Genomic DNA, 72089 nt, shown 5'->3' on the forward strand with positions numbered 1-72089 from the left:
TTCATCAAAAATGGTGAATAACTCACCATAGGTTAATGAGAAGGGTGTGCTTGAAAGGATGCCCATAACTCTGCAATGTTGGGTTGTATTGGAAAGTCTCAGTCTTAAATAATTTTCCACACACAGTCTGTGCCTGTATTTAGTTGTCATGCTAGTGAGGGCCGAGAATCCACTCTCCCATAGGTGCGTGGTTGCAAAGGGCATCAGTGTCTTAACAGTGCGATTTGCCAAGGCAGGATACTCTGAGCGCAGCCCAATCCAAAAATCGAGCAGTGGATTCTGATTAAATAATATTTTCACAGAACTGCTTGTTGCAATTTCGATGAGGCTCTCTTTTTCAGATATCGGTAAGTGGACTGGAGGCAGGGCATGAAAGGGATAAGGAATCCAGTTGTTTGTGTCATCCATTTGGGGAAAGTACCTGTGTAATTGTGTACCCAACTCACTAAGGTGGTTCGCTATATCACATTTGACATTGTCCGTAAGCTTGAGTGCATTTGCACACAAAAGATAATTAAATGATGGAAGACCTGTTTGTTGTCCTTGTTAATGCAGACAGAGAAGAGCTCCAACTTCTTAATCATAGCTTCAATTTTGTCCCACACATTGAATATAGTTGCAGAGAGTCCATGTAATCTTAGATTCAGATCATTGAGGTGAGAAAAAACATCCCCCAGGTAGACCAGTCTTGTGAGAAACTCATCATCATGCACGCGGTCAGACAAGTGAAAATTATGGTCAATAAAGAAAACTTTAAACTCGTCTCTCAATTTTAAAAAACGTGTCAATACTTTGCCCCTTGATAACCAGTGCACTTCTATATGTTGTAAAAGCGTTACATGGTCGCTGTCCATATCATTGCATAGTGTAACGTGTGCGCTGGGAGTCGGGAAGCAAGTACAGGGAGTGAATAATTTAATAAATAAATGAAAACATAATACAAAACAAGAAACACGAACAACGCACAGACATGAAACTGGAACAGAAACAATGATGCCTGGGGAAGGAACCAAAGGGAGTGACAGGTGTGGGAAGGAAATCAGGGAAGTGATGGTGAGTCTGATGACGCACAGGTGCGCGTATCGATGGTGACAGGTGTGCGCCCTAACGAGCAGCCTAGTGACCTAGAGGCCGGAGAGGGAGCACACGTGACACAGTGCAGAAAATACACGAGAGTTCAGGGGCCTTAATTTTATAAAGGTAACCATTTTCACTGTAGTGTCCAAAACGTCTTTCAAGCTGTCAGGCATTCCTTTGGCAGCAAGAGCCTCTCGGTGGATGCTGCAGTGTACCCTATCACAGAGCATATCACAGTTCCAGTGGGTCAGAGGTTTACATACACTAAGTTGACTGTGCCTTTAAACAGCTTGGAAAATTCCAGAAAATTATGGCATGGCTTTAGAAGCTTCTTATTGGCTAATTGACATAATTTGAGTCAATTGGAGGTTTACCTGTGAATGTATTTCAAGGCCTACCTTCAAACTCAGTGCCTCTTTGCTTGATATCATGGGAAAATCAAAAGAAATCAGCCAAAACCTCAGAAAACAAATTGTAGACCTCCACAAGTCTGGTTCATCCTTGGGAGCAATTTCCAAACGCCTGAAGGTACCACGTTCGTCGGTACAAACAATAGTGTGCAAGTATAAACACCATGTACCCACGCAGCCGTCATACCGCTCAGGAAGGAGTGTCACGTTCCTGACCTTATTTCCCTTTTTTTGTATTTATTTAGTATGGTCAGGGCGTGAGTTGGGGTGGGTTGTCTATGTGTGTTTTCTATGTTGGGATTTTGTGTTCGGCCTGGTATGATTCTCAATCAGAGGCAGCTGTCAATCGTTGTCCCTGATTGAGAAGCATACTTAGGCAGCCGGAGTTTCACGTGTGGTTTGTGGGTGTTTGTTCCTGTGTTAGTGTTTCGCCACACGGGACTGTTACGGTATGTTCCTTTGTTGTTTTGTATCGTATATTGTTTTCGTGTTCATTAAATATCATGGAAACTTACCACTCTGCACATTGGTCCTCCGATCCTTCTCGCCTCTCCTCGTCCGATGAGGAGGACGACTTAGACTGCCGTTACAAGGAGACGCGTTCTGTCTCCTAGAGATGAACGTACTTTGGTGCAAAAAGTGCAAATCAATCCCAGAACAACAGCAAAGCACCTTGTGAAGATGCTGGAGGAAACTGTAACAAAAGTATCTATATCCACAGTAAAACGAGTCCTATATCGACATAACCTGAAAGGCCGCTCAGCAAGGAAGTAGCCACTGCTCCAAAACCGCCATAAAAAAGCCAGATTACGGTTTGCAACTGCACATGGGGACAAAGATTGTACTTTTTGGAGAAATGTCCTCTGGTCTGATGAAACAAAAATAGAACTGCTTGGCCATAATGACCATCGTTATGTTTGGAGGAAAAATGGGGAAGCTTGTAAGCCGAAGAACACCATCCCAACTGTGAAGAACGGGGGTGGCAGCATCATGTTGAGGAGGGACTGGTGCACTTCACAAAATAGATGGCATCATGAGGGAGGAAAATTACGTGGATATATTGAAGCAACATCTCAAGACATCAGTCAGGAAGTTAAAGCTTGGTCGCAAATGGCTCTTCCAAATGGACAATGACCCCAAGCATATTTACAAAGTCGTGGCAAAATGGCTTAAGGACAACAAAGTCAAGGTATTGGAGTGGCCACCACAAAGCCCTGACCTCAATCCTATAGATAATTTGTTGGCAGAACTGAAAAGGTGTGTGCGAGCAAGGAGGCCTACAAACCTGACTCAGTTACACCAGCTCTGTCAGGAGGAATGGGCCAAAATTCACCCAACTTATTGTGGGAAGCTTGTGGAAGGCTACCCGAAACTTTTGGCCCAAGTTAAACAATTTAAAGGCATTGCTACCAAATACTAATTGAGTGTATGTAAACTTCTGACCCACTGGGATTGTGATGAAATAAATTCAAACTGAAATAAATCATTCTCTCTAATATTATTCTGGCATTTCACATTCTTAAAATAAAGTGGTGATCCTAACTGACCTAAGGTGTATGTAAACTTCCGACTTCAACTGTGTCTAGACCTGTTCTGAAAGGCCCCAGAGTCTGCAACACCACTAAGCAAGGGGCACCAACAAGCAAGCGGCACTATGAAGACCAAGGAGCTTGCCAAACAGGTCAGGGACAAAGTTGTGGAGAAGTACAGATCAGGGTTGTGTTATAAAAAAATGTCTGGAACTTTGAACATCCCACGAAGCACCATTAAATCCATTAGAAAAAAAATTGAAAGAATATGGCACCACAACAAACCTGCCAAGACAGGGCAGCCCACCAAAACACACCGACCATGCAAGGAGGGCATTAATCAGAGGCAACATAGAGACCAAAGATAACCCTGAAGGAGCTGCAAAGCTCCACAGCGGAGATTGGAGTATCTGTCCATAGGACCACTTTAAGCCATACACTCCGCAGATCCGAGCTTTACAGAAGAGTGGCCAGACAAAAGCCAATGCTTAAAGAAAAAAATAAGCAAACACGTTTGGTGTTTGTCAAAAGGCATATGGAAGAAGGTACTCTGGTCAGATGAGACAAAAATTTAGCTTTTTGGCCATCATGGAAAACACAATGTCTGGCGCAAACCCAATACCTCTCATCACCCCGAGAATTTCCTCCCCACAGTGAAGCATGGTGGTGGCATCATGCTATGGGGATGTTTTTCATAGGCAAGAACTGGGGAAACTGGTCAGAATTGAAGGAATGATGGATAACGCTAAATACAGGGCAAGTCTGGAGGGAAACCTGTTTCAGTCTTCCAGAGATTAAAGACTGGGGCAGAAGTTCACCTTCCAGCAGGACAATGACCCTAAGCATACTGCTAAAGCAACACTCGAGTGGTTTAAGGGGAAACATGTAAATGTCTTGGAATGGCCTAGTCAAAGCCCAGACCTCAATCCAATTGAGAATTTGTGGCATGACTTAAAGATTGCTGTACACCAGCGGAACCCATCCAACTTGAAGGAGCTAGGGCAGTTTTGTCTTGAAGAATGGGCAAAAATCCCAGTGGCTAGATGTGCCAAGCTTACAGATACATACCCCAAGAGACTTGCAGCTGTAATTGCTGCAAAAGGTGGATCAACAAAGTATTGACTTTGGGTGGGTGAATAGTTATGCATGCTCAAGTTGTCTGTTTTTTTGTCTTATTTCTTGTTTGTTTCACAATAAAAACATATATTGCATCTTCAAAGTGGTAGGCATGTTGTGTAAATCAAATGATACAAACCCCCCAAAAATCAATTTTAATTCCAGGTTGTAAGACAACAAAATAGGAAAAATGCCAAGGGGGGTGAATATTTTCACAAACCACTGTAGGACAGACACTTCAGAAGAACTTCCTTTAGATTTTTTGGGGGAACTATCTGTTGTTCCATGTAGTGAATCTGTTTGTTTGGGCTAATAGCAGTGAGGCCAATAATTCTTTTTCATCAAATCATTAAAAAAAATATATATATATATATACCTCAAGGGGTCTTAAAATTCAAAAAAGAAAAGCTAAATGATCCTTGCTATGACCTTAAAACAATTCCATATAGCTTAGTAGAGTTAGGATTCCTGGTTTTCACCCAGGTGACCTGGGTTCAACTCCCGGTATGGGAACTCATATCTTGGGGTTCCCGAGTGGCGCAGTCGTCTAAGGCACTGCATCTCAGTGCTAGAGGCGTCACTACAGACCCTTGTTCGATCCCGGGCTGTATCGCAACCAGCTGTGATTGGGGGTCCCATAGGGCTGCAAACAATTGGCCCAGCGTCGTCTGGGTTAGGGGAGGGTTTGGCCGGGGTAGACCGTCATTGTAAAATAAGAATTTGTTCTTAACTGACTTGTCTAGTTAAAAAGAGACAGGAACATTATTACAGAGCTGGATGTCTCTTCCCATATTCACACAAGGGGCAATTGAGGTCAACACCTCTCTCTGTCTAGCAATTAGCAACCGACCAGACACAAACTATGGGAGCAGCACATAGTTCCCCTTCCATTTATCATACCTCAGTTGCCATGGCTGCCAGAGTGTTTATTGCTGTATCTGTGACACTAAATGGTCTCTGGTGTAAAGGGATGGATCTAGTATCTCGAGGCGAGAGCCCCCAACCCATAAAGTGATGGATCTGAATATCTGGAGGTGATAGCCCTCAACTCATAAAGTGATGGATCTGAATATCTGGAGGTGATAGCCCTCAACCCATAAAGTGATGGATCTGAATATCTAGTGTTGATAGCCCCCCAACCCATAAAGTAATGGATTTAGTATCTCGAGGTGATAGCCCCCCAACCCATAAAGGAATGGATTTAGTATCTCGAGGTGATAGCTCCCAGCCCATAAAGTAATGGACCTAGTATCTCGAGGGGATAGTCCCCAACCCATAGAATAATGAACCTAGTATTTTGAGGTGATATCCCCCAGCCCATAAACACAAGGCAGATAGTAATGTGAAATAGGCTTTTAACGTCTGGATGGTTTGGCCCTTGCCTGGCTACCCAAACCCCTTGCTCCGGCCTAACGCTACGTCACGCCCACAGACGTTTGTTTATTCTTCTAAATGAGTCCGGATCGGAGTACTTCTGATGATTTCTAGAATGGAAACACATGCTAACCGTTCTGATTGGCCCCAGAAACCGATTGGTTGAGCCAGAGACAGAACACACGTGGGTAAAGTGGCTTTGATACTCTGATTGGTTAGAGATGATCCAATCGCTGATGACTTTGTTTTTTTTGAGTCGTCAGGCAAATTTGGACCAGGGATGTCATTAACATTATTGCTAGCCTTAACCCAGCAATGCAACCTAGAGCTGTGGTTGTCTCAAAGCAGATCTAGTATGTACCAACTTTCACACCAGCCTGCTAATGGTGAATTTAATTTCTATCTCAGTTCTGCTCTTAGGCAGAGGAGCCAAGAGAAACACCTGTGGATTCTGACTAAGACTAGCCTGGACCCAGTCTGTATGTGCTTTACCCAACATACATGTAGCCCATTTGTAGTTTTTTAAATTTAACTAGGCAAGTCAGTTAAGAACAAATTTACAATGACGGCCTACCCCGGGCAAACCTGGATAATGCTGGGCCAATTGTGCGCCGCCCTATGGGACTCCCAATTACGGCCGGTTGTGATATAGCCTGGAATCGAACCAGGGTGTCTGTAGTGATGCCTCTAGCACTGAGACGTAGTGCCTTAGACTGCTTCGTCACTCGGTAGCCCATGCCATGCCCAAGGAGCCGGCTAAAGTACATATAGGTCTGAGACCAGCTCCAGGCTACAGTAAGACTGCTACCCTCAAACTTTCCCAACCCAAGTCTGAAACAAAGCTTAGTCCTGAGACTAGAGAATTGGGAAACCTCCCTCGAGAGAGAAAAAAATGAATAATAGCACCAAGCCTTAAAGCATTCTGTTATTTTCCGAGAACAGAAAGTGTCTGGTCTGGCATAACAGTAAGTGACAAAGGAGCGTCACATTTAGTTTATGAGCAGATATTTCCATCTGTGTACTTTTCTTCTTCTCTCTCTCTGCTGTTGTTCCGTGGAGCTGGACAGAAACACGCTAAATAACTCAAGTCAGTGGGAGATACTCTGGGAGGATGCTGGATGTTGAGCTGTTACTGTTACTAAGGGCTTCCTTATATTTGTGTGAAGTGTGAATTTTTTATCATGCGATGCTATGTAGATTCATTTCTTAATTTAAAGGATGTTTAAACAAAACACTGCATTGTATTTTGTGGCAGATCCAAGACACCATTCCATTTAAATGCCACTAATTCTGATGAATCTGCCCCAGGTGCCGCTCCTCGCAAAAACTGGAGGGGAGATTGCAGCAGACAGGCCAAAACGAATTTATATTCTCTGACTGTGAGTGCACAGTGCCTTCAGAAAGTATTCACACCCCTTCCCTTTTTTCACATTTTCTTGTGTTACAGCCTGAATTTAAAATGGATTACATTTCATTTTTTTGTCACTTGCCTACACACAATAGCCCCTAATGTCAAAGTGGAATTTTGTTTTTCCAAAAAGATGTTAGTCAATAAGTATTCAACCCCTTAGTTATGGCAAACCTAAATAAGTTCAGGAGTAAACAATTACTTAACAAGTCACATAAGTTGCATGGACTAAATAATAGCAATGGCAATAATAGTGTCAATAATAATAGTGGCATCGCAATAATAGTGTTTAACATGATTTTTGAATGAATACCTCATCTCTGTACCCCACACATACAATTATCTGTAAGTTCCCTCAGTCAAGTAGTGAATTTCAAACACAGATTCAACCACAAAGACCAGGGAGGTTTTCCAATGCCTCGCAAAGAAGACTACCTATTAGTAGATGGGTAATAATTAAAAAAGCAGACACTGAATATCCCTTTGAGCATGGTGAAGTTATTAATTACACTTTGGATGGTGTGTCAATACATGGTGTATCAAAACACTACAAAGATACAGGCGCCCTTCCTAATTTCACCATGAGGCCAATGGTGACATTAAAACAGTTACAGAGTTTAATGGCTGTGATAGGAGAACACTGAGGACGGATCAACAACATTGTAGTTACTCCACAATAGTAACCTAATTGACAGAGTGAAGAGAAGGAAGCCTGTACAGAATAAAAATATTCCAAAACATGCATCTTGTTTGCAACAAGGTATTAAGTAATACTGCAAAAAAGGTTGCAAAGCTATTCCCTTTCTGTCCTGAATACAAAGTGTTATGTTTGGGGCAAATCTAACACAACACATTACTGAGTACCACTCTCCATATTTTCAAGCATAGTGGTGGCTGCATCATGTTAAGGGTATGCTTGTAATCATTAAGGACTAGAGAGTTTTACAGGATAAAAAAGAAATGGAATGGAGCTAAGCACAGGCAAATTTCTAGTGGAAAACCTGGTTCAGTCTGCTTTCCACCAGAGACTGGGAGATGTTCACCTTTTCGGAGGACAATAACCTAAAACACAAGGCCAAATCTACACTGGAGTTGCTTACCAAGAAGACAGTGAATGTTCCTGAGTGGCCGAGTTACAGTTTTAACTTAAATCAACTTGAAAACCTATGGCAAGACCTGAAAATGGTTGTCTAGCAATGATCAACAACGGATTTGACAGAACTTGAAGAATTGTAAAAAGAATGGGCAAAGTTGCACAATCCAGGTGTGGAAAGCTCTTACACGGAACCAAAACCGGCTGCGCACATGCGCCATCGTGCGCAATCCCATTTTGTCCCCCCACACCAAACGCGATCACGATACGCAGGTTAAAATATCAAAACAAACTCTGAACCAATTTTATTTATTTGGGGACAGGTTGAAAAGCATTAAACATTTATGCCAATTTAGCTAGCTATCGTGCACTTGCTAGCTAATTTGTCCTTTTTTAGCTAGCTTGCTGCTGCTAGCTAATTTGTCCTGGGATATAAACATTGAGTTATTTTACCTGAAATGTACAAGGTCCTCTACTCTGCCAATTAATCCACACATAAAACGGTCAAACTAATCGTTTCTAGTCTTCTCTCCTCCTTCCAGGCTTTTTCTTCTCTTGACTTTATATTGCGATTGGCAACTTTCATAAATTAGGTGCATTACCACCACTGACCTCGTTCATCTTTCAGTCACCCATGTGGGTATATGAGGAGATGGCACGTGGGTACCTGCTTCTACAAACCAATGAGGAGATGGGAGAGGCAGGACTTGCTGCGCGATCTGCGTCAGAAATAGAACTGACTCCTGTTTTGGCTCTTGGCAACGCAGATGCTCATTGGCGTGCGCGAGCAGTGTGGGTGCAATAATTGAATAACATGAATGTCTAAATTTATTTTGCTAATTTATTTTGGTGTAGTTAGCCTGTTAGAAACATACCCAGACAGATTCCCAGCTGTAATCGTGAGTGGTGCTTCTACAAACTATTGACTCAGGGGTGTGAATACTTATGTAAATGAGATATTCCTGTATTTTATTTTCAATAAATTTGCAAACATTTCTAAAAACAAGTTTTCACTTTGTCATTATTGGGTATTGTGTGTAGTTGGGTGAGAGAAAAACAAATCTATTTAATCCATTTTGAATTCATTCAGGCTGTATACCACAACAAACTGTGGAATAAGTCAAGGGGTATGAACACTTTCTGATGAGAAGAGTGTATTTAACAGCCATGCTTGTGTGTGTGTGGACATGTTTAACTATACTTGTGGTTTAACTATACTGTTTAACTATACTTGTGGTTTACTACCACAACAAAAATTGTACCAATTGGGGACATTTTGTTTTGTCCCCACAAGGTGAAATGTTATTTCTAGGGGCTTTAGGGTTAAGGTTAGAATTAGTGTTAGTGTTAGAATTAGTGTTAGGGTTAGGGTCCCCACAAGTTTAATTCTACAAGACTGCGCGTGTGTGTGTGTGTGTGTGTGTGTGTGTGTGTGTGTGTGTGTGTGTGTGTGTGTGTGTGTGTGTGTGTGTGTGTGTGTGTGTGTGTGTGTGTGTGTGTGTGTGTGTGTGTGGGTGGGTGGGTGGGTGGGTGGGTGGGTGGGTGGGTGGGCGGGCGGGCGGGCGTGTGGGTGGGTGGGTGTGGGTGTGGGTGGGTGAGTTGGTGTGTGTGTGTGAGAGAGTCTATGCATGATGATGATGGTGATGATGATAACACCTAGTGTGATGTTATGTGTGTGGGACATACAGTGCATTCGGAAAGTATTCAGACCACTTGACTTTTTGCAACATTTTGTGACGTTACAGCCTCGTTCTAAAATTGATTAAATTGTTTTTTTCCACTCATCAAACTACACACAATACATCTTAATGAAAAAGAAAAACAGGTTTTTATACATTATTGCTAATTTATAAAAAGAAAACAACTGAAATATCACATTTACATAACTATTCAGACCCTTTACACAGTACATTGTTGAAGCACAGTGATTACAGCCTCAAGTCTTCTTGGGTATGATGCTACAAGCTTGGCATACCTGTATTTGGGAGTTTCTCCCATTCTTCTCTGCAGATCCTCTCAAGCTCTGTCAGGTCTCTCCAGAGATGTTCAATCGGGTTCAAGTCTGGACTCTGGCTGGGCCACTCAAAGGCATTCAGAGACTTGTTACGAAACCACTCCTGTGGTGTCTTGGCTGTGTACTTAGGGTTGTTGTCCTGTTGGAAGGTGAACCTTCACCCCAGTCTGAGGTCCTGAGCACTCTGGAGCAGGTTTTCATCAAGGATCTCTCTGTACTTTGCTCCGTTCATCTTTCCCTCGATCCTGACCCCTAGATGCTGCCACCACCATACTTCACCATAGGGATGATGTCAGGTTTCCTCCAGAAGTGACACTTGGCATTCAGGCCAAAGAGTTCAATCTTGGTTTTACTGCATTTTACCGAGGAGTGGCTTCCATCTGGCCGCTCTACCATAAAGGCCTGATTGGTGGAGTGCTACAGAGATGGTTGTCCTTCTGGAAGGTTCTCCCATCTCCACAGAGGAACTCTGGAGCTCTGTCAGAGTCAGAGTGATCATCATGTTTTTGGTCACCTCCCTGACGAAGGCCCTTCTCTCCCGATTGCTCAGTTTGGTTGAGCGGCCAGCTCTAGGAAGAGTCTTGGTGGTTCCAAACGTCTTCCATTTAAGAATGATGGAGGCCACTGTATTCTTGGGGACCTTCAATATGGCAGAAATGTTTTGGTACCCTTCCCCAGATCTGTGCCTCAGCACAATCCTGTCTCGGAGCTCTATGGACAATTCCTTTGACCTCATGGCTTGGTTTTTGCTCTGACATGCACTGTCAACTGTGGGACCTTATATAGACAGGTGTGTGTCTTTCATAGCAAAGGGTCTGAATACTTATGTAAATAAGGTATTTCTGTTTGAATTTGTATTTTTATTTAAGCAATTTTACAATAACGCTGTAACGTAACAAAATATGGAAAAAGTCAAGGGGTCTGAATACTTTCCAAATGCACTGCATCTGCATGCTGTATGTGGTTTCCTTCTGAACCAGTGAACGCAGGGATGCATCTAAAAATACCAGCCCCTGGAGGAATGGAGTGAGGATGTTAAAGGATTTACCAACAGGCTCATCCAAAGACAACAGCCTGGGCAGCCTCCGTAGACTCACATTGGAGTGAATGAATCACAGCGAGGAGGCAGGGATTTCCCCATTTTTAGGGCTGGATGGTGACCATGGTATCCCATATGCGGCATCAGATCACATCAGTTCTCTGCTCTTCCTCCCTCCCTCCCTCTCTCTCTCTATTTCTGTGTGTGCACGCACACGTGTGCATGTCAATAGGTTAACAAGAGCACTTGGCTCAGTGATGACTTGACCAATAACCTCAAATAGCATACTACAGCTGACACAGACACACCCTGCATATGGAGCCTACACTCCAATAAAGTCAAATTCTTCACACATCTCAGAGAAAGATAGAGGTAGGCGGAGGGAAACAGAAGCCATGTTTACACCTGTTTCTAACATGTATCATTTTTCCTGATCTTGTTTACATTCTGATTGTGCCCACATTTTCAGGCAGGTGTAAACGACTAAAAGACATCTTCCTGACCACCTACAGAGGTATTCAGGGACCCATTGTACATGGATATCAATCAAGTTTTAACAGATCTGGATGGTCAAATCATTTAAATCATTATTATACCGGCCTCTCAAATCATTGACAGGTTGCACCATTGGCGTATGGCATCAATAATTGTCTTAAAATAAATACATTCATATTAATTTGAAAGAAAGTCAAATAATTTGTATACAGGAAGGCACCAGGAAATCTAGTCACAATGCGAGCACAGTGGACGGAAATGAGACATTTTACCTCCATGTGTAAACGAACCTTGATCCGATAGTGATTGGGACCACATGTTAGCTCAAGGTGTAAACAAGGTTAGAGAGAGAGAGGGAGTTTAGAGGAGGGAGAGTAGACTACCTCAGCAGTGAGTGGTAGCCTATTGTGGAGGAGAGGAGACTCCTTCTGGACCCATCATACCACCATGCTCAGCTAGAATCGATTAAAGACTTTACCAGCGGGCGGTGAAGTTGCTTGCAAAAGGAGTATTGATTGTTGATAAGACCAGCATGTATTTTGGTAAGGAGATACTTATTTTTACTTCAAGTACAGTAGGAAATTACCAGAATGCATTTAGGTAGCCTTAAATAAATAAAACATTGCCTACTCAAACGGGTTAGGTTAATTACAATTTAAGGCTCGGTAAATGCACAGTTAGATGCTTCATGTAAATGTCTGCTGTAAGGATGCGCTCGAGGACGTGGGTCACAGAAATAGCCTGTTGACCATCCTGGCAAGTTGAGTCCACCTTTTTGTTTTGTTGTCCCCAACGATGAAATCGGGAGGGGTCTGTGGATCTGTCTAGGTCCTTTAGTACGTCCATACATACATGCTTTTGCAGACTGTACGATTTTAGCCGTTTTATGCCCCGATTGTATCCCCCAGACAAGATTGATTTCCACGTCGTGGGAGAATTCTTAGGTCATAAACGATTATCGGACGTCTTGGACCGTTCAGTGTGATAGGGTCTAGGTCTGCCGATTAAGTACCACCACGTGAGATTGTAGGCTCGGACAAAGTTCTGGTAGTGTCAGAATGTTTTTCCTTTATCGTGTAATGCGGCAGCTGTTACACAACGATCCGAGTGACTGACCAATAGGAAAACGGCTGGCACTGAGCAGTATGCACACAATAATACGGAATAGTCTAATTAATATAATTGTCCATTTTTTTAAACGTTTATGATGTGCAAAAATAACGATTCCCAAAAAATCTTGTTTACATGTAATTTGAAATCAGGCTACTTGATGGGATTTTGATAAATGCACAAAATCGCCAATCAAAATAAACGTTATACCACAGTGACCATGTTATTTTGGGGAAGACTATTTTGATTATGAGTTGGACACAAAGTTTCTATGTGAACTATTTCACACATAGTTTTGAGGAGTTCGAATCAGAGTTCACTTTGGTCATCCAACAACAGCGCAATATCTCAATCTGCTACGTGAGTAGGCTATATTCAGTAGCCAATATATAGTCCGCTTCTCCCACTAATCCGAATCAATACTCACATATTTCTGTGATCTCAAATTATGATGCTGCGTGCATTTAATCAAATGCTGTCAAAACAACCAATGAGCGCAGTCAAACAACCAATAATAATGCGTGACTCTGGTTATTTTCCTGTGTTCGGTACGGACTGCGTTCTGTTCTCACCGTGAGTGAACGGCACCACAGTACGAATTGAATCGGACTGAGACCACCCTTTTTGAGCGTAGAAAGGTGCGTTGTTAAGTGCGGATTTAATGCGGATAAATCGTTAACACCAGATGTTTGGAAAAACCACACCAAACCATTTCGATGTAAAATCCCCCTAAAATTAATAGAATAAATTATGTTTTCAGAACTCACTTCACTCGCGCATAAGCATAGAGCAGGGGTTCCCAAACTTCAAGGGGTCTGAATACTTTCCAAAGCCACTGTATTTGAAAACCACACCACAAAAAAACGACATGCACACAGTGCATTCGGAAAGTATGCAGACCCATTGACTTCTCCACCTTTTGTTACGTTACGTTACAGCCTTATTCTAAAATGAATTAAAAATATGTTTTTCCTCATCAAACTACACACAATACCCCATAATGACAATGGGTCTGAATATTTTCAGAATGCACTGTAAGTACAGAAATATGGTACTGCTCTTGTTTACTCAACTCAGGGCTTCTGCCTCCAACTCTATTTGATGATAAAGTGTGACTTTGCTCCCTGCTGTTATGCCTGGTGCTACATATACATTCTCAGTCTGCTTCCCAAATCGTACCCTGTTCCATACATAGTGCACTGGTTTTGACCAGAGTCCTATGGGAGAGATCGATGGGATTTAGAAGGGAAAAAAGTAGGATGCATTGTTCTCCCTGCATGTCTCTCAGCCAAAGTCAATGATATTACTATCTATACATTTTACATTAGAAGACTGCAGAATCAGAGAAAGAGACGGAGAAAGAGACAGTAAGGGACAGAGCGAGAGACATAAAGAGAGACAGAGAGACATAAAGAGAGACAAACAGAGCGAGACAGAGAGAGAGACAGAGAGAGGGTGTCAGAGAGAGAGACAAAGAGGGAAAAAGAGAGAGAAAGAGAGAGACAGAGCAAGACAGAGAGAGAGAGGGAGACTCCCATATCTACTGGGTGAAATATCAAAGTGTGCCATCACAGCAGCAAGATTTGTGACCTGTTTCCACAAGAAAAGGGCAACCAGTGAAGAACAAACATCATTGTAAATACAACCCATATTTATGTTTATTTATTTTCCCTTTTGTACTTTAACCATTTGCATATCGTTACAACACTATACATACATAATATTACATTTGTAATGTCATTATTCTTTTGGAACTTCTATGAGTGTAATGTTTACTGTTCATTTTTATTGTTTATTTCACTTTTGTATATTATCTACTTCACTTGCTTTGGCAATGGTAACATATGTTTCCCATGCCAATAAAGCCCCTTGAATTGAATTTAATTGAGAGGGTGACAGAGAGGGAGACAGAGAGGGAGACAGACAGACAGAGACATCAAGAGAATGAGAGAGGAGGGAGGGAGCAAGGTAGGGACAGACAGAGACATGGAGAGAGGAGGGAGGGAGCGAGGTAGGAACAGACAGAGACATGGAGAGAGGAGGGAGGGAGTGAGGTAGGAAGAGAAAACACAATCAGCTTGTGCTCTAACACTCATCTTTCTCTTATTTAGCTCTTGTAGTTGCTAGTCCTCTTTAGTCTTCACTCTCTTTCTCTCACACACACACACACACACACACACACACACACACACACACACACACACACACACACACACACACACACACACACACACACACACACACACACACACACACACACACACACACACACACACACACACACACTTACTTAAGGTAATCAGGCCAAATGTTTGTGCAGCAGGGTGTACATGGGTGGGGCTGTGATTGTTATGATTATCAAACTGTAATCAGGCTCAGTGGAAATCCCAAAACAAAACAAACTCTCCATAATCAGGAACTCACCCACACAAACAGAGCTAATCACAGAGGATACACTAATGACCTTATTGAACCAAACTCTGTCTGTGTGCCTGTGGGTTAGTATGTGTGTATGTGTGTGCGTAGGTGAGTGTGATTAGCCCCTCGCCCTCACCCTCTTTTTAAACTGTATTAATCTGTTTAGAATTGACGTGATGACTGTCTCCTAGGTAACGTCTGTCAGACCACTACCCTGCCTTCATTGGACCTTGGGCCTCCTGTGGGAGGAGTCCACCAATCCATGGAGCTGAAGCCCCTCCTCCCGCTCAGCCTGTTCCATGGTTTCACTGAAGTGAGTAGTGTCAATCACTACCATCACCATAACTAGTTAGTAGTATACAATGCTTTGACATTTCTCCACACAACCTGAGGTGAGCTTTTCGCTGTTGTTTCTGCACCAAGCTTTTCTTACAACTCTGTCCAAGGTGGAATCTTTTTGTGTCTGTAAAATGTATTATTTGAGAAATGTCAGTGTAAACGCTTTTATGCGCAAATATTGATATAATAACCATTGTATCTAAGTTAACTTGGAGTCACGCAATGACATGTTGTCTGGTCCTCCCACTATGACTCGTCAGGAAAGCATGCAGTTTATTAGGCTACAGATGAAATAAGTGATTAACTTCACAGGGAGGTGAAAGTGCACGGTGATGAGCTTGATGCTCCTTTCAATACATATCGAGGGTCTTATTCTGGTGGCATGATGATCGATGCTTGGCTGCCATTTGACAAATAAAAATGATCTTGCCCTTTTGTCCATAATAATAATCTCATCATGTAGGCTACACGTGCACTCTAGCCAAGCGCACAGATAGAGCTGTTGTGGTGCCCACAATACCAGAGTGGGCACACTCACTGTATAACACAACATTTTTTGTGAGACAACCATCAGTATAGTTGAAAATGAGATGGAAACCCATTTAACTACTATTTTTTTATTCGGTACATGGGAATTTTAATGCAAAAAGTACTTTTATGTGCATTACGTCATCACGCACAGCCTTTTATCGGCAACAAGTCAATTTGATGGAAAATGTGCATATTGTTTTAATGCAGATTTTTTTATATTCGTATGAAAATCTGTCTCCAATTGGATGGAAACCTACCTCATGACAAGTTTCAGAGATAGACGGCCAAACAGTGTAGGTAGGATTCTCTGTATCGCCTGGTTGAAAATCGAGATTTTCTTCTCAAATCAAATAAAATGTGTTTCGTCACATGCTTCTTTGTTACGTCCGTCGTTAAATGAAGACCAAGGTGCAACGTGGTAGGCGTACATTTTCTTTCATTTGAAATGTTCCACCAAAAACAATAAACAACTCAACGAACATAAAGCTAGGAGTGCAACACATGCAACACAAAAAGACAAGATCCCACAACTGAAGGTGGGAAAAAGGGCTGCCTAAGTATGATCCCCAATCAGAGACAACGATAGACAGCTGCCTCTGATTGGGAACCATACTCGGCCAACAAAGAAATATAAACATAGATTTCCCACCCTAGTCACACCCTGACCTACCAAATAGAGAATTAAAAGGATCTCTAAGGTCAGGGCGTGACATTCGTAAACAACAGGTGTGGACTAACAGTGAAATGCAATGAACTTACGGGCCCTTCTCAACAATGCAGAGCGAAATAAAATAGAGAAATAATAGAAAAGTAAAACACGTAATAATAAATGTAATAATAGATACACAATGAGAAACAATAACTTAGAGTCGATGTGCAGGAGTACGATGTAATTGAGGTAGATATGTACTGTACATATAACTAAACTCAGCAAAAAAAGAAACTTCCTTTTTTCAGGACCCTGTCTTTCAAAGATATTTCGTAAAATTCCAATAACTTCACAGATCTTCATTGTAAAGGGTTTAAACACTGTTTCCCATGCTTGTTCAATGAACCATAAACAATTAATGAACATGCACCTGTGGAACGGTCGTTTAGACACTAACAGCTTACAGACGGTAGGCAATTAAGGTCACAGTTTTGAAAACTTAGGACACTAAAGAGGCCTTTCTACTGACTCTGAAAAACACCAAAAGAAAGATGCCAAGGGTCGCTGCTCATCTGCGTGAACGTGCCTTAGGCATGCTGCAAGGAGGCATGAGGACTGCAGATGTGGCCAGGGCAATAAATTGCCATGTCCGTACTGTGAGATGCCTAAGACAGCACTACAGGGAGACAGGACGGACAGTTGATTGTCCTTGCAATGGCAGACCATGTGTAACAACACCTGCACAGGATCTGTACATCTGAACATCGCACCTGCGGGACAGGTACAGGATGGCAACAACAACTGCCCGAGTTACACCAGGAATGTACAATCCCTCCATCAGTGCTCAGACTGTCCGCAATAGGCTGAGAGAGGCTGGACTGAGGGCTTATATGGCTGTTGTAAGGCAGGTCCTCACCAGACCTCACCGGCAACAATGTCGCCTATGGGCACAAACCCACCGTTGCTGGACCAGACTCCTCCTCAGACGAAGAGGAGAATCGTTACAAGTAGCAGCGTATGTGACAATTTGGGATTTTCAACACATTAATGTTTCTTATAAAAATAAGTTATGCAGTCAGTCTATCCCCAACTCTTAGCCAAGAGAGACTGGCATGCATAGTATTTATATCAGCCCTCTGATTACAATGAAGAGCAAGACGTGCCGCTGGTCCCCCACAGCGCCGGTGTTATGGGTGGGCCTCAGGGGGCCTGGCCTGCCCAACTGTACCTCCTTGCAGGTCCAAATAAAATATTGGCGATCTATTTGACTAACACACGTGTAGAAAGACGCATCAATCTCAGATAAATCATCCGAGCGAGCGAAACAGCGCCCCTCCGTCTGCTTATGTGTATAGCATGTCATATTATTTCTGTCCATACAGCATCAGATACCTATAATAAGATAAAGGGGCACTGTTTCGCTCGCTCGGATGCTTTCTCTGGTGAGATACTGGAGTTTTACCAGAGAGAAAAGGTGAAGCAAGAGGGCTCATTCTCGCCAAATCTGTCCATAATAAGCCAAATGCGTTTCTATGGGGATACCTTAATATAAAATGCCTCAAGTAAAAGTGAAAGTCACCCAGTAATTACTACCTGAGTAAAAGTCTAAAAGTATATGGTTTTAAATGTACTTAAGTACAGTGCTGGAAAAAGTACTCAATTGTCATACTTGAGTGAAAGTAAAGCCTCCCGGGTGGCGCAGTGGTCTAGGGCACTGCATCGCAGTGCTAGCTGCGCCACCAGAGTCTCTGGGTTCGCGCCCAGGCTCTGTCGCAGCCGGCCGCAACCGGGAGGTCCTTGGGGCGATGCACAATTGGCATAGCGTCGTCCGGGTTAGGGAGGGTTTGGCCGGTAGGGATATCATTGTCTCAGTATGTAAAATGTGATTGTAAAATGTATGCACTCTACTGTAAGTCGCTCTGGATAAGAGCGTCTGCTATATGACTAAAATGTAATGTAAATGTAAAAACTAAAAGTACATGCTATACATTATTATTATTATTATTATTATAATTTGTATTTATTTTTTGACAGCCAGGGGCACACTCCAACACTCATAATTTACAATTATTTACAATTATGACATAATTTACAAACTAAGCATTTGTGTTTAGTGAGTCTCCCAGATCAGAGGCAGTAGGGATGACCAAGGACGTTGTCTTGATAAGTGTGTCAATTGGACCATTTTCATGTACTGCTAAGCATTCAAATTGGAACAAGTATTTTGAGTGTCAAGGAAAATGTATGGAGTAAAAAGTACATTATTTTCTTTATGAATGTAGTCAATGAATGTAACGGCTTTCCTCTTCCTCTTCATCAGAAGAGGAGGAGCAGGGATTGAACCAAAATGCAGCGGATTGTGAAGACATAATTTATTAAACAAGACGGGAAAAACACGAAACGAAATACACTTGGATAAACTAACAAAATAACAAACGGTGTAGACAGACCTGAACGACGGACTCACATAACACGAATAATGCACGAACAGGGAATATAGCCTACACATAAATAAACGAAGAACAAACAAACCGAAAACAGTCCCGTGTGGCGCAACGACATACACAAACACAGGAGACAATCACCCACAACGAACACTGTGAAAACACCTACCTAAATATGACTCTTAATTAGAGGAACGCCAAACACCTGCCTCTAATTAAGAGCCATACCAGGCAACCCATAAACCAACATAGAAACAGAAAACATAGAATGCCCACCCAAACTCACGTCCTGACCAACTAACACATATAACAAACTAACAGAAATAGGTCAGGAACGTGACATAACCCCCCCCATAAGGTGCGAACTCCGGGCGCACCAGCACAAAGTCTAGGGGAGGGTCTGGGTGGGCATCTGACCACGGTGGTGGCTCAGGCTCCGGGCGAGGTCCCCACCCCACCATAGTCAATCCCAGCTTCCATCTCCCCCTATGAATGTCCACCCTCATCTTACCCCCACAAAATCCTCTTAGTAACATCAACAACAGGGGCAGCACCGGGACAGAGGGATAGATCAAGACAGAGGGATAGCTCAAGACAGAGGGATAGATCAGGATAGAGAGGTAGCTCAGGATAGAGAGGTAGATCAGGATAGAGGGGCAACTCCGGACTGAAAGGCAGCTCCGGACAGAGAGACAGCTCTGGACTGAGGGGCAGTTCTGGGTAAATAGCCGCTCCGGGCTAAGGGACAGCTCATGACTGGCTAACGGCTCTGGACGCTCATGGCTGGCTGACGGCTCTCGACGCTCATGGCTGGCTGACGGCTCTCGACGCTCATGGCTGGCTGACGGCTCTCGACGCTCATGGCTCGCTGACGGCTCTGGACGCTCATGGCTCGCTGAAGGCTCTGGACGCTCATGGCTGGCTGAAGGCTCTGGACGCTCATGGCTCACTGACGGCTCTGGCAGATCCTGTCTGGTTGGCGGCTCTGGCAGATCCTGTCTGGTTGGCGGCTCTGGTAGATCCTGTCTGGTTGGCGGCTCTGGCAGATCCTGTCTGGTTGGCGGCTCTGGCAGATCCTGACTGATAACTGGCTCTAGCGGCTCCTGACTGACTATCGGCTCTGACGGCTCGGGACAGACGGGCGGCTCTAATGGCTCAGGACAGACGGATGGCTCAGACGGCGCTGGGGAGACGGATGGCTCAGACGGCGCTGGGGAGACGGATGGCTCAGACGGCGCTGGGGAGACGGATGGCTCAGATGGCGCTGGGGAGACGGATGGCTCAGATGGCGCTGCGGAGACGGATGGCTCAGACTGCACCTGTCTGGCGGAAGGCTCTGGCTGCTCCTGTCTGGCGGAAGGCTCTGTAGGCTCATGGCAGACGGGCAGCTTTGCAGGCTCATGGCAGACAGGCAGTTCATGCGCCGTTAGGCAGACGGCAGACTCTGGCCGGCTGAGACGCACTGTAGGCTTGGTGCGTGGTGCCGTAACTGGAGGCACCTGACTGAGGACACGCACTTCAAGCCTAGTGCGGGGAGCAGGGACAGGGCACACTGGACTCTCAAAGCGTGCTATATTCCTGGTGCGTGGTACCGGCACTGGTGGCACCGGGCTGAGTGCACGCACATCAGGACGAGTACGGGGAGAAACAACAGTGTGCACAGGACTTAGGAGACGCACATGTGGCTTAGTGCGCGGTGCCGGACCTGGAGGCACTAGGCTGGAGACACGCACCATAGGGAGAGTGCGTGGAGGAGGCACAGGGCTCTGAAAACGCACTGGAAGCCTGGTGCGTGGTGTAGGCACTGGTGGTACTGGGCTGGGGCGAGGAGGTAGTGCCGGAAATACCGGACCGTGAAGGCTACTGGCTCCCTTGAGCACTGAGCCTTTCCAACCTTACCTGGTTGAATGCTCCCCGTCGCCCGACCAGTGCGGGGAGGTGGAATAACCTGCACCGGGCTATGTAGGCGAACCGGGAACACCATGCGTAAGGCTGGTGCCATGTAAGCCGGCCCGAGGAGACGCACTGGAGACCAGACGCGTTGAGCCGGCCTCATGACACCTGGCTCAATGCCCAATCTAGCCCTACCAGTGCGGGGAGGTGGAATAACCCGCACTGGGCTATGCACTCGTACAGGAGACACCGTGCGCTCTACTGCGTAACACGGCGCCTGCCCGTACTCCCGCTCTCCACGGTAAGCCTGGGAAGTGGGCGCAGGTCTCCTACCTGCCCTTGGCCCACTACCTCTTAGCCACCTCCCCAGAAATTTTTGGGGTCTCCTCTCGGGCTTCCAGCCACGTCTCCTTGCTGCCTCCTCATACCACCGCCTCTCTGCTTTTGCTGCCTCCAGCTCAGCTTTAGGACGGCGATACTCTCCCGGCTGTGCCCATGGACCTCTCCCGTCCAATATTTCCTCCCAAGTCCATGATTCCTGTGTATAATCCTGCTTGAACTCGCGCCGCTTGGTTCTGGATTGGTGGGTGATTCTGTAACGGCTTTCCTCTTCCTCTTCATCAGAAGAGGAGGAGCAGGGATTGAACCAAAATGCAGCGGATTGTGAAGACATAATTTATTAAACAAGACGGGAAAAACACGAAACGAAATACACTTGGATAAACTAACAAAATAACAAACGGTGTAGACAGACCTGAACGATGGACTCACATAACACGAATAATGCACGAACAGGGAATATAGCCTACACATAAATAAACGAAGAACAAACAAACCGAAAACAGTCCCGTGTGGCGCAACGACATACACAAACACAGGAGACAATCACCCACAACGAACACTGTGAAAACACCTACCTAAATATGACTCTTAATTAGAGGAACGCCAAACACCTGCCTCTAATTAAGAGCCATACCAGGCAACCCATAAACCAACATAGAAACAGAAAACATAGAATGCCCACCCAAACTCACGTCCTGACAAACTAACACATATAACAAACTAACAGAAATAGGTCAGGAACGTGACCATGAAAAGTAAAAATATAAATAGTAAAGTATATACACCCCAAAAAACTACTTAGGTAGTACTTTCAAGTATTTTTACATAAGCACTTTACACCACTGGTGCCAGTGCAGTGTTCGGATGCTAAAGTAAATTGCCGTTTTTGCCAAAATTATATAATTACTCCTCTAAATAAAATCATTCAAAATCTTTCACTAGAGAGCATGATTTGGCCACAGAGGATCCTTAGCTTCTTTTAAAAAATAGTTGAAGATTGTTTCAAATCACAAGTGTGTAGGTCTATGCCTATTTCTTTGGAAGCCCGCAAATTGTTTTTTAAGGCCAGGTCTCTCTACAGAGTGCATGCACTCAACTCTCCATAATGCACTCCGCTGTCTCCTGACAATTCTTGCGCATTCATTTGTTTGTGTGAATTGTTTGCCCTTTGATTGTTTATTCTTTTATAAATTCCCCATTACACATGTCACCAGTAGGCCTAATAAATGTACTGTTAATTAATGTCTGTTCACCCAGGTATTAATTAAAGTAATTTACTGTTCTCATTCTCGGAATGGAAATGGTTGCCGAGTTCACAACCTACTACACTTGTCAGAAATGACTTTTGTCCATTTTGTCATTGTCTACTCCATGTGAGCAATGAGAATGTGACTGGTTTCTCTGTTCTGATAACGATTAGGGAGAGCGCGCCTGAGCAAGCATAGAAGTACCTGGCCTGCTGCGGGATAATGTAGAAATTTTCCCATTTGGGGATGTTTGATTTTTGATTGTCTTTACTCACCACTTCCACCACTAATAACCTAATGTGTGTAGATTGATGAGGGGGAAAAAACTATTTAATCCATTTTAGAATAAGACTGTAATGCAACAAAATGTGGAAAAAGTCAAGAGGTCTGAATAATTACTGTATGTTGTAGTAATGTTCGAGTCAATCAAATATCAAATGAATACACAATAGTCATGTCAAAATGTAGAGAATTGCAAGAAAATAGGCTATAAAACGGCAATATGTTCTGTACACCCCATGTCAAAATGTGTGGAATTGCAAGAAAATGGGCTATAAAACGGCAATATGTTCTGTACACCCCATGTCAAAATGTGTGGAATTGCAAGAAATAACCTTTTGCTGCAATGGGGGTCCGAGTGAAAAAGTTTGGGAACCCCTGGACTAGTTGATACAATGTTGCAAGTTCGCTAGCAACAGCTTAACCCGGACCCAGTTGATTTATTTGATAGCCTTGTTGCACTTCACTAGTGATAGCTCAAGTCAACATCGATAGAAAGGGGGCCGACTGGCGGCGTAGAGAGATTATTGCGATTGAAAGAATCTGAATTTTCATCAGGATATTTTCTACTGTTTTTATTTCTCGGCTTTAGGCCTATGTATTTTACTTAGTTGACGATGGAAGTTAAAGGCCTACTGCTGCATTGGCCTATAGGATATCTCTGAGTTCCATGTACTCATTTCTTTAGCTTCCAATGGATCACAGTGTATCAATGTGTCCATATGACCGAGGCTGATTGTCACAACGACTCCTGCTCCCTCCCTCCCGGCGTTCGACGGCACCGGTCTACTAACCACTGGCCATGGCTTCATTATTACGCACACCTGTTCCCCATCATTACGCACACATGGTCGTCATTGCATCCTTGATTCCTCCCCCTTTATTTAGCCTTCAGTCACTAGGTGTTATTGTTTTCTCTCACGTTCTGTACGCGCCTCGTGTTTGTTCATCTGCACCGGTTCTTTATTAAACTCACCTTCTGCACCGGTTCTTTATTAAACTCACCTTCTGCACCGGTATCCTGACTCCCGGCGTATACATTGCACTGATGCTATTGCATTAGTTGAATTATTACTTAAAAGGTGTTCAGCTTTTTATGATTAACCACGTGACAGTGATTTTGAGAAACTTAAACTTTATTATGAAAATATAAACAAAAATGCTCATACAAAAATAATCATAACTGGCACACAGGTCGGTAGAAATGGTAGCTTCCCCAAACTTTAAACTCATAACACCCATACAAAAAAATTATGCACGTGTTTGCCCTCCTACTTCCTACATATCCCTCTCTCACTCCCTCCATGTCCCCCTCTCACTCCCTCCATGTGCCCCTCTCACTCCCTCCATGTCCCCTCCCACTTCCTACATATCCCCTCTCACTCCCTCCATGTCCCTCTCTCACTCCCTCCATGTCCCCCTCTCACTCCCTCCATGTCCCCTCCCACTCCCTACATATCCCCTCGCACTCCCTCCATGTCCCCGCTCACTTCCTACATATTCCTCTCTCCCTCCATGTCCCCCTCTCACTCCCTCCATGTACCCTCTCACTCCCTCCATGTCCCCCTCTCACTCCCTCCATGTCCCCTCCCACTTCCTACATATCCCCTCTCACTCCCTCCATGTCCCTCTCTCACTCCCTCCATGTCCCCCTCTCACTCCCTCCATGTCCCCTCCCACTCCCTACATATCCCCTCGCACTCCCTCCATGTCCCCTCTCACTTCCTACATATTCCTCTCTCCCTCCATGTCCCCCTCTCACTCCCTCCATGTCCCCTCTCACTTCCTACATATCCCCATCTCCCTCCATGTCCCCTCTCACTTCCTCCATGTCCCCCTCTCACTTCCTCCATGTCCCCTCTCACTTCCTCCATGTCCCCTCTCCCTGTTAGAAGTTTGAAGTTTGAGTTTATTTATTCTTGCTCACAGATAAAACTGAAGAAATGCAGAATTTACATTACGAATAATTGCAAAACATTGATTTAAAATCCATAACACATAATACGTGACATACATAGAATACAGAACACTTGAAACATTACAGGACATTTTTCATGATGGCAATTGAAAATGTCCCCTCTCACTCCTTCCATGTCCCCCTCTCATGTTTCTCTCTTACTCTCAGTTTCTCTCTCTCTCTTTCTCTCCATCCATCACACCCTCTTACCTTTTCTCCCCTCCCTCCCTCCCTCCCTCCCTCCCTCCGTCCGTCCGTCCGTCCGTCCGTCCGTCCGTCTGTCTATATGGTGGTGTTGATATGATGATTGTGGTAGGTAGGTTTTGCCAGAATGTTAATGAGACCTGGCTAGGGTAATGGGAATCCGCCCCCTCTCACGTACGCAGCACGGATGATTTGAACCTGTGGGTGTTTCAGTTGCGTAAGTGTGTACAGTTGAACTGAACTCTAGCCATGTGTGTGTGTGTGTGTGTGTGTGTGTGTGTGTGTGTGTGTGTGTGTGTGTGTGTGTGTGTGTGTGTGTGTGTGTGTGTGTGTGTGTGTGTGTGTGTGTGTGTGTGTGTGTGTGTGTGTGTGTATGTGTGTGTATGTGTGTGTGTGCGCGTGCGTGTGTGCGTGCGTGCTACTGTGTTTTGTGTTACTGTTAGAATATGCCCAGGAGTCTGTAAGCACACACACCATCTCCAACATGACTTTTTGTTTGTCGTCGACATGTGGGTTGTCGTGGTTACAGGAATGTGTATGTTGTGTGCCAAGCAGCATGTCTAATGGGGAGGGATTGATGGGTTGTTTGGCGGGTTGTGTCGTGTTTCTTTGGGAACGGGAGAGACGGGTGTCTCAGTAAGTGGCCTCTTAGTGAGTTGAAAGAGTTAAACAAATACTCACCCATTCATTTCATTTCAGGTCTAAGCCATCTAAGAACAGACAAGTTATTACAATGTAACAGCAGTCAAGAGATGTAATAACAATCAAGAGATGCAATAACAATCAAGAGATGTGAAACAGTCAAGAGTTGTAATAACAGTCAAGAGTTGTAATAACAATCAAGAGATGCAATAACAATCAAGAGATGCAATAACAGTCAAGAGATGTAATAACAATCAAGAGATGTGAAACAGTCAAGCGATGTAAAACAGTCAAGAGATGTGAAACAGTCAAGAGATGTAAAACAGTCAAGAGATGCAATAACAATCAAGAGATGCAATAACAATCAAGAGATGCAATAACAGTCAAGAGATGTAATAACAAGCAAGAGATGTGAAACAGTCAAGAGATGTAATAACAATCAAGAGATGCAATAACAGTCAAGAGTTGTAATAACAATCAAGAGATGTGAAACAGTCAAGAGATGTAATAACAATCAAGAGATGTGAAACAGTCAAGAGATGTAAAACAGTCAAGAGATGCAATAACAGTCAAGAGTTGTAATAACAATCAAGAGATGCAATAACAATCAAGAGATACAATAACAGTCAAGAGATGCAATAGCAATCAAGAGATACAATAACAGTCAAGAGATGTAATAACAATCAAGAGATGTAATAACAATCAAGAGATGTGAAACAGTCAAGAGATGTAATAACAATCAAGAGATGTGAAACAGTCAAGAGATGTAAAACAGTCAAGAGATGCAATAACAGTCAAGAGTTGTAATAACAATCAAGAGATGCAATAACAATCAAGAGATGTAATAACAATCAAGAGATGTGAAACAGTCAAGAGATGTAATAACAGTCAAGAGATGTAATAACAATCAAGAGATGCAATAACAGTCAAGACATGTAATAAAAATCAAGAGATGTGAAACAGTCAAGAGATGTAATAACAGTCAAGAGATGTAAAGCAGTCAAGAGATGTAAAACAGTCAAGAGATGCAATAACAGTCAAGAGATGCAATAACAATCAAGAGATGTAATAACAATCAAGAGATGCAATAACAGTCAAGAGATGTAAAACAGTCAAGAGATGCAATAACAGTCAAGAGATGTAATAACAGTCAAGAGATGTAATAACAGTCAAGAGATGTAATAACAATCAAGAGATGTAAAACAGTCAAGAGATGTAAAACAGTCAAGAGATGTAATAACAGTCAAGAGATGTAATAACAGTCAAGAGATGTAATAACAATCAATAGATGTAATAACAGTCAAGAGATGTAATAACAGTCAAGAGATGCAATAACAGTCAAGAGATGTAAAACAGTCAAGAACAATCACCGTACAGTTGAACAGTTAACCTTCTGAATGTACTCAGATTGAACTGGAGCTATACTCACTTCTCTGTCCGGATTCCCATAGTACACACAGACATAACTCATGCTAATGACTGTAATGACCATAATCATCTCTAACTCATAACTCTGTCTGTCACCTCCCTCAGAAAGGGACCAGGAAGTGTGAGCTCCAGTACAGCAGTATTTACACTATGTATGATGTCTCTCCATCTACTGACACATAGCCCATAACTCTCTCTCCTACAGAACAATGAATAGACAAAGACAGATTATATGAGGGATGGAGAGATTGAGAGGTGAGATTTCTAAGTGTGAAAAGAGGAAGATACATACAGACAGATATACAGACAGAGAGAGGGAAAAGGAGAGAAATTGACAGTGTAGAGGAGAAAGCGAGAGAAAGGCAGGAAGAGAAAGAGAGAGAGAAAAAGCAGCAATAATAATGTTTGTCCATCTTGAGACACCGTAGCCACTATATACATTTTAGAATAGTCCGAATTAATCTATGATAACTCATTAATTGATGTTTTTGCCGAGGAAATCTTAGTCACGCAATTTTACATCTAACATGTTTGGTGCAGTATTTCTCAAGTGGAAAAATGTGCATGAAAACGAGTCCTCTATCGTTGAATGACAACAAACACTTAATTGAAGAATCCCTACATTGACCAATGGAGAAATGACCGACGGTGTAGGCTTGGCTACCGAAATCCGGATTGCCTTGCAAATTTTTGGGGGGTGTGCTCGAACAGCCAAAAAAAACCTGGCTGAAGACCAAAACGAACAAAAACGTCAGAAAATGTTGTCATAATATATGCAAGAAACTGTTTCGGATGGGAAGCATGCAGATGCCTCAATAAGAGATAGAGAGTGATACAGTGCAGTAACCACAGGTGGTAGACAGTCCATCACACTCAGAGGAGAGTGTCTGAGACAACAACTCCTTGGGGAGACATGAAGGTGACTTTGATCAGACAAAGACAGAGGAGGCGAGAAAGAAGGATAGAGAGGGTAAAGAAGTGGAGAGGGTTCATAGTGGAGCAAATAGAGTGTGGGTTGGAGTGCCGGCTCAGAGAGGGGTCAGAGGGTGATATAAGGGTTGAGGGTGCTGAAGGGTTAAGGCGTCAGCATGCTTCAGTTCTGCTGGCACCTAGCTGAACTTGGCTAGGCGAACCGAATGAATGTGCTCGCATACTCCCTTAAAATACCTTTTCTTGAAAAATGAGTAAAAACAATCCCTACCGTTGACCAATCACCGACGAAGGGGTGTAGTTTTTGGCTACCGAACTTCAGCTAGCCTCCAGTAAAAATGGAGCTGAAGGGTTGTGTGTGTGGGGGGGTAGCTGAAGGGTTGTGTGTGTGTGTGTGTGTGGGGGGGGGGGGGGGGTGCTGAAGGGTTGTGTGTGTGTGTGTGGGGGGGGGGCTGAAGGGTTGTGTGTGTGTGGGGGGGGGGGGGGGGGGGCTGAAGGGTTGTGTGTGTGTGTGTGGGGAGGGGGGGATGAAGGGTTAGGAGCAATGATTTATAGATGACTGATAGGGGGCGCTGTGTTGACGCCACCGTGCCTCCATCTTGGCACTCCCTCACCTTTGTATAAAATATTTTGTAAGCTGTAGAAATGTATTTATTTATGTCTACATTCATCTTTGCCATATTTGTTCTATTACAGATACCTTAATACATACTTTTAAATTAGATTATGTGAGCATGCTAGCAGACTCATAGACTTCAAGTCATTGCGCTAACGCTATTTAGCATTAGCTCGCAAAACTACCTCTAACTGGACACAGAGACATAAAAATGTTATCCACTAGTTCATCTGATTCGGTTGAAGTAAATAAAGGGCCTAATTGCCAAAATTCTGAATTATCCCTTTAAGTCACAGTACACTGCTTCCCAGTGACCACAGGTAGAGGGAGACAAAGTTGGTTAATAAACAAAATAAAAACTATTTTATTTAACTATAAGAGGTCAGATTTAGATTAAACGTTATGTGTTGTGAATGTGATCTTGTCAAGTCGTGAATTGTATTCCTCTAGAGAAGTGGTGGTCAATTTACCTCCTTGAGAGTTACTGGGTGTGCAGGCTTTTGCTCCAGCCCTACGATAACATACCTGATTCAGATGTCAGGAGAATCAGGAGAGTCAGTAGAATCAACAGCCTCATTCATTACTATTCCACCTGTAGGTTTACCATGAAATTAAAGTGCTTTTTTATTTTTGAACTTGTCGAGGTGAACTCGGAGATGTTCGTCTCAACCCAGAGTTTTCAAAGCTCGTCTCTGTGTACAATAATGACTGTCACCCTTTAGAGAGGTGTCCAGTAAGGGATGTTGGACCTGCCCACCTTTTAAGTGCACTTTGAGGTGTTTAGGGATATTTACTGTTGAAAGGTACCATGTACCATGTAATCAGTTATGGAGCGATAAGATTTTTCTCAACCGTGACCTCTTGATCAACCCTAAAACGAACCCCATTTTACCACTTGCTCACTGTTGAAAGGTAGGAGTTGGTCACCCTGCGCCCTGTTATACGGAACAAAAGCATTATTTTTAGTTTCTGGCAGAATCTGGTCAAAAGTAGTACACAAAAGTGGTGCACTACATAGGGAATAGGGTGCCATTTGGGACACAACGTCTGGCTAATATGCCTGTCTAGTCAAGGGAGCATTGAATATATAATAATAATATAATAATATTAAATGCCATTTAGCAGACTCTTTTATACAAAGCGACTTAGTCATGTCTGGATACATTTTAAATATAGGTGGTCCCTGGAATTAAACCCACTATCCTGGCGTTGCAAGCGCAATTCTCAACCAACTGAGCTACAGATGACCATTTCTGGTCTTCTTGCTCAACATTGACCTGTTGCTTAACCCTATACCGATGGCATTATCTACCAAGAGAATTCTCTTCGATCATAATCACAGTCGTGTATATTCCCCCCAAGCAGACACATCGACTGCCCTAAAAGAACTTCCTTTGACTGGAAACCACATATCCTGAGGCTGCATTTATTGTAGCTGGGGATTTTTACAAGGCTAATCTGAAAACAAGGCTCCCTAAATTCTATCAGCATATCGATTGCGCAACCCGTGCTGGCAAAACCCTGGATCATTGTTATTCTAACTTCCGCGACGCATATAAGGCCCTCCCCCGCCCTCCTTTCGGAAAAGCTGACCATGACTCCATTTTGTTGCTCCCAGCCTATAGACGGAAACTGAAACAGGAAACACCTGCGCTCAGGTCTGTTCAATGCTGGTCCGACCAATCGGATTCCGCGCTTCAAGATTGCTTCGATTACATGGACTGGGATATGTTCCGCATAGCGTGGAACAACAACAGTGATGAATACGCTGATTCGGTGAGCGAGTTTATTATAAGTGCATCGGTGATGTTGTACCCACAGCGTCTATTAATAACCTCTCTGGGATAGGGGGCAGTATTTTCACGTCTGGATGAAAAGCGTGCCCCAAGTAAACTGCCTGCTACTCAGGCCCAGAAGCTATGATATGCATATCATTAGTAGGTTTGGATAGAAAACACTCTGAAGTTTCTAAAACTGTTTGAATAATGTCTGTGAGTTTAACAGAACTGATTTGGCAGGCGAAACCCCGAGCACAATCCATCCAGGGATTTTTTTTTAGGCCAATCTGTTTTCCATTAGCTTTCTATGGTAAGCCCGTTTTAATAGAAATATGCTTGCAGTTCCTGCGGCTTCCACTAGATGTCATTAGTCTTCAGAAATTGGTTGATGTTTTTCCTTTGAGTAATGAAGAAGTAGCCCTTTCCTTTCTGAGGCTCGAGCCAGGTGGACTGTTTTGTTTGGGGAGCGTGGCCTGAAGCGCGCTCCACTTTCATTTGATCAGCTATTGAACACGTTATAGTCCATCTTAAATTTGATCGATTATTTACGTTTTAAAATACCTAAAGTTGGATTAGGAAAGTTGTTTGTAATGTTTGGACCAAGATTACAGGTAACTTATTAGATATTTTGTAGTCCTGTTGGGCGAGTTGGAACCGTTTTTTTTCTGAATCAAATGCACCAAATAAATTGACATTTTGGTGATATAACGACAGAATTAATCGAACAAAAGGACCATTTGTGATGTTTATCGGACATATTGGAGTGCCAACAGAAGAAGCTCTTCAAAGGTAAGGCATGAATTATATCCTTATTTCTGAGTTTTGTGTCGCGCCTGGCGGTTTCAAATATGATTGTCATGTGTTTGTATGCGGGGTGCTGTCCTCAGATAATAGCATGGTTTGCTTTCGCCGTAAAGCCTTTTTGAAATCTGACACGGTAGCTGGATTCACAAGAAGTCAAGCTTTATTTTGGTGTATTGCACTTGTGATTGTATGAAAGTTAAATATTTTGAATAATTTAATTTGAATTTGGCACTTTGCCATTTCACCGGATGTTGTCAAATCAATCCCGCTAACGGGATTTGATCCATGAGAAGTTTTAAAACATTCCCCAACCAGAAACTGTGGATTAATGGCAGCATTCGCGCAAAACTGAAAGCGCGAACCACTGCTTTTAATCAGGGCAAGGTGACCGGAAACATGACCGAATACAAACAGTGTAGCTATTCCCTCCGCAAGGCAATCAAACAAGCTAAGCGTCAGTATAGAGACAAAGTAGAGTCGCAATTCAACGGCTCAGACACGAGAGGTGTGTGGCAGGGTCTACAGTCAATCATGGACTACAAAAGAAAAACCAGCCCCATCGCGGACCACGATGTCTTGCTCCCAGACAGACTAAACAACTTCTTTGCTCATTTTGAGGACAATACAGTGCCACTGATACGGCCCGCTACCAAAACCTGCGGGCTCTCCTTCACTACAGCCAACGTGAGTAAAACATTTAAACGTGTTAACCCTCACAAGGCTGCAGGCCCAAACGGCCTCCCCAGCGGCGTCCTCAGAACATGCACGGACCAGCTGGCTGGTGCGTTTACGGACATATTCAATCAATCCTTAACCTAGTCTGCTGTTCCCACATGCTTCAAGAGCGCCACCATTGTTCCTGTTCCCAAGAAAGCTAATGTAACTGAGCTAAATGACTACCGCCCCGTAGCACTCACTTTCCTCATCATGAAGTGCTTTGAGAGACTAGTCAAGGACCATATCACCTCCACCCTACCTGACACCCTAGACCCACTCCAATTTGCTTACCGCCCCAATAGGTCCACAGATGACGCAATCGCAATCACACGGCACACTGCCCTAACCCATCTGGACAAGAGGAATACCTATGTAAGAATGCTGTTCATCAACTACAGTTCAGCATTTAACACCATAGTACCCTCCAAACTCGTCATTAAGCTCGAGACCCTGGGTCTCGACCCCGCCCTGTGCAACTGGGTCCTGGACTTCCTGACGGGCCGCCCCCAGGTGGTGAGGGTAGGTAACAACATCTCCACCCCGCTGATCCCCAACTCAATCATCAAGTTTGCAGACGACACTACAGTGGTAGGCTTGATTACCAACAACGACGAGACGGCCTACAGGGAGGAGGTGAGGGCCCTCAGAGTGTGGTGTCAGGAAAATAACCTCACACTAAATGTCAACAAAACAAAGGAGATGATCGTGGACTTCAGGAAACAGCAAAGGGAGCAGCCCCCTATCCACATCGATGGGACAGTAGTGGAGAGGGTGGAAAGTTTTAAGTTCCTCGGAGTACACATCACGGACAACCTGAAATGGTCCACCTACACAGACAGCGTGGTGAAGAAGGTGCAGCAGCGCCTCTTCAACCTCAGGAGGCTAAAGAAATTTGGCTTGTCACCAACAACACTCACAAACTTTTACAGATGCACAATCGAGAGCATCCTGTTGGGCTGTATCACCGCCTGGTACGGCAACTGCTCCGCCCATAACGGTAAGGCTCTCCAGAGGGTAGTGAGGTCTGCACAACGCATCACCGGGGACAATCTACCTGCCCTCCAGGACACCTACACCACCCGATGTCACAGGAAGGCCAAAAAGATCATCAAGGACAACAACCACCCGAGCCACTGCCTGTTCACCCCGCTCTCATCCAGAAGGCGAGGTCAGTACAGGTGCATTAAAGTGGGGACCGAGAGACTGAAAAACAGCTTCTATCTCAAGGCCATCAGACTGTTAAACAGCCATCACTAACATTGAGTGGCTGCTGCCAACATACTGACTCAACTCTAGCCACATTAATAATGGAACATTTTATGTAATAAATGTATCACTAGACACTTTAAACGATGCCACTTTATATAATGTTTAAATACCATACATTACTCATCTCATATGTATATACTGTACTATATACCATCTACTGCATCTTGCCATCTTGATGTAATAAATGTATCACTAGCCACTTCAAACAATGCCACTTTATATAATGTTTACATACCCTACATTACTCATCTCATATGTATATACTGTACTTTATACCATCTACTGCATCTTGCCTGTGCCGTTCGGCCATCACTCATTCATACATTTTTATGTACATATTCTTATTCATTCCTTTACACTTGTGTGTATAAGGTAGTTGTTGTGAAATTGTTAGGTTAGATTACTTGTTAGATATTACTGCATGGTCGGAACTAGAAGCAGAAGCATTTCGCTACATTCGCATTAACATCTGCTAACCATGTGTATGTTACAAATAAAAAATTAAATTTGATTTGATATTCGTAAGTCTACTTTTAACCCTTCTCTTAACCCTACTCTTAACCCTATCCATACCATATTCTCCCTCTGGTTTGGTTTGGGAAGGTAGGCCTGCATTGGTCACCATCTATTATAAGTAATGGAAGGACCATTACTTTAAGCCTGTTTAAGTCTGAGATAGGGCTGTTACGGTAACCATATTAACACCACACCGGTGGCAATCAAATTCCCTGTGACCATTTAGTCACGGTAATTAGGCTTCTCCAAGCTCTGATGCTGCTGATGGTCATTAGTAGCCTACCAAACTTGCTAACTGCCTAGACTCAGCACTCTATTGTCCCTCTTATTGCTCTGCATCAATGCAAATGTAATTGAAAATCTACTCAAACACTTAATGAGAGCCCATGAGCTCATGTTGTGCAACATTTCTATAGGGTATGCAATTGCGTGAGAAAACAGAGTTTTGATGGCCTCTATTAAAAAGAGGAGGAACCTATCAGCTTTCTATAGGCTAGGCCTACTATATCTATTTGTCAACTTTCCTAATATTAAGCACATTGCTTGTCTTTACAACAGGAGTATAGCCTACAGTACCTGGCTTTCATGAAAATGAACCACGGGAAAAGTGTCCTCCATTCGCTATTTATGTGCATAGATGACATGTATTTTTTCCCCTGCCCCTGTTTCGAGAAAGGAGCATGATAATGGTCTATTCTAAATCAAAACAAATTTCACACATACAGTACCTTTCAAGGGTTTTCTTTATCTCTTTATTATAGTAAGGAAAAAAGTGTTAAATAAATCTAAATATATTTTATATTTGAGATTCTTCAAAGTAGCCACCCTTTGCCTTCATGACAGCTTTGCACACTCGTGGCATTCTCTCAACCAGCTTCATGAGGTAGTCATCTGGAATGCATTTCAATTTACAGGTGTGCCTTGTTAATTTGTGGAATTTCTTTCCTTCTTAATGCGTTTCAGCCAATCAGTCGTGTTGTGACAAGGTAGGGGTGGTATACATAAAATAGCCCTATTTGGTAAAATACCAAGTCCATATTATGGCAAGAACAGATCAAATAAGCAAAGAGAAATGACAGCCCATCATTACTTTAAGATATGAAGATCAGTTAATCTGGAAAATGTTAAGAACTTTGAAAGTCAAAAGTGCAGTCGCAAAAACCATCAAGCGCTATGAAGAAACTGTCTCTCATGAGGACCGCCACAGGAAAGGAAGACCCAGAGGTACCTTTGCTGCGGAGGACAAGTTCATTCGATTTAACTGCACCTCAGATTGCAGCCCAAATAAATGCTTCACAGAGTTCAAGTAACAGACACATCTCAACATCAATTGTTCAGAGGAGACTGTGTGAATCAGGCCTTTATGGTCGAATTGCTGCAAAGAAACCACGACTAAAGGACACCAATAATAAGACGAGTCTTGCTTGGGCCAAGAAACACGAGCAGTGGACATTAGACCGGTGGAAATCTGTTCTTTGGTCTGATGAGTCCAAATTTTAGATTTTTAGTTCAAACAGCCATGTCTCTGTGAGACGCAGACTAGGTGAATGGATCTCCGCATGTGTGGTTCCCACCCTGAAGCATGGAGGAGGAGGTGTGATGGTGTGGGGGTGCTTTGCTGGTGACACTGTTTTTGATTTATTTAGAATTCAGTTTAACTTAACCATCATGACTATCACAGCATTCTGCAGGGATATGCCATCCCATCTGGTTTGCGCTTACTGGGACTATCATTTGTTTTTCAACAGGACAATGACCCAACACACCTCCAGGCTGTGTAAGGGCTGTCTGACCAAGAAGGAGAGTGATGGTGTGCTGCATCAGATGACCTGGCCTCCGCAATCACCTGACCTCAACCCAATTGAGATGGTTTGGGATGAGTTGGACCGCAGAGTGAAGGAAAAGCAGCCAACAAGTGCTCAGCATATGTGGGAACTCCTTCAAGATTGTTGGAAAAGTATTCCAGGTGAAGCTGGTTGAGAGAATGCCAAAAGTGTGCAAAGCTGTCATCAAGGCAAAGGGTGGCTACTTTGAAGTATCTAAAATCTAAAATATATTTTGATTTGATTAACACTTTTTTGGTTACTACATGATTCCATATGTGTTATTTCATAGTTTTGATGTCTTCCATATTATTCTACAATGTAGAACGTAAAAATAAAGATAAAACCCTTGAATGAGTAGGTGTGCCCAAACTTTTGACTGGTACTGTATATTATTTAGTATATGTAAAGACAAGATTAAATCAAGATTAGTCTGATGGGTGACAATATTTGCCTATTACTTGGGAATTATATATTATCATTTGTGAATGATGCCCAGCTTGTGCAGTGGCGTGGAAATTCTAATCAAAAGGAAGAGAGACTGCAGATTCTTCACTTTTTATTATAAGGTTTACAAGTATGGAGCTGGTTAACAATCCACTCAACAACATTGCAGAGTTAAGAGCCAAACAAGCAAGAGTTGGGTCTCAGCCTTTATAGGAAAATACAACCACTGTCTACATGGCAGTTTAACAGGTGTGTGAGGATCATGGTGGGAAACATAGCCCACAAACTAGTGATAACGCCAGTTTTGTTACTCCTTTCTGCTGGTAGAATGTTCGCTGCTGCTCAAGCTAGCCTCTGATCTCTTTATATCTCCACCCAGCTGTGCCCTTGAAAGATACGAAAAGAACAGGATGGATCAAAAACTGTGGTCATTCTTAGAGGCTCTTTGTCTTTGGCCGCGTGAACAAGTCACTCAGAAACAAGAGAGGAAAAAACAATGGCTTCTTACATGAGAGAAACAGACAGTGGAAATGTACAGGTTTAAGGCTCATACAGCGCATTTGCATAACAATGTTTCTAATTTTGCCACCATAGCAGTAAGGCAAGACACAGCAAATGCCTTTTTTGTTGTTGACTTTTTCAAATCATAATCGCACACCTCATGTAGCCTAGCCCATATGCCTATATGTTTTGATAAGGTTTGTATCACAACTAAAGGGGCCAAATAACTTCTTAAAATGAATCACATTAATCCGCTTTACAACAGGTGTAGCGCCTAACACACGCAGTGGTTGAGTTTAAAGTTTGGGGAAGATAGTTTTCACCATAAAAATGCACCTTTATAATAAAAGCATTACATGCATAATTGCATTTGTGATCACTTTTGAGAATTCCCGCTAATTGATTGCATTTTGGAACATTTGCGCTTACAGCCTACTACTGTGTGTGCATTGCTGCGCTTAATGTGAAGAAATAGCCTAATAGTTTATCAACATTTTAAGCTAAACGTTCTGATCTGTTGCATCCGCCTCATTGCTTTAAAAAAAAAAATTGATGCTAGTGGTTGTATTCATTTGGGATCTATCGCATCCCAGACTATGTTTGGAATATTTATTTCTCGCACAGAATAGGACAAGTCAACTTTTATACTATGCAGGATAGTAGTTTCACATAGGCTAGTGCTTTTGATATTCGTTAGGCTTACTCATCTTGTTGGTTGATGAATAGTAAATATGGATAATTCTTCAATATGCGCCTCGGAATTGCGCAGTTGCATCCCCGATGTGTCTGTCTTCACTTGTAGCCTGTGAGAAGGACCCGATCACATGACGGGCTTAATAAGAATTTAGATATCTGAGAGAGCCAAGTGAGTGAGAGGTGCTTCGGAGCACTCAGCCGGGAGAAGGGTATTATAATTATTATATTCAGCCCAAGGGCACAACGACCACACAAAAGGGATGTTGCCGGGAAAATCGAGGCATTATCAAGTGCTTGTCAAATTGTGAATGAGAGACTGATAAAGTGTGTGCAGCCTGCACAAAAAATAAAGCAGAGCTCATGCCTTTCATGTGACTTTTTTCAAATCATCATGAGAGTCGCATCATGCAGCCTTGGAATGTATTAAAATCAAAACATATAGCCCAATGTTTGTATCACAACTACAGTTGCATAAATAACCCTAAATTAAGCAAATAGGAGGACCAATTTCTTTGTTAACCGCTCAACACAAAATAGCCGCATGTGCGCACTCCCTCAAATCATTTGGAGAAAATATCCTTTCTATTTTATTCAGCTATGTTCAATTGTATTCTTCATACTATAATATAAAATAATGCCACTGAATTCTCAGCAAATCTTGTCTGCTAAATGAACTAGTGTAGCCCACGGCCATATGGCATAGCCAGACCTGGGCCTAACATAAGGATAACTCAGAGTATGCTATTCTGTTCAACTAAAAAATACTACATTTTCGTCATATCATGTTTCTTTAGACTGGTCTAAAATAAATAATGGATTTATTGTGATGGCGTAGGCTATATTATATTGATTTATTAGACTTTTTAAAATGTAGATATTCCAAAGGCTTGCGTCAGTGGCTTGTAGGCTATGCGTGGAAGCCACGAGATGCTAAATGTGTTTATGTTAATTAACGGTCAATTACCGTGAGACCGGCAGTTATTTGCTTGACAATCACCAGCTGACAAAATGTCGTGACCGCCACAGCCCTAGTGTGAGAGCATTTGAGGTACTCTTTAACATTGACATCTTGCTCAACCTTCACTTCTGCCTCAGCCTCTGCCCTAGCCATACCACAGTAATTCAACACCTTTTCACTCTTGTTGTTGCAGATGGACCGCGTTCACAAATCCCAGATTGGTCCAGGATTTGGACTAACCACGCCCCTTATGAGGAAACCCAGCTCATCGTGTGCCGTGTGCCGACTGAGGTTCAACTCAGAGGTAGGCAGAGTTTGATCTCTTACAGGGCAGTACCAGGGATGCTGCAGAGTTTCACCACATACAGGGCAGTACCAGGGATGCTTGCAGAGTTTGAACTTAACCAGTAGATATATACTAAGTGATGTGTAGTGTTAACCAGTAGATATATACTAAGTGTTGTGTGGTGTTGACCAGTAGATATATACTAAGTGTTGTGTGGTGTTGACCAGTAGATATATACTAAGTGTTGTGTGGTGTTGACCAGTAGATATATACTAAGTGGTGTGTGGTGTTAACCAATAGATATATACTAAGTGTTGTGTGGTGTTGACCAGTAGATATGTACTAAGTGTTGTGTGGTGTTGACCAGTAGATATATACTAAGTGTTGTGTGGTGTTGACCAGTAGATATATACTAAGTGTTGTGTGGTGTTGACCAGTAGATATATACTAAGTGTTGTGTGGTGTTGACCAGTAGATATGTACTAAGTGTTGTGTGGTGTTGACCAGTAGATATATACTAAGTGTTGTGTGGTGTTGACCAGTAGATATATACTAAGTGTTGTGTGGTGTTGACCAGTAGATATATACTAAGTGTTGTGTGGTGTTAACCAGTAGATATATACTAAGTGTTGTGTGGTGTTGACCAGTAGATATATACTAAGTGTTGTGTGGTGTTGACCAGTAGATATATACTAAGTGTTGTGTGGTGTTAACCAGTAGATATATACTAAGTGTTGTGTGGTGTTGACCAGTAGATATATACTAAGTGTTGTGTGGTGTTAACCAGTAGATATATACTAAGTGCTGTGTGGTGTTGACCAGTAGATATATACTAAGTGTTGTGTGGTGTTAACCAGTAGATATATACTAAGTGTTGTGTGGTGTTAACCAGTAGATATATACTAAGTGTTGTGTGGTGTTGACCAGTAGATATACACTAAGTGTTGTGTGGTGTTAACCAGTAGATATATACTAAGTGTTGTGTGGTGTTGACCAGTAGATATATACTAAGTGTTGTGTGGTGTTGACCAGTAGATATATACTAAGTGTTGTGTGGTGTTGACCAGTAGATATATACTAAGTGTTGTGTGGTGTTGACCAGTACCAATATACTAAGTGTTGTGTGGTGTTGACCAGTAGATATATACTAAGTGTTGTGTGGTGTTGACTAGTAGATATATACTAAGTGTTGTGTGGTGTTGACCAGTAGATATATACTAAGTGCTGTGTGGTGTTGACCAGTAGATATATACTAAGTGTTATGTGGCGTTAACCAGTAGATATATACTAAGTGTTGTGTGGTGTTGACCAGTAGATATATACTAAGTGTTGTGTGGTGTTAACCAGTAGATATATACTAAGTGTTGTGTGGTGTTGACCAGTAGATATATACTAAGTGTTGTGTGGTGTTGACCAGTAGATATATACTAAGTGTTATGTGGCGTTAACCAGTAGATATATACTAAGTGTTGTGTGGTGTTGACCAGTAGATATATACTAAGTGTTGTGTGGTGTTAACCAGTAGATATATACTAAGTGTTGTGTGGTGTTGACCAGTAGATATATACTAAGTGTTGTGTGGTGTTAACCAGTAGATATATACTAAGTGTTGTGTGGTGTTGACCAGTAGATATATACTAAGTGCTGTGTGGTGTTGACCAGTAGATATATACTAAGTGTTATGTGGCGTTAACCAGTAGATATATACTAAGTGTTGTGTGGTGTTGACCAGTAGATATATACTAAGTGTTGTGTGGTGTTGACCAGTAGATATATACTAAGTGTTGTGTGGTGTTGACCAGTAGATATATACTAAGTGTTGTGTGGTGTTGACCAGTAGATATATACTAAGTGTTGTGTGGTGTTAACCAGTACATATACTTTGCGGATGGCACAGGTTTGATATTGGATGAGATGTATGAGATGAAAATCTCTCAGAGTTTATAAGTTGCTCTGGATAAGAGCATCTGATAACTGATGAAACACTAATCATGTTAGATCTCTGGCTTGACCCTGTGGTTATATAACTTGAGTTCGTACTACTGCATGGTCATTGGAGTTGTTGTCTGTTGTGTGATTCAGTGCTTCTGGTTCTATTTTCTCTGTGTAGAGCCAGGCCTCATCCCATTACAATGGTACCAAACACTTCAAGAGGCTCAAAGCCCTTGACTCACCGGACTGCAAGACCAGAGCCCCCGACACAGTAACCAAGGAAACCACGACCAAGAGCGTATCACCCTGCCTTGTGCCGCCCAGCTCAGAACCCAGTTCAAGAGGTTGGTGTGTGTGTGGTGTGTGTGTGTGTGTCAATGACTGTATATGTGAATGCAAAAATCGATCAATCACATGACACCATTCATTCATATGTGAAGACTCAATAGCACATTAAAGCCAAATAAAGATGGTTAAGATGGCGTCTCGTGGAGACATAACATGAACAGTTTGGGCCACTCCAGTAAGTGACGTAGCTCAGTGCTGGCCCTCTCACTGAGTAACTCATGTTGAAGACTGAACGATGTACTGAAGGCCGCCATTAGCAACTAAATTATCTTTATAACTTCTTCTGTGTGCGATTTTAAAATAATCGATTCTAGGACATTTGCTGTATTAGAAGCAATAATTGGCATCATGATTGTCTTATTATTTAAGGCCAACCAGTACCGTGGTCGGCCTTGAACTTCAGTGGCTTCAATGAGAGGGGGCAGTCTTTCTCCCCTTGTGTGCACTGCGTGCATACGTGCGTGTGTGTGTGTGTGTTCATGAGTGCATGTGCACGTGTTTGTGTGCACCTGTCTATCCTCACTGTCAAAAAGAGCAGATGTCCTCTACATTACCCTAAATACATATTAAATACAGTGCATTCGGGAAAGTATTCAGACCCCTTGACTTTTTCCACATTTTGTTACATTACAGCCTTATTCTAAAATGAATTAAATATTTTTTTCCCTCATCAATCTACTGACAATACACCATAATGACAAAGCAAAAACAGGTTTTTAATTTTTTTTGAGAATGTATTTAAAAAATATCACTTTGACATAAGTATTCAGACCCTACATACATGTATACATACAGTTGCAGTCGGAAGTTTACATACACCTTAGCCAAATACATTTAAACTCAGGTTTTCACAATTCCTGACATTTAATCCTAGTAAAAATTCCCTGTCTTAGGTCAGTTAGGATCACCACTTTATTTTAAGAATGTGAAATGACAGAATAATAGTAAAGAGAATGATTTATTTCAGCTTTTATTTATTTCATCACATTCCCAGTGTGTCAGAAGTTTACATGCACTCAATTACTATTCGGTAGCATTGCCTTTAAATTGTTTAACTTCGGTCAAACGTTTCGGGTAGCCTTCCACAAGCTTCCCACAATAAGTTGGGTGAATTTTGGCCTATTCCTCCTGTTGTCCTTAAGCCATTTTGCCACAACTTTGTAAGTATGCTTGGGGTCATTGTCCATTTGGAAGACCCATTTGCGACCAAGCTTTAACTTCCTGACTGATGTCTTGAGATGTTGCTTCAATATATTCACATAATTTTCCTGCCTCATGATGCCATCTATTTTGTGAAGTGCACCAGTCCACAACATGATGCTGCCACCCCAGTGTTTCACGGTTGGGATGGTGTTCTTCGGCTTGCAAGCTTCCCCCTTTTTCCTCCAAACACAACGATGGTCATTATGGCCAAGCAGTTCCATTTTTGTTTCATCAGACCAGAGGACATTTCTCCAAAAAGCACGATCTTTGTCCCCATATGCAGTTGAAAACCGCAGTCTGGATTTCTTAATGGCGGTTTTGGAGCAGTGGCTTCTTCCTTGCTGAGCGGCCTTTCAGGTTATGTCAATATAGGAACTGTTTTACTGTGGATATAGATACTTTTGTAACAGTTTCCTCCAGCATCTTCACAAGGTCCTTTGCTGTAGTTCTCAGATTGATTTGCACTTTTCGCACTAAAGTACGTTTGTCACGAATACTACCGAAGGTGGCTCCCCTTCCCGTTTGGGTGGCGCTCGGCGGTCGTCGCCGCCGGTCTACTAGCTGCCACCGATCCCTTTTTCCTTTTCGTTTATGTCTGTCTAATTGTTTTTACCTGTTCCTTGTTGGGGTTTTGGGAGGTGTACTATTTAGTTTCGTTTCGCCCGCTAGTGTTTGTGCGGGCTTATTGGTTGTCATTGTACATAGGAGGTGTATCATTGATTTTGGGTTTTCGCTGTCCAGTTTATTTAACAGTGGTCTTTGGGTAGTGTTTGCGCCTGTGTTTTGGCATCACCCATTTTTGTACCTGTTCCTGTTGACTGTGGACATTAAAGCGTTTGTTCCCGTGAAACTTCTACTCTCTGCGCCTGACTCTACACCCATCATTCTCCTGACGTTACAACGTTAATCTCTAGGAGACAGAACGTGTCTCCTTCCTGAGCGGTATGACGGCTGCGTGGTCCCATGGTGTTTATACTTGCGTACTATTGTTTGTACAGATGAACGTGGTACCTTCAGGTGTTTGGAAATTGCTCCCAAGGATGAACCAGACTTGTGGAGGTCTACATTTTTTTCTGATGTCTTGGCTGATTTCTTTTGATTTCTCCCATGATGTCAAGCAAAGAGGCACTAAGTTTGAAGGTAAGCCTTGAAATACATCCACAGGTACACCTCCAATTGACTCAAATGATGTCAATTAGCCTATCAGAAGCTTCTAAAGGAATTTTCTGGAATTTTCCAAGCTATTTAAAGGCACAATCAACTTAGTGTATGTAACCTTCTGACCCACTGGAATTGTGATACAGTGAATTATAAGTGAAATAATCTATCTGTAAACAAGTCTAACAGACTTGCCAAAACTATAGTTTGTTAACAAGACATTTGTAAAGTGGTTGAAAAACTAGTTTTAATAACTCCAACCTAAGTGTATGTAAACTTCCGACTTCAACTGTATATTCTCAGTCTTTAGAGGTTCAAACGCAGCCCTTTGCTTGTGTGTTTGTAATGTATGCAGATCTGTGAGTATGTATGCGTCCACAGCTGTAGGAGTTTGCGTTGTTTGTTCATCTCTGCAGATCTGGGAGTGTGTATGTGTCTTTATATCACAACAGGTTGGTGGCACCTTAATTGGGGTAATGGCTGGAGCGGAATCAGTGGAATGGTATCAAATACATAAAATACATGTTTCCATGGTTTCCAGGTGTTTGATACATTCCCTTATCACATTTGTTGGTGTGCATGAGTGTTTTAGAGAGTGGGAGGCATATTGTTTGATAATAATGCGACATAGTGAGAGACCATTTTGATTTAATGCGATAGAGTGAGTTTTTCTGCGTGTGGAAGAAACAGGGGAGCCATGTGTTGATGACTTTGTCAAACAGCCTTATTGCCATTTTAGAGAGACATCAATGAAAACAGACAAACAAACCCTCACAGGCCTAATCACCATTACCAAGGCAAGGTCTGTCTCACTGTCAGTCTGTCTCACTGCAGATAATGGAGTATAATCATCTCAATCCAAGCCTCTAATTTTCCTACTCTGAAAAATTGAATCAGATTCCCATAGGGGTAAATCCATATGAATTAAGACCATCGAAGAAGTGGTCAGAAAGTGACTTTTTGGACCTGAATGCCAAAACAGGTGCTCAAAGTTGACCCATTTTGTATTCCCCATCATACAATGAGACATCTATGTCTTCATCACTGGAAAAGACAAACAGTTGAGTTTAATATAAATTAAAAGCTTATTAACAGGGTTGTCCAACTATTTTAAAACGTCTTGATTTTTTAATTTTTTTTAAACAATCTTTTTTTTTAACCTTTGATGTCAATGATTTAAAATCTCAGATTCTTCTCATATTCGCATATGCTGTAGCTTAGAACCGATTTGAGGTTTTTGTGTTGTGCCCGCCATTGGTTGAGACACAACATGGTCTTGAATACAGGGTGCCATTTCAATCATAGAAATATAATTCATAGAATGGACCTATCCCTTCAGACCATTGCAATTCAGCTGGTACACCATTGAAATTGAATTTAAATTTTAACTTTAGAAGCTTTTCAGAACTCAAATACCCTACAGGTTTGCATTTCCTGCTAGGCAGGAAGATTCTCAGAAACAAAAGAGTGATCAAATTAAGATCCTACATCTGTAGGTCTCCTATGGAGGATTGACAGTATAATTTAAAACAACAGATCCTCCCATTCAACTCAACATTCTTTGATGTGTGGATGTCCAACCATCTTTGTGGTACTATTTAAAAGTCGAAATTTCTATTTGAATTCCCATTTTAGTACTTTTAACAGTCAAAACATGACACCCACCCTATATTCAAGAGCATGTTATCTCAACCGATGGCTGGCACAACACAAACACCTCAGATGATGTAAAATGTGGACACGTTTTAGATAATTGATGCTTAAGGCTAAAAAATGACATAATTGCTGTAAATAAATAAATAAAACATTCAATAAATTCTAGAATTGTTTGACAACCCTGTTTTTGTAAACTTTTAAAAGACATCAATCTCAACCGTTTATCTTTTCCAGTGATCAAAAAAGGTAAACTTTCAGGACTTCTATCCCTTGAATGTTTTGGCATTCAGTTCCAAAAAGTAACTTTCTGAGCAAGTCAACAATGGGCAAATACTGTATGTAATGAAGCTTTTGTTAAAATCAAAAAGTCAAAAAGTGATTGAATTCAAGTGGATTTACCCATAGGAAATCTTTGATTATTACCAAGATTACAGCTAATGAATCTCATACACACTGGTGTGCTTTTATCTGTCTCAGTGAGTTATGGTAAGAGTTGAGAAACTTGGTATGCTTCCCAAATGGCACCCTATTCACTATCTAGAATAGGGTGCCGTTTGGGACGCAGACCCTGCAGTGGTAATCAGCATTAGAGACTCTATTAGAGGTTGATGTAGGAGAGAAGAAAGCATCAGAGTAAACTTGTCTCCCCTCTCTCTCACCACCACTGTCACACACACAAACACTCTCCCCACTAATTCACCATTCACCACACTCAAATTGTTTTCATTTTACGATGACAGAAAATGGAGGGATAAACCCTTATCACGATGCTCTTTTCTATTCTTCTGTGTAGATGTCACAGCCGGAGCCGTGTTGTCACCACCCTCTGCCTCTGGGGTGGTTCCATCGACCTGCTGCCCTTCTGTATCCATGGAAATGCCCTCTGACCCCTCTCTGTCACTCTGTCCCCTGATGGAGAAGGAGATGGAGGGAGAGGTGGAGGAGGTTGTGGAGTCGGAGGAAAAGAAGGCCAAGAGACAACTATACTGTTCTCTCTGCAAGGTGGCGGTCAACTCTGCATCCCAGCTACAGGCTCACAACAGCGGTGAGAATGAAGCTTTACTGACCGGTTTGTGTACAGGTGTGTGTCATCATCATGTTGCAACAAGTCCGTCTTCTTAATCATTGCTCTCATCGGGTCAATACCACACCAATCGATCACTCACTCCCTATCCCCAAGGGCTAGGCGATTATTGCCATCTTGATCTGATAGGTAAAGTGTATGTTAGGACAGGGTCTCTATCTCTCTCTTGTTATTCTCCCCATTGAGATGCACCTTTATGTTGTAGCCAGATGCCCGACTTTGTTAATACTGTACTTAGTTGGCGTCTCTGCTTCTAACCTTTGACCCATCTGACCTTTCACCCTGTCAGGCACGAAACACAAGACAATGCTGGAGGCCAGGAGCGGCGACGGAGCCATAAAGTCATTCCCCAGGTCAGGGGTCAAAGCCAAGCTGGCCACTCCCACTGAGGTGTCGACTGGGCTCCAGAACAAAACTTTCCACTGTGAGATCTGCGATGTGCACATCAACTCCGAGACACAACTCAAACAGGTTAGTTGTATACTGTATTTAAACTGAAATCCGCCCTTTTATGAATATTTATACATCTGCGTTCCAGAGATGAGAGGAAAAAGATGGATTTTAATTAGGTTTAGTGTTTCCGTAAATTTCCTGTGACCTGGTGAATCTCTGAGCTAGACTGACCCATTTGGCTAAGACATTTCCTTCTCCCTCATCCCTGTCGCCCCCCCCCCCCTCCTCTCTCCACCCCGCCCCTTTCTCTCTCCTCAGCACATCAGTAGTAGAAGGCATAAAGACCGTGCAGCAGGGAAGCCAGCCAAGCCCAAGTTTAGCCCCTATGGTCTGCCGTCTCAACGCAACCAGAATCTACAGACAGTGAGTACCACATTATTGTCTTTTGGCAGTACTTTACTGGAGGTTTTGTTGTGGACTGTTTGTGGTTTACATCTGGTATGATTGGATTGGAGTTGTTTTGCAAAGTGTTGTAGATTGTGGAACAGGTGTGATAGCGTTATGGTTGCGATCACGTTGTGATTTAATTGTAGACTGGATGTGATCATGTTGTGATTTAAATGTAGACAGGTTGTGATCACGTTGTGATTTATTGTAGACTGGTTGTGATCATGTTGTGATTTAATTGTAGACTGGTTGTGATCATGTTGTGATTTAAATGTAGACTGGTTGTGATCATGTTGTGATTTATTGTAGACTGGTTGTGATCATGTTGTGATTTATTGTAGACTGGTTGTGATCATGTTGTGATTTAAATGTAGACTGGTTGTGATCACGTTGTGATTTATTGTAGACTGGTTGTGATCATGTTGTGATTTATTGTAGACTGGTTGTGATCATGTTGTGATTTAAATGTAGACTGGTTGTGATCATGTTGTGATTTAAATGTAGACTGGTTGTGATCATGTTGTAATTTTAATTGTAGAATGGTTTTGATCACGCTGTGTGTGGTTTCCAGGTTGGGATCACTCTGAGGAAGGAGCAGGACTTGGCAAAGCCTCTCGTCTCGTGCCTCTTACAGCGGCATCTCTCCCTCGCTGCTGCTGCTGCCATGGCAACCCTGTCCCCGTTCCATTTGCGCCCTGCCCCTACATCTGGCTCCGCCCTCTTTCAGACTCAGCCCCTCCACCAGACCCTATTACATCCTGCCCCAGGACCTCTCCGTACGGCACATACATCAGTTCTTTTCTCACCGTACTGACTCAGACCTGAACCAGATTTGGCCTACTCCTGACTCAGACCCATGTCAGATGTACCAGAACCCAACAGAATCTGTGGGACCAGTGCAGACAAAATGCAGTCTGTAAAGTTGGAAACAGAACTGGGATCAGATTCAGAGTATTTATCTCTACTGACCATCTTGGACCAGGGTGTCTATGTTGGTTTTTGTGCCATGCTTGAGTGTGTGCGTGTGTTCATGTGTTCGATCGTGTGTTCGTGTGTTTGTCATGAAATATGAGTATTGTTTTTCAATAAAGAATTTGTTGCTTACCTTGATACTAATCCCTCTTTGGGTCGCGTTCAAGAATTTCTCAAACTGAAATGAATTAAGAGACTCAGATCCTTTATTTTGGCTTCAAACGATGGGCCTCAATTATTTATTACTGAGAGTACAGGTAATCCCCTTGGCTTAACTTCTTCAGATAAATCACAACAGGAATGTGCTCCTTGACCGTGACTTTATTGTCTGGGAGATGCTGCTGTGCACAGGAGGACCCAGGCCCCATGAATCTCTGTAGAGATCCATTTAATCAGACATATGTTGGTAAATCTAATGTTTTGGTGGGCGGTAGTCTATAAGAAGGGGTTAACCCCTATCAAATAGAACTATTCGACATCCTTAACAAGATTTTTAACAATATACGTACATATTATCATATGTTTGTATGGCAATCAAAGCAGGGAGGGGGGTCTTCAAGAGGGGTTATCCAAAGTATAAGAGGTAGTGGTAGTGCATATGAAAACAGTTGTGTGCATTGTGCCTACAAGCTACATACAGATACAGGATTGTGTCGAGGCACAGATCTGGGAAAGGGTAACAAAAAATGTCTACAGCATTGAAGGTCCCCAAGAACAGTGTCCTCCATCATTCTTAAATGGAGGAGGATTGGAACCACCAAGACTCTTCATAGAGCTGGCCGCCCGGCCAAACTGATCAATCGGGGGAGAAGGGCCTTAGTCAGGGAGGTAGGTGACCAAGAACCCGATGGTCAGTCTGACAGAGCTCCAGAGTTCCTCTGTGGAGATGGGAGAACCTTCCAGAAGGACAACCATCTCTGCAGCACTCCATCAATCAGGCATTTATGGTAGTGGCCAGACGGAAGCCACTCCTCAGTAAAAGGCACATGACAGCCCGCTTGGAGTTTACCAAAAGGCACCTAAAAGACTCTCAGACCATGTGAAAGAAGATTCTCTGGTCTGATGAAACCAAGATTGAACTATTTGGCCTGAATGCCAAGCGTCACGTCTGGAAGACACCTGGCACCATCCCTACGGTGAAGCATGGTGGTGGCAGCATCATGCTGTGGGGATGTTTTTCAGCATGCAGGGACTGGGAGACTAGTCAAAGTACAGAAAGACCCTTGATGAAAACCTGCTCTAGAGCGCTCAGGACCTCAGACTGGGGCGAAGGTTCACCTTCCAACAAGACAATGAACTGAACCACACAGCCAAGACAACGCAGAAGTGGTTTCGGGCCAAGTCTCTGAATGTCCTTGAGTGGCCCAGCCAGAGCCTGGACTTAAACCAAATTGAAAAGCTCTGGAGAGACCTGAAAATTGCTGTGCAGTGACGCTTCCTATCCAACCTGACAGAGCATGAGAGGATCTGAAGAGAAGAATGGGAGAAACTCCCCATCGGTGTGCCAAGTTTGTAGCGTCATACTAAAGAAGACTTGAGGCTGTAATTGCTGTTAAAGGGGCTTCAACAAAGTACTGAATAAAGGGTCTGAATAATTCTGTAATTGTGATATTTTCCATGTTTTTTTAATATATTTGCAAAAAATAAAAATAAAACAGTTTTTGCTTTGTCATTATGGGGTAATGTGTGTAGATTAATGATTTTTGTATTGTTGAATATGGCTGTAATATAACAAAATGTGGAAAAAGTCAAGGGGTCTGAATACTTTTCGAATGTACTTTATCTAAGGAACTGTTTCAGAGGAAGATGTGTTTATAATCAGCTGAATCCCAGTCGACCTTCAGTGACTAAGAATACCAGCATACATCTGAGAGAAAAGTAGAAGTGCTTTTTGGGGATTCTAATGGTACATGTAAAGTGCTTTTAGCCTAATGGCCACGATGAAGGAAGGCTCTTATATAAACAACGTCCCACTCATTAGATCAGATCTCCTGCTGCTCTTACGGATGTGCTTGAAGGATCTAAGAAGCACTGCCCATTCTCTTCAACTCAGGTTTGTTTCCAGTGGTTTGAGATGAGATTAGCGAGATGGATTGTGTGTGTCTGTATGTAACATTTTAGATATGCTTCAATTTACCACTTCAATAATTTCAGAGGTCATGACCTTTATGTTACCTTTGAACCTACTGCATTGCTCATGGAGTGGTGTAATCAGTCTCTCAGAAATAAACCCGATTCCTGCTATATTAGAAACTTTCACCGAAGTCCGCCACTAATGCTAGTATCTACTCACAGTTGCTCCAGTACTAATAACTAAATTCGCCTGGAAAGAAAATCACCCCTCACTCGATCACAGCAGCATCCTCATCCTCCCTCTCAGCATGGCTGCCATATTGCTTACATTCATTCTCTGGAGCCGTGATAGAGAACATCTGTGTGTGGGATACTCAGGGTAATATTTAATATTCCAGCGCTTGTCAGACAACAGACCCCCTTTTAGCCCTCTGGCCAAGCCCGGCTGCTCTGCTCTTCACCTCATTCTGTCTCTCACTTCCTCTCCCTTTCTTTTTCTCCTTCTCCCGCTCCTCCTCCGTCTCAATCTCTCTCTTGCTGTCTCACTCACACGCACGCACACAATGAAAAGAATAATTGATTCAACTTTTAAAGAGCTATTCAACACACAAAGAATATCAAAGCACTTTAAAGCAACAAAAAAATACAAGACCTTTAGAGAAAAACTACTTAATTCATGAGATGGAAGGTCATGAGAGGGTCGGGAAAGTTCATGGCTTGAATGTTCATTGGAGGAAGGTGGTCAAAGGGGGCAAGCAAGTCTGGGGGGCCGGCAGGCAGCACGGCGTCATCAAGGTGTCTCACCATCCCTGCTGTCTGTGTGGCTTCTCCATGGTAGGATTTGGATTGAGTTTAAACTCAGCTACTCCAGTTCATGGACTCTGTATAAGTGTAGCTAGTTAGCTACTCCTTCAATACTAACAAAATGAATCACCCACTTGAGTGAAGCTATGGTAGTCAAGTGGTGCCAGAAAGCACACCACATTTCAATAATAACTCAAAAGTAGCCTTCCAACTTAGTCTTCCCTTAGATCCTCATCCTCATACAGTCTATCATAGTGCCATCCGTTTTGTCACCAAAGCCCCATACACTACCCACCATTGCGACCTGTACGCTCTCGTTGGTTGGCCCTCGCTTCATACTCTTCGCCAAACCCACTGGCTACAGGTTATCTACAAGTCTCTGCTAGGTAAAGCCCCACCTTATCTCAGGTCACTGGTCACCATAGCAGCACTCACTCGTAGCACGCGCTCCAGCAGGTATATCTCACTGGTCACCCCCAAAGCCAATTCCTCCTTTGGTCATCTTTCCTTCCAGTTCTCTGCTGCCAATGACTGGAACAAACTGCAAAAATCTCTGAAGCTGGAGACTCATATCTCCCTCACTAGCTTTAATCACCAGCTGTCAGAGCAGCTCACAGATCACTGCACCTGTACATAGCCCATCTGTAAACAGCCCATCTATCTACCTACCTCATCCCCATACTGTATTTATTTATTTTGCTCCTTTGCACCCCAGTAGCTCTACTTGCACATTCATCTTCTGCACATCTACCATTCCAATGTTTTAATTGCTATATTGTAATTACTTCGCCACCATGGCCTATTTATTGCCTTAACTCCCTTAACTTACCTCATTTGCACTCACTAGCCGTTTGTTTGTTTGGCAAGCTAGCTAATGTTAGCTGGCTAGCTGGCAATTGTTTTGATTCGAATGCCAGCCAGTGTCCGGAGGTTGAGGATGGAGAGAAGCCGAAAGCAAGATGGCACAGTAGAGTTGTGCAGTGATTTTTTTATATTTTAAATTTCACCTTTATTTAACCAGGTAGGCTAGTTGAGAACAAGTTCTCATTTGCAACTGTGACCTGGCCAAGATAAAGCATAGCAATTCGACACATACAACAACACAGAATTACACATGGAATAAACAAAACATAGTCAATAATACAGTAAAACAAAAGTGTTTGTGTCACACTGCTTTGCTTTATCTTGGCCAGGTCGCAGTTGCAAATGAGAACTTGTTCTCAACCAGCCTACCTGGTTAAATATATATATATATTTTTAAATCACTGCACAACTCTGCTGTGGCGTCTTGCTTTCGGCTTCTCTCCATCCTCAACCTCCGGACACTGGCTGGCATTCGAATCAAAACAATTGCCAGCTAACATTAGCTAGCTAGCCAAACAAACAAACGGCCTAAGACTGTAACTGAGGTGGCCTGTAATAGTAAAAAGAACGGACACAAGTTTATGTCTGCAAAGTTCTGTTGCTTTCTTTATTCTGAAGAATGTTTTTTTCTCTTGTTCAATTGTCAATTTTCTTGTTTGTACTTTTAAAACATTCACATCAAACAATTGCACACTTTCAATTACACAACATAAATGCACTTTACCTGAAGAATTCAGAATTCTAAAATATTCATAATACCCCTGAACAAGGGGGGGAAATGTTCACAATTTTGACACGGAATGTTTACTCATGAGAACTTTTAGTGCAATCAGAAAAAGACTGCGAATTCTCCGTGAACTTGAGTGGAGACCAGAGCAATCGATCTCAGGCTCATAGATTAAGAGCATTTAGTAGATCACAGATTAACACTTTTACCCACGACAACATAAAGTAATCAACATAACGTTTACACATTCCTCTCACAATTCGTACCCTTTGTATGCTTGACGGATTTTAACACAATTATAGAAATGTTATCAATCTATCAACTAATACTGAATGCATGATCTTCTTAACCTTAGATGTTTTAAAATCCTCACATACTATGAATTTACTAATACTGTTTAATGTATAACAGGCTATTAGTATTTCCTTTAACCTGTCACACTCTCCCCGAGAAAATAAATGTTGTCCCAACATTACCAACATTGTCTTCTTCAACAGTCTGTATGCACTGGACCTCGAAAATCCTCTTCTGTAAGGTAGTACTTGAGCAGAGGTCAAGGGTCACAGTTCAAATATAACTAACAAGTTATTCACAGTCCATATCTGTTGACCAGCTGTATAACAAACAGTCCTTTCTCATACTATTGATCAACAGTCCATCAATTTTAATGATCTAAATGCATAGTCTGCAAATTGTCTCTTGTGACAGTCTGTGAAATCAGTCAGTAGTCCATGGTCAAACATGTCAACTCTGTAGCCTCATGTTTGCTGAAGCCCATACATGTAAGGTGGCTGAAAGTAACATTGCTGTAGTGATGGCAGCCATGGAACCAGTCCTGGTGCAGAGTAGACAGGGAACAACTGTGGCTGGATACTGTAGCAGGAAGGGATACCAAGCTGATCATAGGTGATACGTCTTGGAGGGTGTCTCTCTCTTTGTGGCAGCTGGTAGGCTGGTTCCTCAGGTTCAGCAGCATCAGTTATTGAAGGAAAGGCACTTGGTGGACGATCATCAGGCAAGTTTTCAGCAGGCAAGTTCATCTCCTCAGCAGGCAGGTCTTGAACTGTTGTTGTCTCCTCCAGCTGCTTTTCAACAAGAGACTGTGCTGGTAGCGTATCAGGGACTGGCACCGCAACTGTCTGTTTCACTGGTGGGGGCCTGTGTTCCCACTCTCTCGCTGGTTCAGCATTCATTACATTTACATTTACATTTAAGTCATTTAGCAGACGTTCTTATCCAGAGCGACTTACAAATTGGAAAGTTCATACATATTCATCCTGGTCCCCCCGTGGGAATTGAACCCACAACCCTGGCTTTGCAAGCGCCATGCTCTACCAACTGAGCCACACGGGACCACCATTCCTTTCCACAGGTATTGTAGGAGATGTGGGAACCTGTAGTGGCTCATGATGAAGGTCATATTCATCCCCGCTGTCTTCATCAGAATCTAGAGGATGTGATGCAGGCTGATGTCTCCTTTTTTTCTGACTTTTGTCATCTTTGGTCATTTCTGGTTGTGTCTCAAAAGGTAAGTGGTCACAGGACATGAGCAGGTTTCTGTGCAGGACCCTGGAGCGTCCCCTACCCTTTTCTGGTCTCAATTCATAAATTGGCAGGTCTGAACCCATTTGTCTCACTACTGTGTGAATTGTATCTTCCCAATAGTTACGGAGTTTGCCTGGTCCTCCTCTTGGTGTCAGGTTTTAAATCAGAACTCGCTCGCCAGGCTGTAGCACTGAACTCCTAACTTTAGTGTCATAGTACTTCTTACTTCTTTCAGCAGCTTTCTGAGCATTTTCATTTGCAATGGCGTATGCTTCTTCCATCCCTCGTTTCCAGTTCTCCACGTAGTCTAGATGGTTACTGGAACCTGCCTCTGTGCACAATCCAAAGAGCATATCAACTGGAAGCCTGGGTGATCTCCCAAACAGAAGATAAAATGGTGAATAGCCAGTCACTTCGCAACGGGTGCAGTTATAGGCATGAACCAGTTTGTTCAGAGACTCCTTCCAATTTGACTTTTGTGTCTCAGTTAGTGTCTTTAACATTTGCAACAATGTTCTGTTCATGCGTTCCACTTGACCATTCCCCATCGGGTGGTAGGGTGTTGATCTGGACCCCGCCATGCCACTAAGTTTCTTTAACTGATGGAACAACTGATTTTCAAATTCTCCCCCTTGGTCATGGTGGATGCGGGACGGGAACCCAAACTTCAGGGCAAAGTCATTGAAGATGAGATTTGCAGCAGTTTTACCTGACTTTGATGTGGTGGCGTAGGCTTGAGTGAAACGTGTAAAATGATCAACAATCACGAGGATGTACTCATATCCCCCTTTGCATCTGTCGAGATGAAGGAAGTCTATACATACCAGTTCAAATGGCTGTGTTGTCACAATGTTTGTCAGAGGAGCTCTTGCTTCATGGGCTGGCTTTTTCTGCTTGACACAGCTACAAGTTTTAGTCACATAGTGCTCGATGTCAGATTGCATATATGGCCAGAAGAAGCGGTCACGTACTAGTGATACGGTGCGGTCAGTACCTTGGTGTCCCATGTTATTGTGCAACTCTTCCATCACTTTACCTTTGTACTGCTCTGGTAGAACTAACTGCTTGCGGGCTGTAGTGATTCTGTACAGAATGCCATCACTGTCTATTGTCAATTTGTCCCATTCTCTGAATAGGCATTTTGTCTTTGGACTGAATTCCTTTTGCTCTTTAACTGGCGGTTTGAAACCCGACAGTTTGAAATTGAGCACAGGACGGATGACCGAATCAGATTCTTGTGCTTCTCTTATCCCATCTTTTGGGATCGAGCTGGTTGTTGCAGTGGTCGTCTCACCTTCAGCTGACACTGACATAGCTGCAGCTGAAAGTAACCAAGGTACAACAGCCTCTTTCTGTAACTCAACTGCTTGTATCGTGGCGGCAATGGTGTCTGGTGGAAGCTCCTCAGAACGTTCTCTCATCAGTGACTCTACATCCAGTGGCATCCTTTCTTTTTTTTTATCCCATTTTCTCCCCAATTTTCGTGGTATCCAATCGCTAGTAATTACTACCTTGTCTCATCGCTACAACTCCCGTACGGGCTCGGGAGAGACGAAGGTCGAAAGCCATGCGTCCTCCGAAGCACAACCCAACCAGCCGTACTGCTTCTTAACACAGCGCGCCTCCAACCCGGAAGCCAGCCGCACCAATGTGTCGGAGGAAACACTGTGTACCTGGCCCCCTTGGTTGGCGCGCACTGCACCCGGCCCGCCACAGGAGTCGCTAGAGCGCGATGAGACAAGGATATCCCTACCGGCCAAACCCTCCCTACCCCGGACGACGCTATGCCAATTGTGCCTCGCCCCACGGACCTCCCGGTCGCGGCCGGCTGTGACAGAGCCTGGGCGCGAACCCAGAGACTCTGGTGGCACAGTTAGCACTGCGATGCAGTGCCCTAGACCACTGCGCCACCCGGGAGGCCCAGTGGCATCCTTGACAACGCATCTGCATCACCGTTCTCTCTGCCTGGCCTGTACTTTATTGTGAAGTGGAAATCAGCCAATTCTGAAACCCACCTGGAAGTGATTGCGTTCAGTTTTGCAGTAGACAGAATGTAGCTGAGCGGGTTGTTATCGCTGTATACAGTGAAGGACGGAGCATAGTACAAATAATCATGGAACTTATCAGTGATTGCCCATTTTAGAGCTAGAAATTCTAGCTTGCCCGAGTGGTAGTGATAGTTCTTCTCAGCTGCTGTTAAGGTTCGAGAGCCATAAGCAATGACCCTAAGCTTCCCATCTTGCTTTTGATAGAGAACTGCTCCCAAGCCTTGGTGTGACGCATCAGTGTGTACAACAAATGGCTGAGTGAAATCAGGGAAACCTAAGACTCGTGGGTCAAGCAAACACTCAATCAGCTGTTCGAGTGCCTGTTGATGCTGGTCAGTCCACAGGATTGGCTTGTTTGAGGGCACCACATTACTTAGTTTCTTTCTTTTTGTTTTCCGTGGGTGGTCAGGTAATTTCTCTGAATCTGCTTTCAGGAGGTCATACAGGCAGCTGGCCCTCCTAGAAAAGTCTTTGATGTACTGTCTGTAGTAAGTGAGTAAACCAAGCATTTGTCTGAGCTGGCCCACAGTCCCTGGTCTGATTTCTTTCAATGCTCTTACTGCTTCAAAATCGGCTGGGTCAACTCGGTTGCCCTCTGCAGACACTACTCTTCCCAAATAACGGACCTGGGGTTTAAAGAGATCACACTTACTTGGTTTGAGTTTAATGCCATACTCTCTGAGACGCTGCAAAACTTTTCGCACATCATTCACATGGCTGTCGAAAGTTTTACTGAAAACAAGCGTGTCGTCCAGATAAGGAATGCCGATGTCATCCCGGAGCCCTTCCAAACACTCCTCCATACACCGCTGAAAAGCTGCAGGAGCGTTCATGAGGCCGAATGGCATCCGTATCCACTCATAGAGTCCCCACGGAGTCACAAATACTGTCAGTGGTCTGCTTTCTTCAGAGATGAACCCCTGGTGATAAGCTTTTCCCTGATCTAAGAGGGAGAACCAGGAATTACCACCTAAACTGTCCATGATGTCTTGGACCCGAGGGATGGGCTGGCGGTCGGGATGTGTCTTTCTGTTCAGGTCTCTGTAATCTATACACAACCGGAGGGTCCCATCCTTCTTACGAACGCACACGACAGGTGAAGAATATGAAGAGTTTGACTTCCTAACCCAGCCCTGGGCTATGAGGTCATAAAGGTAACCCTTCATCTCCTGATACAGTGGCCTGGGCACTGACATGTATGTGCGCTTGACTGGTTCAGAGTCCTTTAGAGAAATAGTCATTTTCAATCGTTCAATGCAGCCAATGTCATTGTCTGATCTGGAGAAGGAGTGACACTCTTCTCTAAGCATTTGCCTAACAACCTCTCTCTGCTCTTCGGTTAGGTGAGTTAAACTTACTGGTGGATCCCACTGTTCAGTAGCAGTACATGGGATTCGAACGCTGGTGTGATTCACTGTGGCTGGGGTGACAGTTTTTTCAAAGACTTGGGCAGGTAACACAGTCATAATAGTTTGTACTGTACCGATTATTGTGCGTCCTAGCAGGGCAATGTCGTGGTCAGTAGGGTTAGAGACATCAAGCCTGATAACTGGAAAAACACCTTTTCTGACTTTGACTAGTGTGTCAAAGAACTCAAGGTCGTCTGGCCACTGCGGGTTCAGGTCTGGCTGGAAAAGCATTGTCATGTCCTCTTTGAAAGGCTGGGAAGCTACACGGCACTCAATCTGAACGCTACTGTGTTTTGGTACAGCAACCTTCTCTTTCTTGGTTTTCACTGCATATTCATCTGTCTGTTCTGCGCTAACAGCCTGTATAAAAGCTCTCACCTTGTATCTTTTGAGGCTTGGGAAAGCTGTTTTTACTGTACTGTATTGTTTAGTCTTTTCGGTCATTGTCAGGATGTACTCGATAACATTGAAACCTATGATGGGATGAGATAGGTGACAGCCTTTCATTACCAGCACTGGGATGATCAGTTCCTTTGTTTCGTCAGTTTCAGAGGCTAGCCGAAAAGTTGTTTCAATCCATCCCAGGTATGGCATTTCAGTCCCATTTGCTGCAGTCAACCTGAGATCAGCAGGTGAGTCCAGGATTTCTGAAACATCTCTCAGCCTTGCGTTTTGGAGAGATTCCTCTTTCCATCGTTCATCAATGAACGATACCTGAGAGCCTGTGTCCCATAGAGCTTGGAGGTGGTGGCGATTCAGGTGGCACTCAATAAGGCACTGTCTGCCAACTAGCGAGGTGACCTTACGGGGGTGGCGACCTTGAGCTAGGGATGGTAAGGACTGGGTATTTTCCTCTGTGCAGGAAAACCTTTCACTGGTAGAGTTAATTTTCAGGTGAGTGCATTTTTTCTTATGTTTAATCCAATGTTGGTTTTGACATACTTTGGAACAGTACAGTGTCTCTTTACATGATGAACATTGTTTCAGGTTCTCAAATGAATCTTCTCTGGCACAATTTGCACATTTCTGGGACTTTTTGGTAGCTACGGTTAACACTCGTCCCTCAGCGGTAACCTTTCCCCGTTTAAATGGGCCTCCCTTGATGGTCTGACTCCCCGGATTTTACATCCAGCTTGAAAATGTTCTCCACTCCAACATCGGAAGCAGTGTGTGCAGCGTGCATCTGTTCTGGCCTGCTGGCAGACAAAACACCTCCTTGGAGCTTGAGCAGAGCGGTTGGCATACCGGTTAGGTGCATACTGATGCTGCACAGGGTCAGGTGCTTGGGACTGACTGTAGTTGCTGTAATACTGCTGCTGGGACACAGGTGGCTGGGGGCCCCAATCTGGCCTCCTAACTGGAGGTGGGGCATAGGCACAAGGCGGTGACTGAAACATAGGCTGCTGTAATGTCTCCTTAATCTGAGCAATCTCTGCACTGAGACCTTTTAGAGATGCTACACCTGTCTTAAGTTCAGCTAACTCTGTTAACAGTTCTGCGGGTATCTTAACTTTGGCTTCCTTCACAGGACACTTTGTGGATGGCGTATCTTCTAACTGGACTACACTTACAGTTGTAGCAGGCTGTGGGGCATGAAACCGCTTTTTGTTTCGTCTTTCTATCTCATTAGCACAAGTTATGTTAAGCTTCTCTAGCAAAACCTCATCTGATGTTTCGCTATCTAGCAGAAGAGAATGCATGTCAATCCTGATACTGTCACTCTGGAGACCTGTAAGGACTGTGTGTAAACACATGCCCTGGACTAGAGCAGGGTCATACTTAAGCCCTGATTCTGACTCCTAGGATGCAAACAGAACTTTTTGCCTCAAATCTAAGACACGCATCAGGAAGCTTTGAGGGGTCTCCTTGTTATGCTGTGCTTCTGAAGCTAGCTGTTTGTAAAGCTCTGTGGCACTCTTCTCTTGGAAGTGGGAACGCAGGATACATCTAAGTGTGGGAAGAGTTAGCTGGGGTTTACCTTCCAAGTAACTGCGTAGCTGTGAGCCTGGAGAAATAGCCCTGACTACTGTGTCTACTATTTCTACCTCAGGATAGCCTCTGTTAAGTCCACTCTCGATCTGATGGGCAAGGCTGGAAAAAATCAGTTTATCTTTCTGGCCCGGTTCACCTATCTGACCAGAAATTTTAAACTCTTTGCGCCAATATGAGCTGGGCTGTGCATTGGGTGAGAGCGGCACGCTCCCCTGAAGATTGGCATGGGGTTGGGGCTGACGCAGAGAATCACTGGCTTTGGCTGCAGTAATCTGCTCAGTTCCCACCCTTTGTTGTGGGGTTACAGTTCTCAGTTCCTCTATTCTGTGATGTATTCCGGCTGTTTCAATATCATGGTCAGTTTGCCATGTTTTGTTATCTATCTCACTGAACATCTCTGTCATTTTGTCTTTAAGTAGCAACAATTCCGACATGCCGCCATCTTCTAACTCTGCAACTTCCTCTCTTTCAAGGAACCTCATAATGTGAGTCATCAATGATATGCGGGATTTGTCTTGAACATCTCTTCTCTGTTCGCCTGATATGTCAAGGAAATCACAAATCTCTAGTAACTTGTCTTTAGTCAGGGTGCGCAATTCCCTACTACCTCTTCCTGTAGTTCTTCCAAGGCGGTTGTCATGTTGACAGAACAGGAGGAACTTTTACTGTGCAGGAGTTGACTCTGAATTAGATGGTCCTTACTGTCTCTGATGGTCGATCAATGGCCTCAGTTGACACGTACTTAACCACCAACTTCCAGCTCTCCTCGAACAGCAACACTTTCCTCACTGCAGCCTGCCTGAGTTATTATGTGGGGATTTAGCTGGCTCGGAATTCAGCGACCAGGATGTGGAAACTGGACATCTGAGCAGCTATCTCAGCGGAGCCTCCAAAAATGTTACACCCCTGAACAAGGGGGAGAAATGTTCACAATTGTGATACGGAATGTTTACTCATGAGAACTTTTAGTGCAATCAGAAAAAGACCGCGAATTCTCCGTGAACTTGAGTAGAGACCAGAGCAATCGATCTCAGGCTCATAGATTAAGAGCATTTAGTAGATCACAGATTAACACTTTTACCCACGACAACATAAAGTAATCAACATAACGTTTACACATTCCTCTCACAATTCGTACCCTTTGTATGCTTGACGGATTTTAACACAATTATAGAAATGTTATCAATCTATCAACTAATACTGAATGCATGATCTTCTTAACCTTAGATGTTTTAAAATCCTCACATACTATGAATTTACTAATACTGTTTAATGTATAACAGGCTATTAGTATTTCCTTTAACCTGTCATATCTGCACTAAAAGTCCACGCTCCAGACTGAGCGTGCACAGCCAGTTTACCAGTTCATGAGCACAATTTTACATAAAACCAATAACATGTTAAAAAAACAAAAAAAAAAACAGAAATTCCTAACAAATGGATTCTTTATAAAATATCCTAGACAAAATTCAGTACAAGTAAGCTACTCAGTAAACATAGTCTCTGTGACTTGTAAATTGTTTTTACCTCTGCTAGCATCAAGCTAACATATACTCTCACTCATTGTAAATCATGTTCTTCTCTCACTCAGTTCGACACAAAACCTTTCCTAATGTGATAATACCTTGACAAAGTTGTTTTACAGCATGTTATTGCATATTCATTCTATATTAGAACGTTTGGAAGTTCTGTTACATACATGTAATAGTAGAAAAAATGGACACAAGTTTACGTCTGCACAGTTTCTGCCGCTTTCTTTATTCTGAAGAATGGTGCGTGTGCTTGGCCAGAACATGCTGTTTCTCCTACTACCACAGTGCAACAGCGCCATCTATTGGCCTGATGGAATACTAATGCTAAAGCATGTAGAATATGCAATTTAGATTAATTAAGACAAATATATAATCAAATTGGTTAAAAAAATAATAAAGGGGTGTCTGTTTTTAGTGAGTTTGTTTTCAACCCAGTACACTCTCCCCTCCTCTTTTTGATGACTCCTGACATCTATTTGTTTGCTGTCTATAGTCAAGTCAATTTCTAGTCAGTGTTTAGCATGTCCAGACAAGTGGTGTTCCTTCGTGCCAGTAACCTCCTTGTGACACTGGATAAGTCATTATGTTTCCAGGCACCATGTAAAAATTGAGCACAAATGCGTTTGCTCCTTGTCTCCATAACTGGTATGACGGTTGTGTTACGTGGAGTGGAACAGGGGAACCCAAGAGCAGACTCAGACGCGAAGACTGGGATGAAGTAACCAAGGTATTTATTGATACACAGGGGAAAGATGGAGTGCAGGCCAGGGGAAGCTCGGGCAGGTTGCAGGAAACCAAGTGCGGAGGCTAAGGCTGGAGCGAGAGGGGTTGGAACAGGGTAAGCAGGTCCGGAGGGAGAATCCAAGGGAGCAGTAGAGTGGGGTAACCAGGACAGAGTAGCAGGATGACGTGACGTAGGACTGGAGACAGGAAGCAGAGTCAGAGTGGGCAGAATGAGCAGAGTTTACGATCTAGCAGCGTGGAAGTGGCAGGGCTGAGTATTTGTAGAGGTCTTGATTATGGAACAGGTTGCAGCTGGTGGGGATCTGCTCTGACTCCAGCACATCTGTCTCCGCCCACACAATCACACACACACAGAGATAGGGGGAGTTAGAGAAAGCACTAGGGGTGTGGCGGCAGGTCAAGGATCCACAGAATGAGCAGTAGAGGGTGTGGCAGGAGCAGATGTAACAAGTTGTCCCAGACTCTCATAGTAAAACATTTCTCTGGGCCTTCCAGTGCGCTTGGACCTTCTCACAGGTAAGTCTTCCTTCCCATTGATCTCTTGCCTCTGTACTAGCACAACATCTTGGAGTTCCTCCTGCACTTCATCCTCCACTCCATGCTGTTCAGGTCCTTCAGACTGCTGCTGGATCTGTTATATTTTCTGTGCCACTGTAGGTCTGAACTCCTGAGCAGTAGCTTGCAGTCTGGTATGTCACTCTGGTTGACTTGGTTGTTGTCTGACATCGATCTGATGGACCCGAGGACTGTGCTGGTTAGTATAGTAGCTTTCCTCTTCATCTGAACTGTCAGATTCTTTGTCAATCAGGTTACTGATGGTTGTCTGTTTTTGTCTTGGTGTTTTCACAGGTTTGGTTGGAGTGTCTTGATGCACTGGCAAGTCATTTACAGGTAACAGGAGGTTCCGGTACAGCACACAAAGAGTGTTGTCTCCAGACTCTGACTGAATGTAATACACTGGACCCTCTCTAATTCTCTCCACAACTCTATGTACTGTCTTCTCCCAGTAAGCACAGCGTTTCCTAGGGCCACCTCTTTCCGATAGGTTCCTCACAAGAACTCGATCACTTTCACTGTTCTCAGAAGCGAGTTTGTATGCGTCTTGCATCTTTGTTGCTCACTTCTTTACGAATGTTTGTTGGGTTCTTGTCACTATTTCTGGTTCGAGGTTGAACAGTAGGTCGATAGGAAGGCGTGGGGCTCTGCCATACAGGAGGAAACATTTTTAGTATCCCATTGCCTCGTGCCTTGTACAGTTATAGGCATGGACGATGGTTGGTAGATGGTCTTTCCACTCTGTCCTATTCATCCGTTCCACAGGGTTACAATGTGGATGGTATGGGGTAGTTCGAGAGTGTGAGATCCCTGCAAGCTGCTGGAGTCTCTGGAACCGGTTGTTCTCGAATTCTCGCCCTTGGCGTGGTGAAGCTTATTAGGATAGCCAAACAAAGGAATGAAGTCTTGGAATATCTTCTCAGCTGCAGTTTTTCCTGACTTGTTCTTCATTGGTTAGGCCTGTGCAAAGCGTGTGAAATGATCGACCAGCACAATAATATATTCATAGCCTTCTTTGCTTGGCTCAAGGTGCATGTAGTCGACAGAGAGAAGCTCAAAGGGTGCACTGATGGTGATAGAACCCATATGTGCTTTCTTTGGAACACAGGGACTGTAACGATGTGCGCTGAGAGTCAGGAAGCAAGAACAGGAGTGAGTGTTTTAATAAATAAACAAAACGATAAACATGAAACACAAACAACGCACCAACATGAAACAGAGTCAATAACACCTGAGGAAAGAACCAAGGGGAGTGACAGACATAGGGAAGATAATCAAGGAGGTGATGAAGTGCAGGTGAGTGTCATGAGGCGCTGGTGCGCTTGACGATGGTGACAGGTGTGCGGGATAATCAGTAGCCTGGTGACCTAGAGGCCGGAGAGGGAATATACGTGACAGGGACGTTTCTGCTTGATGCATGCACACTGTCTGATCACATAGTCTTCTACTACATGCTGCATGAATGGCCAGTGAAATCTTACCCTGACAAGATGGATCACTTTGTCGGCTCCGAACTGGCCCATGTCGTCATGTAAGTTCTTCAGCACTACTGACTTCAGCTTGCTGGTTAGTACAAGTTGTTTTCATTGTCCTGCCTTTCTGTACAGGATTCCATTTTCCATGACCAGCTTGTTCCACTCATTAGTCTCTTTATTTCTGTTCCTGTGAGCTTTTTCTCTTTCTCATTTGGATTCCATCTTTTATTTTTCAGCGAGATGATTTCTCTGATTGCAGCATCCTCGTGCTATGCAGCCTTAATATCCTCTTGTGTGATGGCAGGCACGCCTTCGGTGTCACACCACCCTCTCTAGAGTTGACTTACAGCGCAGCCACCCATGGAACATCCTCATTTTTCACTGCTCTGCTTCCTTGCCATACTGCTGAGATTACTTCTGATGGCATAGATGCTGTGTATTCACCCACGTGGTTGTGGAGAACGACAGGACGAGACAGTGTGTCAGCGTCTGCATTCATTTTCCCAGGCCTGTATTTCAAGTCGAAGTGAAAGTCGGCCAACTCCCCAACCCAGCGGTGACCTACTGCATTGAGTGTAGCTGTGCTCAGAACATATGTCAAAGGGTTGTTGTTTGTGTTTACGGTATAAGGTGGGTGCATAGTATAGATAGTCTCTACATTTGTCACAGATCGCCCATTTAACTGCTAAAAACTCAAGTTTGCCAGAGTGGAGGTGGTAGTTTTTCTCTGCTGGAGTTACCGTTCTGGACCCATACCGATTACACATAGTCTCCCGTTCTGATGTTGGTAAAGGACAGCCCCTAGACCCTCATTGGAAGCGTAAGTGTGTAGCAAAAATGGTAAGTCACAGTCTGGGTATGCTAATATGAGTGGATTGGTTAGCATGTCAACCAACTTGGCTATGATGGCTCTGTGTACAGCCGTCCACTGAACTGGTGTCTCTGGATGCCGTTGTCCATTGCTAACCTTTTTGGCCTGGGTTTTTCCTCTGGTTGATTTGGGCTTTTCTTCTGATGGACTTTGTAGCAACTCAAATATGGGTTTGGCCATCCTGGAGAAATCTTGGATGAACGACATGTAGTAGCCGAAGAATCCCAGCAGTGTTCTGACCTCTCCAACTGTCTGTGGGTCCCTCTCCTTTAGTCGCAACACAGCCTCCAAGTCTTTTGGGTCGATTTGTACTCCCTTGCTGAATACGATCCGACCTATGTACCTCACTTGGCGTCTGAAGACTTCACACTTTTCGGGCCCAGTTTGATACCGTGCTTCCTCTAAGCACTCTTCTTAGGTCTTCCACATGTTCACTGAACGTCTTGGAATAGCAGAGAACACCGTCCAGATATGAAGATCAGCTGTCGTCTCTCATGCTCTCTAGAACTCCTTCCATACACCTCTGGAAAGCGGGTGGGACGTTGGTCAAACCAAATTGGATGCGAACCAACTCATATAGCCCCCAGGGGGTGCTGAACGCGGTGGCTAGTCTTGAGCATTCATCGACAAAGCCTTGGTGGTAAGCACTGCCTTGGTTGAGTATCAAGAACCATGTGTATCCCCCTAGGTTATCCAGCAGGTCTTGTAAACCTTGGCAACGGATGACGGTCATGATGTTTTCTCTGAGTTCCTCTATGACAATAAAGTCTAGTATTGGACAGTCTACACAGCTCTGACTAACTAGCATAGGCACATGTATGGCCATTTTCCCATGTTTACTACTAAGAAGCTCCAGGGACACTTCAATTCATCCATCAATGGGGACAGTAGTTCAGCTTGCTGCAGTCATGTGGAGCTGGCCTTCAGTTAACAAAGTCTCAAGGGGTTGGATCTCAACACTTGGCAAAGAGTTCTCTACTGGGAAACAGTGCTACTACATCAGTAACCCTCATCAACCCAGATACCTGCTCTGCAACCAGGGGTGCTGCATGTGCTGACCCATTGCTCACTGCGTCTTTGGTTGTTGATGTGTTGTTGGTCTCGGTCAGTGACTGATAATAGTATCAGTCAGTCATTGTCTGTGACTGGTAATAGTTCATCAAGTTGATCATGCAGGTGAAGTAGATCGGACAATCCCTCGTCCTCCAGCTTCAGTATCTCCTCACCCATGATGTAGTCAAAAAGTTCTGGTTCGTTAGACTCCGATGCCTCTGGAATGTCTCTTTCACTCTCGTTGTCTAGTGCCATTGATAGTGTGTGCAGCTGGCTTCCATTCATTGATGGGCGGCAGGGACAACTCTCAAAGTTGTCCCTGTAGCCTCAGCTCTCTGGATAACTCATGCAGCCATTCATGGCAGCTCTGACGTCTGTATCACCCAGTTTTAGGATCAGCAATTCACCAGATGGTAGCGCTATCCTGGACGAGCCCCCAATCCTGCTACTCCGTGCTGGATTCTGATGATATTAATTAGCTATATTAATTGTTAATTCTTAAAACAAAAAGTTTGTATGGAAGAAATACCATAATTGATTCCTTATAAAAAATATTTACAAAATGTACAGCAGCTCTCTGCCAAGACAACCACAAAGTCACAACACAAGGCTGTAACAAGTTTTTTTTTTTTGCACTGAGATGATGTCATAATGATGTTACAATGTTGTTGTAGTACTGAGATGATGTCATAATGATGTTACAATGTTGTTGTAGTACTGAGATGATGTTACAAGGTTGTTGCAGAGCCATTTATTTAGAGAGTTAATGAGAATAATAATTTATTCAATTTATATAGTGCTTCAAAGCACTTCAAAGCACAAAAGACAAGCGATTTAGAAAAACAACATCACAACATCATGAGATGGACAGTCATTAGAAAGTTCATGGCTTGTCTGGTCATCTGTATTAAGCCTCAGGATAAGACCTAGATGCAGACAGTTCAAATCACAGATGTTTATTTACAAAACAGGGGGCAGGCAAATGACAGGTCAGGGCAGGCAGAGGTCAGTAATCCAGATCAGAGTCACTCAGGTACAGAACAGCAGTCAGGGTCAGGGCAGGCAGATGTCAGTAATCCAGATCAGAGTCACTCAGGTACAGAACAGCAGGCAGCCTCAGGGTCAGGGCAGGCAGATGTCAGTAATCCAGGGCAGAGTCACTCAGGTACAGAACAGCAGGCAGGCTCAGGGTCAGGGCAGGCAGATGTCAGTAATCCAGATCAGAGTCACTCAGGTACAGAACAGCAGGCAGCCTCAGGGTCAGGGCAGGCAGATGTCAGTAATCCAGGGCAGAGTCACTCAGGTACAGAACAGCAGGCAGGCTCAGGGTCAGGGCAGGCAGATGTCAGTAATCCAGGGCAGAGTCACTCAGGTACAGAACAGCAGGCAGGCTCAGGGTCAGGGCAGGCAGAGGTCAGTAATCCAGGGCAGAGTCACTCAGGTACAGAACAGCAGGCAGGCTCAGGGTCAGGGCAGGCAGAGGTCAGTAATCCAGGGCAGAGTCACTCAGGTACAGAACAGCAGGCAGGCTCAGGGTCAGGGCAGGCAGAGGTCAGTAATCCAGGGCAGAGTCACTCAGGTACAGAACAGCAGGCAGGCTCAGGGTCAGGGCAGGCAGAGGTCAGTAATCCAGGGCAGAGTCACTCAGGTACAGAACAGCAGGCAGGCTCAGGGTCAGGGCAGGCAGAGGTCAGTAATCCAGGGCAGAGTCAGAAAGGTACAGAACGTCAGGCAGGCTCGGGTCAGAGCAGGCAGAATGGTTAAAACTGGGAAGACTAGGAAAAACAAAACTAGAGCACAGGAAACACGGGAACACGCTTGTAGGCCTTGACGGGAGAAGACAAACTGGCAACAGACAACAACAAAAAAACGCAGGTATAAATACACAGGACATAATGGGGACAAATGGGAGAAACTTCAACATTTTATGTTCGCCATGTTAGCTCCCCATTAACATTACATGGGAATATTTTATAATGCTATGTAACTTAATGTCTAGAATTAGAACAGTATAAACTATTCTAATATATTTGTGTGTTGGCCAAACACAAATATATGACTCTGGGTTGTTGTAGTGGTGCTTAGATGATGTCACAATGGCATTAGAATGTTGGTGGGCCCATGGCCATAGAATTGGGAATTAGAATACTAGAATGGACATGAATCTTCTGACGATGGTCCAAAAGTCAGCCATGTTGGTCTCGGAGTTGGTCAATTTTTTATTGTTTATTTTATTTAACCTTTTATTTAACTAGGCAGTTAAGAACAAATTCTTATTTACAATGATGGCCTACCCCGGTCAAACCCTCCCCTAACCAGGACAACGCTGGGCCAATTGTGCGCCACCTATTAGTCAACCATGGTCTGTCAGTGCTGTGATAAGAAATTGTGTAAAACAATGCATGTGAAGAATTGATCTGCACTATATGTGTGTTAGTTAGCTAGCCAGTCAGTTTTAGAGGTTTGATTCCATACATTTGTCAAATTAACTGCCAATATCCAAACATTCCATTGAAGCAATGCAGTCAATCCACAGCCAATCCACTGGCTCAAATCAGTTGATGATAGGACTTAGACAAGTTATAAATGCAACAAGTACTGACATTGTATCATATAATAGCACTCACAGCTTTCAAAGCCCCATTCTGTAACTTTGTAGGTTCATGACATCCTCCCTCTAGTAATTTAATAGGATCTCTATAGCAATGATGTCACAATTATGTTGTTATCCCAAGCTGATGCTAGAAAAATGTTCTAGCCATGTACAATGTTACAATTTCAAAATGTTTATACTGTAGCTCAGATTGTTACAAAGCCTCTTTTTATAACGTTAGATTGTTAGTGTTTCTCTATTATAAAGTAGGTAAAGCAATGCTATTTTGATGTAGCAATGTCAGATTGAACACTGTTCTTCTATATAAGGTAGCAACACACAAATCGTATCAACAGTGTTCGAGAAAGGCATCTGTCTAAAATTGACTCTAAAACAATAATCCCAGATTTTCTGGGTTGTTTCTCTTTAAGTGTTTGCTTTGGGTCTGATTGGCTCTCTCTGCGCTAGGATTTCATTTTCATAAATTGTGTGCTTGGCTCTCCACATTTTCCACATTTAATTTTGGGTTGTGTTTTTTGGCCTGGGGAGGGGGAGCAGAGAGTACAGCTAATGCATTACATCTGCTGGGAGGGAGAGCTCCAAACTGACCTGATCACTGGCTAGAGCAACGCTGGGCTCTTATTTGCTGAGATGGACCCGTCTGGTGGTCTGACATGTCTTCAGTGGTGTTGTCTTCAGCTAAACAGTGATGGATGGACGGATTGGTGGGTGGGATGATTGGTTAACAGCTTTTTTGTGAATCTACGATAAAGGCAGGTAACACATCCAGTGTCCATGTCAGAACCCTCGCTTTCATCAGTCAGTCAAGTCAGCCAGTCAGTCAGTCAGCGAGTCAGTGGACGTGTTTGAGTGCTAAGCCGAAAGTAGCCGAATGTAGACAGAAGTTGACGTGTAAAGTCGGGGGAGGTACATGCATTCGGAAAGTATTCAGCCCCCTTGACTTTTTCCACATTTTGTTACGTTACAGCCTTATTCTAAAATAAAATCCCTCATCAATCTACACACAATTCCCCATAATGACTAAGCATAAACAGGTTTATAGACAAAAAATATATTAAATATTACATTTACATAAGTATTCAGACCCTTTGCTGTGTTGAAGCACCTTTGGCAGCGATTACAGCCTTGAGTCTTCTTGGGTATGATGCTACAAGCTTGGCACAACTGTATTTGGGGAGTTTCTCCCATTCTTCTCTGCAGATCCTCTCATGCTCTGTCAGGTTGGATGGGGAGCTGTCACGTTCTGACCTTAGTTCCTTTTTTTATGTCTTTATTTTAGTTTGGTCAGGGCGTGAGTTGGGGTGGGCATTCTATGTTGTTTTTCTATGTTTTGTTCTGTTCTATTTCTATGTGTTTGGCCTAGTATGGTTCTCAATCAGAGGCAGTTGTCAGTCGTTGTCTCTGATTGGGAGCCATATTTAGTTAGCCTGTTTTCCTTTGTGTTTTGTGGGTGGTTGTTTCCTGTGTCTGTACCATACGGGACTGTTTCGATTTTCATTTGTTCATTCACTTTGTTATTTTGTATTTTTGTAGTGTTCAGTTTTACATATTAAACTGGACACTTACCACGCTGCATATTGGTCCGATATCTCTTACTCCTCGTCAGAAGAAGAGGAAAGGCGTTACAGGAGCGTTGCTGCACAGCTATTTTCAGGTCTCTCCAGAGATTTTCGATCGGGTTCAAGTCCGGGCTCTGGATGGGCCACTCAAGGAGATTCAGAGACTTGTCCCAAAGCCACTCCTGCGTTGTCTTAGCTGTGTCCTTCGGGTCAATGTCCTGTTGGAAGGTGAACCTTCGCCCCAGTCTGAGGTCCTGAGCGCTCCGAAGCAGGTTTTCATCAAGGATCTCTCTGCACTTTGCTCTGTTCATCTTTCCCTCGATCCTGACTAGTCTCCCAGTCCCTGCTGCTGAAAAATATCCCCACAGCATGATGCTGCCACCACCATGCTTCAGCGTAGGGATGGTGCCAGGTTTCTTCCAAACGTGGCGCTTGGCATTCAGGCCAAAGAGTTCAATCTTGGTTTCATCAGACCAGAGAATCTTGTTTCTCACGGTCTGAGAGTCCTTTGGGTGCCTTTTGGCAAACTCCAAGCGGGCTGTTATGTGCCTTTTCACTGAGGAGTGGCTTCCATCTGTCCACTCTACCATAAAGGCCTGATTGGTGGAGTGCTGCAAAGATGGTTGTCCTTCTGGAAGGTTCTCCCATCTCCACAGAGGAACTCTGGAGCTCTGTCAGAGTAACCCTCGGGTTATTGGTCACCTCCCTTTCCAAGACCCTTTTCCCCCGATTGCTTAGTTTGGCCGGGTGGTTAGTCTTGGTGGTTCCAAACTTCTTCAATTTAAGAATAATGGAGGCCACTGTGTTCTTGTGGACCTTAAATGCTGCAGAATTCATTTTGGTACCTTTCCCCAGATCTGTGCCTCAACACATTTTGTATCTGGACTCTACGGACAATTCCTTCGACCTCATGGCTTGGTTTTTGCTCTGACATGCACTCTCAACTGTGGGGCCTTATATAGATAGGTGTGTACCTTTCCAAATCATGTCCAATCAATTGAATTTACCACAGGTGGACTCTAAGTTGTAGAAACATCTCAAGGATGATCAACATAAACAGGATGCACCTGAGCTCAATTTCGAGCCTCATAGCAAAGGGTCTGAATAATTGTGGAGAAAATGTATTTCTGTATTTTGTTTTGAGTACATTTGTTTAAAATTCTAAAAACCTGTTTTTGCTTTGTCATTATGGGGTATTGTGTATAGATTGATGAGTTTTTTTCTTAATTTAATCAATTTTAGAATAAGACTGTAACATAACAAAATGTCGAAAAAGGGAAGGTCTGAATACTTTCCACATGCACTCTAAGCTACCAGGTAAACAATATGAAATAATTAGACTATATATATACACATCAGTTGACATAAGTTACCGGGTAGACAATATGCCAAGCAGTCATATGCACCTGGTATTGACCCCGCGACTGGTTTCTGTGGTACTTTCTCATTAAATGAGCAGGTCTCCTGGACACAGATTAAGCCTCTAGTAGCTGCAGGGGCAGTATTGAGTAGCCGGATAAAAGGTGCCCATTTCAAACGACCTCGTACTCAATTCTTGCTCGTACAATATGCATATTATTATTACTATTGGATAGAAAACACTCTAGTTTATAAAACCGTTTGAATTATATCTGTGAGTAAAACAGAACTCCTTTTGCAGCAAACTTCCTGTCAGAAAGTGAAAAATCTGAAATCGATGCTCTGTTCTAGGACCTGCCTATAAATGTGCTTGATATGTATGAGTATACATGCACTTCATACGCCTTCCACTAGATGTCCCATAGGCTGTGAGAGGTGAAATGGGGTTTCTAGGTGTTTCTATGGTGAAAAGAGAGCTCTTGGAATTACATGACCCCAGAATTCCTCTGTCCAGGGAGCGCATAGAGGTCACCGGTAATGGCTTCTGAAAATCAATCGTTATAGACGTGTTATATCTCCGGCTTTGATTTTATTTGATAAATGTGATCATATCATCGTAAAGTATGTTTTTTCAATATAGTTTCATCAGATTATTTAAATATTTTCGGGAGTTTAGGCGTCTTGCGTTCTCTGGGTATGGTGAAGATGGAGAGCTTCGCGCCACTTGGCTAGTTAGCTTGCTAATTCGAGAGGGAAGAAGGCCGTTCTAAAACCAAACAACGATTGTTCTGGACAAAGGACACCCTTGTACAACATTCTGATGGAAGATCATCAAAAGTAGGACCCATTTTATGATGATATTTCATATCTGTCGGAATATGTTGACAATTCCAATTATTTTGCGCCCAGATATTGGGCTCTCTCTCGTTATAATGTAAGCTGGATGTGGTAATGAAGTTATTTTTAGAATTCTAACACGGCGATTTCATTAAGAACTAATGTATCTATCATTTCCTATACAACATGTATTTTTTAGTAAAGTATATGAATAGTTATTTGGTCAGAATAGGTGAGTGTCATAAAAATATCCGGACATTCTAGGAAAAAGATGCTACGTTAGCACAATGTATAACCACGTATTTCAGCTCTAAATATGCACATTTTCGAACAAAAAAGAAGTGTATTGTATAACCTGATGTTATAGGACTGTCATCTGATGAAGCTTATCAAGGTTAGTTAAAAATTATATATCTTTTGCTGGTTTGTTACGATCGCTAACTTTTGCTGCGGGTA

The 72089-nt window shown here is 43.3% G+C and overlaps 1 protein-coding gene across 1 annotated transcript; it reads left to right on the forward strand.

Annotated features, from left to right (window-relative positions):
* The first annotated feature begins 11951 nt into the window (after nt 1-11951).
* On the forward strand, nt 11952-48105 carry LOC129830870 (zinc finger protein 385D-like). Its single transcript, XM_055893681.1, has 8 exons — nt 11952-12097; nt 15275-15396; nt 38287-38397; nt 40490-40655; nt 45470-45721; nt 46050-46231; nt 46472-46576; nt 47172-48105. Exons 1-8 carry the CDS (start codon nt 12088-12090, stop codon nt 47412-47414), a joined length of 1191 nt encoding a protein of 396 aa, XP_055749656.1. The 5' UTR covers nt 11952-12087; the 3' UTR covers nt 47415-48105.
* The last annotated feature ends 23984 nt before the right edge of the window (nt 48106-72089 follow it).

This window comes from Salvelinus fontinalis, chromosome 32 (genome assembly GCF_029448725.1).
Source record: "Salvelinus fontinalis isolate EN_2023a chromosome 32, ASM2944872v1, whole genome shotgun sequence".
NCBI lineage: Eukaryota > Metazoa > Chordata > Actinopteri > Salmoniformes > Salmonidae > Salvelinus > Salvelinus fontinalis.

Coding starts and splice junctions, on each gene's coding strand:
- LOC129830870 (XM_055893681.1), top strand. Junction 40,656..45,469: donor CTCAGAACCCAGTTCAAGAG/GTTGGTGTGTGT, acceptor TCTTCTGTGTAG/ATGTCACAGCCGGAGCCGTG. Junction 45,722..46,049: donor GCTACAGGCTCACAACAGCG/GTGAGAATGAAG, acceptor TCACCCTGTCAG/GCACGAAACACAAGACAATG.